General features: G+C 46.9%; 4 protein-coding genes and 1 long non-coding RNA gene across 10 annotated transcripts; 4 read left to right on the top strand and 1 right to left on the bottom strand.

Annotated features, from left to right (window-relative positions):
• The first annotated feature begins 4,469 nt into the window (after positions 1–4,469).
• Positions 4,470–6,867, top strand: LOC103625935 (probable protein kinase At2g41970). Its single transcript, XM_023300106.1, has 7 exons — positions 4,470–4,924; positions 5,095–5,354; positions 5,475–5,601; positions 5,723–5,996; positions 6,090–6,222; positions 6,356–6,442; positions 6,555–6,867. The coding sequence occupies exons 1-7, from the start codon at positions 4,840–4,842 to the stop codon at positions 6,666–6,668; spliced, it is 1,080 nt and encodes a 359-aa protein (XP_023155874.1). The 5' UTR covers positions 4,470–4,839; the 3' UTR covers positions 6,669–6,867.
• A 1,665-nt stretch (positions 6,868–8,532) lies between these two features.
• Positions 8,533–12,388, bottom strand: LOC103625934 (uncharacterized). Of its 6 annotated transcripts, none has more exons than XR_002262152.3 (7): positions 11,157–12,388; positions 10,315–11,071; positions 10,097–10,189; positions 9,394–9,425; positions 9,141–9,245; positions 8,877–8,951; positions 8,533–8,785 (listed from the first exon to the last, which is right to left on the bottom strand). It is a non-coding gene; the product is annotated as an uncharacterized lncRNA (long non-coding RNA). The 6 variants fall into 6 exon arrangements; XR_002262153.3 differs by having other exon boundaries at positions 10,315–10,384; positions 10,465–12,386; XR_002262154.3 differs by having other exon boundaries at positions 10,315–10,384; positions 10,991–12,386.
• A 4,887-nt stretch (positions 12,389–17,275) lies between these two features.
• On the top strand, positions 17,276–22,816 carry LOC115101004 (uncharacterized). The gene is made up of 6 exons (NM_001371183.1): positions 17,276–17,362; positions 18,184–20,300; positions 20,445–21,261; positions 21,451–21,747; positions 21,854–22,096; positions 22,607–22,816. The coding sequence occupies exons 2-5, from the start codon at positions 18,236–18,238 to the stop codon at positions 22,068–22,070; spliced, it is 3,396 nt and encodes a 1,131-aa protein (NP_001358112.1). The 5' UTR covers positions 17,276–17,362; positions 18,184–18,235; the 3' UTR covers positions 22,071–22,096; positions 22,607–22,816.
• An 8,573-nt stretch (positions 22,817–31,389) lies between these two features.
• Positions 31,390–39,230, top strand: LOC103625933 (Protein kinase superfamily protein). Its single transcript, XM_008646334.2, has 7 exons — positions 31,390–33,238; positions 34,186–35,458; positions 35,633–35,912; positions 37,438–37,545; positions 37,667–37,945; positions 38,315–38,458; positions 38,574–39,230. Exons 1-7 carry the CDS (start codon positions 32,215–32,217, stop codon positions 38,760–38,762), a joined length of 3,297 nt encoding a protein of 1,098 aa, XP_008644556.1. The 5' UTR covers positions 31,390–32,214; the 3' UTR covers positions 38,763–39,230.
• A 3,520-nt stretch (positions 39,231–42,750) lies between these two features.
• LOC100279712 (uncharacterized) lies at positions 42,751–46,271 on the top strand. The gene is given in 7 exon segments (NM_001152671.1): positions 42,751–43,305; positions 43,498–43,536; positions 43,649–43,719; positions 44,956–45,020; positions 45,104–45,193; positions 45,311–45,403; positions 45,542–46,271. Coding segments are annotated over 7 exon segments (1,170 nt in total). The 5' UTR covers positions 42,751–42,895; the 3' UTR covers positions 45,944–46,271.
• The last annotated feature ends 24,511 nt before the right edge of the window (positions 46,272–70,782 follow it).

Genomic DNA, 70,782 nt, shown 5'->3' with positions numbered 1-70,782 from the left:
ATTCAGTATTGACATGAAACGCTCATACGTCCACATTTCATGCAAGTACATAGGACCCAATGCCTCTATTTGTGGCACCAAGTGCACCACAAGGTGCACCATAATATCAAAGAACGATGGAGGGAAACACATCTCAAACTGTGATATTGTCTCCACTGCGAATTCCTGAAGAGATGCCAACTCATCACGGCCAATTACCTTTTGTGAAATCCTGTTGAAAAAGTAGCACAACCGTGTGATTGCCATCTTTAAAAACAAAGGATTTATAGCCCTGATGGCAATAGGTAGGAATGTAGTCAGCATGACATGGCAATCATGTGAGTTGTAGTTGGTGATTGTCAGGTCTTTCATTGACACAATACTCCGTATGCTAGAGCAGAATCCGGATGGGACTTTCAAATTCTTAAGCCAAACACACATCGCATGTTTCTCATCTACATTGAGATTGTAGCTTGCTGCTGGGAGATGGTACTTCCCATTTTCTTGAAGAACGGGATGTAGTTCCTTTTTTATGCCTAAATCTACCAAGTCCATGCGTGAATTGAGCCCTTCTTTTGTTTTGCCCTTTATGTCTAGCAAGGTGCCCATTATGCTTTCAAACACGTTCTTCTGAACGTGCATACCATCGATCGCATGCCGCACATCTAACTCTTTCCAGTAAGGCAAGTACTCGAAGAAAATAGACTTCTTCTTGAATATAGCCCCCGAAGCTGGTTTGACATCCTTCCTTGTTTTTCCGTCTTTTGTCTTCTTCCCGAAAACAAACTTGATATTCCTGACTATTTCAAAAACTCTATGACCTCTATTGTTACCCGATGGAGCAGTAGAATGTAGTTCACCATTATTGTCGAAGTACTTATCCATCTTTCGCATGCGGTACCTGTGTCCTTCCAATAAAAAGCGTATGTGCCTCATGTAAACTATCTTCCTAGATGCAGCAAGGGATACGTAAGCAGTTCCATCAATGCATACTGTGCAACCAACCTTTCCCTTAAACTGGCCTGATAATGTGAAGAGAGCAGGGTAATCGTTGATCGTAACAAAAAGAATTGCTCTCAGCGTGAATGAACCTTTACGATACTCATCCAACATTTGAACACCTGTTTCCCACAATATTTTCATATCCTCCATTAAGGGCTCCAAAAATACATCCATGTCAACTCCAGGTTGTGTAGGTCCAGAAATAAGGATGGTTAGCAAAATGTACTTCCGTTTCTGCATCAACCATGGAGGAAGGTTGTATATGGTGAGGATCACCGGCCATGTGCTATGCTTGCTGCTCCTCTCAGCAAATGGGTTCATTCCATCAGTACTCAGTGCGAACCTAACATTTCTCGGTTCATCGGCAAAGTCTCGGTGGTTGTCATTGAAATCTTGCCACTGCTTCCCATCGGCTGGATGTCGAAGCTTCCCATCGTTTTTGTGCTCATCAGAAGCATGCCAGCTCATAAGTCTGGCATCCTCAGGATTAGCGAACAAACACCTCAATCGATCGACGACGGGGAGGTACCACATCACCAAAGCAGGAATCTTTTTGAGCGCATAATAGTCTACTTCTTTTTCTTTGCTCGTGGATTTTGAAGTCTTTTTTTGGGCTTTCTTTCGCTTCTTCCCTTTAGACACGGATGCAACACACTCTTCGTCCTCTCGATAGTCTTTATTCGTCTTGTACCTACTTGCACCGCACTTTGGGCAGCTCTCCAAGTCTTTATAATCATCACCTCGATAAAGGATACAGTGATTTCTACACGCGTGGATCTTCTCCACACCCATAGTGAGCGGACTGATTAGTTTCTTTGCATAGTACGTGTTAGCAGGCACATTGTTCTCCTTTGGAAGCATGTCTGCGATAATACTCAAGAACGCATCGAAGCCAGCATCAGACACACCATATTTAGCTTTTAACATCAACAGCTTTAGCACAGACCGGAGCGTCGTGAACTCTTTGGTACAACCCTTAGACTCGTCGTACAAAGGCTCTTCTGCTGCCTTCTTCAGGGACTCCATACCTTTCATTAAGAACATCGATTGATCTGTATGACGACGCAACATTGCCTCTAGCAACTCTGCATCTTCCTCATCCATAACACTTGGCAGAACATAAGGTCTATCATGTTCATTTCCTCGAGCGTAACCATGATCAGTAACATTTTGCACTACATGTTCGCTCTGTGGAAGAGGTTGGTGTGTCTCGTGAACGAACTGAAATCTGTCGTCGATGTTCTCAGGGTTTCCAGTCGTATAAGGCGAAGAGCTACCCTCTCCATGCTTTGTCCAAATTGTGTAATCCTTCATAAATCCTCGGCATACCAGATGAGATATGATTTGTTCTGTCATTAAATACAGCAGCATTTTTGCAGTCCATGCATGGACAATATATGTGTTTTGTCTTTGTTCTCCAAGCATGGTTCGTAGCGACATCAATAAACTTATGGACCTCGGATATGTATGATGGATCTAGCCTTGATAAGTTATACATCCAGGATGTCCTCTCCATCACCACCTGTTGGGAAGGATGAAGGGGTGAAACCCTATATCCAAAATGTGACTAAATTTAAGGAAAATGAACAAAAATTGGCAAGAGGAACATAAAACTAAACTTTCCTAGCCATACTCTTCTCTTTAACACATGGTGAAGGCCTAGTTCCAAAATTGAGCAAAGATAAACAATAATTGGCAATTAAAACATAATTAAACCAACTTTCATAGCAACTAATAAAAACAATCTTAATTATCAAACCTATCTTCTTCTCTCTCCACACAACACATGAACCATTCATTAAACAACTTAATATGTCATGGATAAACTGATTTGAGAACTAAACATGAAAAAGGAGAGAGGATAGACAAAATCTAACCATATTAAACAACTTTATTTGGGCGAATAGAGCAAAAATGTGGCTAAAATGTGGCTAAAATTGAGAGAGGATACACTCTCTCTCCAATGGTGAAACCCTAGATCCAAAATGTGGCTAAAATTGAGCAAAAATGAATAAAAATTGACATTAGCAACATAAACCAACCTTTCTTAGCAATCTTCTTCCAAAAAATGAAGATCAAAACCTCTCCCCATGTATTTTGTGAATTCTGGACCTCCAAAATCGCCTCCAATGGAAGTTGGCTGCGAGCATACAGTTCACTGTTGGGGGAAGAGGGGTATTTATAACAGACACTTCACTGGCGGTTGTCTTTAAAAACCGCCAGTGAAAATTGATTTCCACTGGCGGTTATCTTTAAAAACCGTCAGTGGAAATAGGATGTTTCCACTGGCGGTTAAGTTAAGATAACCGCCAGTGGAAATCAATTTTCACTGGCGGTTTGTGTTACACAACCGCCAGTGGAAACATCCTATTTCCACTGGCGGTTGTGTTAAGATAACCGCCAGTGGAAATAGGTTTCCACTGGCGGTTTTTAAAGCCGGGCCCACCTGTTTCTTTCACTGGCGTTTGATAACGGAAACCGCCAGTGAAAAGTTCAACGTGCCGCAGGCTTTGAACTTATTTGTACTAGTGGGCTAGCTAGGTCACTGCCACTTGTGCAACTCTGGGTAGAAATTAAACTGATGTCCGACTCCGATCCGATGATCCCACCTGACAAGCAAGCAAGCAAGCAGGCCGCGGTGAATCGTTAACGGAAGTCAGATCATACTCAAAACTAGCTGAGACCTTGCAGAAAGCAACGTCTGGACACTCTGCACTGCAGAAAGCAGAAACTAACGGAACTCAGATCATATATACTGAAAACTAGCCTTGTTTGTTGGTCGTCGTTCTGGTGCGGGGAAAATAATTAAATTACGGCTTGCGTATCAATCATCATGGGTTACGTTAATTACACATCAGCAGTTACCGAAGCTGATGTCAAAACGGATGACTTTCAACAACCCGCGCGTGGCGGCTATGCACTCACTGTCACACACAGACACAGGTGGATGGGTTCCTGAAAACTTGGCACCTTGATCACTTCTCCTGTGCCTCCATTGCTGAACACAAGCAGCAGGGCTTGCATTGGGACAGGACTTTATGCAGGTGAGTTGGCAGTAGTAGTAATACATGAGCACGTGAATGTAGTAGATTCGTTCCAGGACAGTCCAGAGACGCTATATATGCCCAGTTGTCCTCATGCCCTGCTGCATCAGCAACCGGACCAAGTCCCGGGCAATTAGCATGGTCAAGGACTCAAGGCGTTGTTGCACTTGCCGTTAACGACGTGGGGGGTAGCATGGGAGCACGTCGGACCGGGAGCGAACGGTGCGGCGGCGGGCGGGCGGGAACATGCGGGGTTGCGGGCTACCAGTCTGCCTCCGACGACCACCGGTTTTTCAGTTCACCATATACCCTGCATGTCTCAAGTCTCAACGCATCATGCATGCACGCATGCATGCACCTCCTATCGCCGTACAGTACCGACCGGTCGATAAGACGATAATATGCAGTTGCAAATGACATGAGTACACAGGTCCAAACATGGCAGCAACACCAAGCCGCACGTAGTGCAGAGCCCCCCAGCGGACGAATGATTTGATTACGACGCGCGGTCGGCCGCGCGCCGGCCGGGAATCTCGTAGTCCGCCCTCGATCGCGCCCTCGACGCAAGCCATCCTCCTCTCCTCGCTCCCCTCCCAACTACTCAAGTTTGACGGCAGCTGGCAAACCATTCTCTTCCTTCCTTCCTTCCGTGTCCGTCCGTCGTCTCCCTCTTGGGCTAGCTCTTGCCTCTTGCCATATAAAGATCGGTTAGTCCAAGCTTGCCAGCAAGTTGAGTACAGAACTGCGGGTCGTCGACCGGTCGGCCGGCCGTGGTTGCATTGCAGTTGCATTGCAGCTGCCACTTGCATTGAGGATGTGGTGTTGCAGCGGCGCGGACGACGAGCCCCACGCCGCCCCGCTGGCCGCCAACCCGGCCGCGACGCCGCCGCGAGCACCAGGTCTTCCTTTCCCTTTCTCCTCGATCTTTTCGGCTTATTACTTATTATTACTGAGTTAGTTACTGGCACCATGCATGGCTCGCCACCGCTACCTAGCTAGCTAGCGCTCACCGGCCGTGCCCATTATTACACGAATACACGCTGAAAAATGGTGACGTACGACGGTGCAGCCCAGGCGAGGGGGCCGAGCATGCCGAGGACCGGAGGCGCCGCCGCGTCCGCTGCCAAGGTGCTGCCCATCGACGTGCCGGCCGTCGCGCTGTCGGAGCTCAACCGCCTCACGGGCAACTTCGGGGACAGGGCGCTGGTCGGGGAAGGCTCGTACGGCCGCGTCTACCGCGCCACGCTCGCCACCGGGGAGGTCGCGGCGGTCAAGATGTTCGACAACGGCAGCTCCTCCGGCCAGTCCGAGGCCGAATTCTGCGAGCAGGTGGGTAGCACGGAAAGAGCATGCCCTCCTTCGTCCTTTCCCCGTTACGCGTAGCTGAATAGCCGCCCAAACTGACGTGTTGCCTCCTCCTCCCGGTGACTGCAACTGCAACGCTACCAGCTGTCCGTGGTGTCGCGGCTCAAGTGCGAGCACTTCACCCAGCTGCTGGGCTACTGCCTAGAGCTCAACAACAGGATCGTGCTCTACCAGTTCGCCACCATAGGCTCCCTCTACGATATACTCCACGGTACGGTGCCTAAGAAACACATACGGAGTACATACATGCATGCACGCAGGCCGTCGCGTCGCGTACGTGCATGACCATCGATCGGTTTGCATGCAAATGCAAATGCAATGCATATCCGCAGGGAAGAAGGGGGTGAAGGGCGCGGCGCCCGGGCCCGTGCTGACGTGGATCCAGCGCGCGCGGATCGCCTACGGGGCGGCGAGGGGCCTGGAGCACCTGCACGAGAAGGCGCGGCCGTCGATCGTGCACCGCGACGTGCGCTCCAGCAACGTGCTGGTGTTCGGCGGCCACGACGCCAAGATCGGCGACTTCAACCTCACCAACCAGTCCCCCGACTCCGCCACGCGCCTGCACTCCACCAAGGTGCTCGGCACGTTCGGCTACCACGCGCCCGAGTAAGCGTCCACGCGCACGCCACGTACTAGTTCCGACTCCGATCCGCGCTCAACGTGAGTGATCTGCATTATATATTATTGTCGACCGGTCAGGTACGCGATGACGGGGCAGCTGACGCACAAGAGCGACGTGTACAGCTTCGGCGTCGTGCTGCTTGAGCTCTTGACGGGGAGGAAGCCCGTGGACCACACCATGCCAAAGGGACAGCAGAGCCTGGTCACCTGGGTAGGATCCCTCTCTCTCCGTTCTTCCTCGGTTTTCCTCCATGGCCGGCGGCCGTACGTCGTCTGAAGCTCTGCATGAATTCAGTCGCCTAATTAATTACGCAACAAAATCCTGGCTGCTCGTACGTCCACAGGCCACTCCGAGGCTGAGCGAGGACAAAGTGAAGCAGTGCGTGGACCCCAAGCTCAAGGACGACTACCCGCCCAAGGCCGTGGCCAAGGTACGCCGTTGAAGCTTGTTTGGACACGGGACACCCTTGACTTGACCATCATCCTGTTGTTCGTGTTGGGCTGATGGGCTCGATCTCTGTTTTCTGTTCTGAGTTGTTGCAGCTCGCGGCGGTGGCGGCGCTGTGCGTCCAGTACGAGGCCGATTTCAGGCCCAACATGACCATCGTCGTCAAGGCTCTGCAGCCCCTCGTGAACGCTCGGCCAGGAGGAGAGTAGCTAGATGTCGTAAAAGGCTCGCCCTGAGCAGAGCTGTGACTGTGATGGACCAAGTTTCTGGACGTCGTAGTAGTTCATGTCATGTCCACGGCATTTCTGCCAGAATGTTGCCAGCAACGGCCTGCTTGGCCTGTTCAATCACGAGAGCATTAACCGCGCGTGCCATTGCGTGTGAAAAGTGTGGGATTTAATTGATTTATTAATCGCGAATTCGCGCCTCACAAACTGGGCCTGAAATAAATAGATTGAAAATTAAATAAATAAATAAATAAATAACCTGCAGTAGGTCTTGCATGCAACATTGGAGGCAGATTGTGAACAACATAATAACTCTCCTCCGTTCCTTTGGTGCACGGGCCACGGGCCAACGTTCTTAGGGCATGTATTTGGATTGCCCGGTGAATGACTGATGGTGCGATTGATTTATGCGTAATGTCAGACAAGGACTTAGATGATGCACCTTCATGTAAAGCTTGGAAACTTGCCGCCTCTAGTATTATATAGGCATATATATCACGAATCATATGGTTCTGCCCCATTCATTAATTTGCTTTGGTCCATTGATTCGCTCGGCCCGGCCGCCAAACTGAGCATGGCAGGGATGGATGGGATGGCGTTGGCATGGCGCCGAGTCTGTCCTCATCCCCGATCGCGGCGGCGCCGGGTTACCGCCGAGACGGCTGTGGTGTCTTGGTATGGTTTTGGCTACGCATCCGCATGCATCTGCGCCCACGCCCAAAACAAAGCAAGTATAAAAATAAAACAGCATGCCCGCGCCGCGCATCGACAGAGTCTGCCGCCGCACGCACCCTCTCTCTCGGCCATCGATCACCGTCTCATCCATGTCCATCGCTCCGCCTAGAACTCGCTGGAGTATTGGAGTATATCTTCTTGTAACTGTAGCTGACCGATTCTTATGCGATGACCGATTCTTAAGGCTGCATGCAAGGCATCGCGGTTAGTAGCTCAGTCATCGTCCTACTGTAAACATTGGCCTATAAAGGCTTCAGTGAAATGTAATAGATGTGTGCGCTGTTGTCCATTCTTCATGGTAATCAGAGCTAGGTTCAACTTCATCCACAATTAAACACTACTAGAAAAGGTAGCGCCCTATCGGGCGCTATACTTGCCGCCCCCTCTCGTGTTTCAGGCAATTCTTAAGCAAACAAAACAAAGTATTTTATCCAATAACAAGGAACCATCACATCTGTATGGAACAAACATAGTAAGCACAAAACCGCAACATGCACCTCGGTGCAGGTATCTGCTACAAAGGTTGTGGATTCCTAGAATTGAGCTATATTCCCCTAACACAAAAGTAAGGAAATGCAGAACTAAGAAAAATGTGTCTCTCAGAGTGTTGTAGAAGGTGTTTCTGTTTTTGAAGTGCAGTGCTCACTGGTCGTATTCGTGATAAACTGCTCCTGCAACTGAAAATTGTGGGTAAATCCAGACATCCAGTTCAATAGCACGCACATGATCCCATTCAAAACAACAAACCAAAGAGAAACAAAATCAAACAACTTGAAATAAATTACAGAATATTATGTCATCGTATATGTGCAAATGGCTAATTTGATCAACAATAATGATACTCGATTTTAAAGATATCTCCCAGCACCCGATCCTCAGGGAGTCGGAGAGAAGGGAGGAGATGAGAGAGTTTTTTTACCAACCTCTAGGAGTTCCAAAAAAACTTACCGCCTCTGGGATATGGTTCCATGAACTTGAGAAGAGCAATAAGCAGTCTAAAAAATGGCCAACCTTTCTATGAATTGCACATGAGCATTTTTTGGCATGAAGCTCCTGTGACTCACCAGCTCAAGCCAAGCAAAGCTACATAATACAGAAGCAACTCACTATATTGGCACAACATCATACCTTTGCTTAATAATGTATATAGTGCACAAGTAAATTGTCTTCCTAATAAAGCAACAGACTTATGCGTACATGTCTAACAACATCATCATTCCTGGGAAAATATTATATTATGTTTGACTGCATAAGAAACAAGCACCGAGTGTCCCACATACATCAATGTCCTTGACCTTTACATTCTTAGTTTTCACCAGGCTTGGATTCTCAATCTCGATCTGACTTGCTATGCCTTTGTGTTTCTAACAATGATAATGAAAGTAGTTTATCATATGATCGAACAACAATGAAGACTATGGAATCTGTATATTTCAAAATGATATAACGTCATACTGGTTTCGTAAAATCTTCTGATTATTCTTCTGGTCCCCCTTTCACTCTTCTATTGTAGACATCCTTCTCATCATGCTATATTTTGATTACAGAAAACAAGTCAACCACCAAAATAGGCAGGAGGTACAGTTACTAAACAGAGCTCGGTATTGTTGCTGATATGTTAAGCAGATTTGTTGAGCAGAACACTGCCAAACTTAAATAGATGCATAACCAATGTAGAGGGAAACACACATTTTAACTGTAGACTGCAGTGGTGCTTACCGCTTGGAGCCTACACTGAGGGTTCTTACAGTAAAAAAATATGTAGATGTTATATTAGCAGCATAATATGGAGGATAGCTTCCATCATGACACGATAGGGGCCCTCTGCATAGGAACAAAAGAAGCTGATCAAAATGCATCGACAAGGCTTATCTGTAAGTGTAGATAATAGTAACAGGAATAGGACAACAAAGCAATCTAGACACCGAAAGGTGGCCTCATTAACAACTTGGTTCTCGAGTCGAGGGCGAACCTTGTTACGACAATGTTGGCCCCAAAGTGGTTCTGAAATATATTTAATGATAAAATCAATCCCATCAGCACTGAATACAAACTGTATTTTCTAAAATATATTTTCAGAGAAGAAAGCATGACAATCCACAAGTTGAAACTAATTCTTGTGAAAAGCCAACATAAACATTAGTTTGCAATCAACGTTTAGGAAGCTTTACTTTTTCTCAATATTTTTAATGTTGTAAGGTGATCTTATGACATGGTCATATAAGAGTGCCCAATAATGATGCCTTAAATGATACTTGATGATGCAAATGGTGGATGTTCTTTCTTCAATCGGTTCCTTCAATAAAGCAGAAAACAAAATATATAGTCTTCAAAATCAATTCAATATTACATTATATACCCACTAAATACTATAGAATTCATGGTTTCATTCGGTAATGCTTGAAATAACTTTCTGACTGGAATAGTCTGAATGCTAACATCCTGGTTTGACAGAACAAAACATGGTAAACAGAACACATATACTTTAGCTAAAAGTTAAAGGAATACTGCTTCATCTAATGACACATGGTACTCATACAGGATGGAGGTAGCTCATATGCCTTTGTTTCTTATAGTTGAATAAAAAGTGTTCAGGAAAGTCATTAGCAAATCTTAGTAGGGATGATGTTATGCAAACATGAACAAATTACTGCTATACCAATTAGTGTTGATACCTTGTTGAGCTCGCTCTACCGTGGCTCTCTGGTTCGCAGCAAGCGGAAGCTCGAGATCCACCCCGAAGTCCCGAACGCTTGGGCGTAGGTGGTCTATGGGCAAAAACATTGTGTGATGGTAAAAGTTTTGGGGATAAAAGTAGGGTACAAATAGAAAAAAACAAGGTGCCTTTCTCTTAGTATGCAGAAAATAACAGCTTCGGTGATGGTGAGTGTACCCTAAAGATCACAAAGCGTATCAAACTTTCACTCCTCTTTCTTAACAGCAACAAAGAATTGTTTGATACCCTACAAACATGACACTAAAAAACTTAGTAGCCAAAAAGGCACCAAAATAGTTCAAAGCATAACTCTCAACGGTATTTTACCTCTAGGGTGAGCTCATCACACTTCACAAGGGTCCTAACTGGTTTAGTCGAGAGCTGGCTGTCAAAGGTCTACCAATCCTAGACAGTATTGCTTATATAAGTTTGGTACTATGCTTCTAAGTGAAGTGAACATGCAGGTTCACTGCTTAGATCAAATTGTATATCTAATTTTGGAGGAGCATCGTCACTACAACCACATAGATCTGTTGATTAGTCTGTAACTCCCTGTGCAAAAGTAGGTGTGTTGATCTTAAGAACTCTGAAACCACACAAAGTGTTGTTGTCTTATAGTAAAAGTGGAATGTGAAATAAAAAAATGGGTCGATCTTAAGAACTCTGAAAAGAGACAACATGGTAAGCAGGTAGCTCAAGACAAAGAATAATATATTCTAGTATATTCAAGACAAATAATAGTTGGAGCCTTAAATGACAAGCTAAGGTAAGCTAAAAACAATAAATAAATTGAAGGACAGTGCCAATGGAGTCTTAATTCTAACAAAGGGCCAAGCTATTAGCACATCCGTACCTTGTGGGTTAGCAGTTCCCATAGAACAATAGCAAAGCTAAAAACATCTGCTCTACGATCGTAGGGCTTATGTTCTATGACCTGAAATTTCAATAATAACATGGAATATAAGAAAAGGCAAAATATGCATTTTTTTCTTCTGAAATACATATTCATGACGGTGCACCTCAGGTGCCATCCAAATCTAAGTTTCAGTTTGTACAGTCATCACTCTAGATTGGTCTTCCACACGTGCAACACCGACTTATGAAACCTTTACATCCTGCAAAATATATTCCAAATACTTTTTAGTGGCGTCGGTCACCACTTTAGTATTTCAGGAAACCTGGTAGCATTACAATTTTTATGGCGGTAATCATACACACTCCCTCCTGACACGAAATCTAACCAAGACATTAAAAAAGGGTACGGGGATTAGACACCGCACAAATTTATTAACATATCTACTGCAAAGATGAATCCCACTGTTGTGTACCTGTTACTATATACAATGTTGTTTGTTTTGTCCATGAATCGATAAAGACAGTTTGTGTGAAGAATGTTGATTTAGATTTAGCTTTTCCTACATGCTTGACATGTTAACACAAAATAAAATCAATGATTGAAGGTGTAAACATACTCATCGGATGGCCCCCGAGCTCACCAGGGCACGGTCAAGCAGGGAGAAAGCGGACGTGTCCAGGTTCAGTTCAGGAGCACACACGCGTGCGCAGGCATCCATTTGGGCGCTACGACGGTGGCAGCCTCCAAGGCAGCGGAGAAGGAGGGGGGCAGGGAAGGGGAGGCCGGTGATCTCCTGCACCATGCTTTGGAACTTAGCGGGGCCGGTCGTGATGTAGGTGGTCCGCGGGCGCCGAACGAGCGTGGCTTGCGCTTGGTGACATGGCCCCCTCTAGGTCTCGCCAGGGCCCCCTGCACATCGACGCAGGAGCTGGTGTCCGCTGTATAGGAGCTCGGAGACAGGAGGTCGAGGAGGACGGGGAGGAGTAGGCATGGGCAGGCGCCATGGAGGCGCAGAGGTGAGTACCTCATTCTCAAAGGCAACGCAGAGGTGAGGCAGCCGAGGGACGAGCTGTAGTAGCGCGAGATGGAGGTGATGGTGGCGTCGGCGTCGACGGAGCGAACGGCGTCGAGGAAAGGCCGTAGCACGAAGGCGGGAGCGCGGCGGCTGGCGAAGAAGAGGGGGAGAAGGCGAAGCGGAGGAGCGCGTGGAGGGACCGAGGGAGGTGGATGAGAGCGGACTTCAACCAGATCGACGCACTAAAACGAATGAAAAGTTGGAGTCCGGACACGCCTACGCATCGTCACGGAGCGCTGTGGTACCCTTGAAACGCGGAGAGAGCTCGAAAGGGGTTGAGGTTTTAAGGAACAAGATTTCTCTTCTTCTTCCCCACCCACCCTCCCATGGCGTCCGGCGTTCTACAGCCTGACCCCTCTGCTACTCCCCAATCCGGTGCACTCATTTCATCCCTCGTCAGCGCAGCCCAGTCAGTAAACATCACTAGTCTTGTTCCAATCCGCCTCGACATGGTCTCCACAGCCTACCGGCGCTGGCGACGTCTGTTCCACGTCGTTCTAGGCCGCTTCCATCTTCGTCACCATGTCGACGGCACGCCACCACGTCCGGACGATGCTGCCTGGATTCAAGAGGATCTCACTGTCCTCATGTGGCTCCATGCCACGCTCGCTGATGACCTCCTCGACATGGTGATGGATGACGACGACGGCACAGCTCATCAGGTCTGGTCCAAGATCGCGAACTTCTTCCTCGGCAACAAAGACAGTCGCGCTGTCCAACTTGAACAAGACCTTCACAATCTGGAGCAAGGCGATCTGAGTGCCGCTGCATTCTGTCATCGTCTCAAGACCCTCGCCGATGCTCTTGCCGATTGCGATCGGCCTATCGACGATCGCGCGCTGGTACATCAACTGATCCGAGGCTTGCACCCTAAATTTCATGTCCTCAAGCAGATGCTCCCGGCGATGCCTTCCTTCCCCACCTTCATGGAGGCGCGAGATCATCTCATCGTCGCCGAGAACACGCTTGGGTCCTCCAAAGCATCGGGCAACGAATCAGCCCTCACGGCGACCACAACCACAGACAACAGTGGCGGCTTCACCAACTCTCCGTCAACTCGTCCAGACGGCGACCGTTCTCCATTTGCCTCCCGTGGTCGTGGCCGTGGTGGCGGTGGCCGCTGGAACGGCCGCGGTCGAGGTCGTGGGGGCCGCTATGGATTCAACCCCCGTCCTCCCCAACTCAGCCCAGCTGCTCTTCTGCAGCAGCTGCACGCCTGGCTCATGTCTGGATCTGCCTGGCGTGCACCCTGGACGGGGACTACAGGCCCTGGTGTTCTGGGACCGCGACCTCCTGTTGCTGCTCATGCGTACAACGCCGCCATCTCCCCACCTCTGGCAACACCATTTGCCACTCCGACCACGCAGATGTCACCAGCCACGTCGCCATCTTTCGACACGACGGCACTTATTCACGCTCTTCATGCGGCTTCTCAGCCTCAGCAGCCTGCCCAATCTGACTGGTTTATGGACACCGGTGCAAGCGCTCATATGACAAGTGATCCAGGTACCATGCCCAATTATTGTTCCTCATCATTGCATAATTCTTCATGCATCCTGGTTGGAAATGGTTCTGCTCTTCCAATTTTAGGCAGTGGCAATACTACCCTTCGTACTCCCCACCGCTCCTTTCATCTTTCATCTGTTCTTCATACTCCCCACCTCATCAAAAATCTGATCTCTGTACGCAAATTTACTGCTGACAATTCTTGCACTGTCGAGTTTGACCAGTTTGGTTTTTCCATCAAGGATCTTCGCAGCCGAGCCGAGATCATGAGGTGCAGTAGCCGTGGTGACCTCTACCCGTTCCAGTCCAGTTCGTCTATTCAGGCTCCAATGGCGCTCCACACCTCTACACCATCGACCTTGTGGCACAGACGTCTTGGCCATATGGGACACAATAGTCTTGATCATATTTTATCGCAATTTTCTATTTCTAATAATCGCACACATGTTTGTGATGCATGCCAGAAAGGGCGTCATGTTCGCTTACCATTCTATAATTCGCAGACGCCAACCTATTTTCCATTCCAAATAATACATTGTGACCTTTGGACCTCCCCAGTCTCAAGTTTTACGGGCTACAAATATTATCTTGTTATTCTCGACGATTTTACTCATTATATCTGGACGTTTCCGATGCGCCATAAATCTGATGTCCCTTCTATTCTTATGAATTTCTATGCTTTCACTCAAACACAGTTTCATCTTCGGATTCAATCTGTTCAGTGCGACAATGGCACTGAATTTGACAATAAAACTCTTCGTTCCTTTCTCTCTAAAAATGGCACCACATATCGTCTTTCTTGCCCCTACACTTCAGCTCAAAATGGCAAGGCCGAACGATCTATTCGCACAATTAATGATATTCTACGTACATTACTCTTCCAGGCCGATCTGCCCCCTTCATATTGGGTTGAAGCTCTCCATACGGCCACGTACCTTCTCAATCGACGTCCATCTAAATCTATAAATTTTAACACTCCTTACCAAATTCTTTTTGGTCAATCACCGGACTATTCTCATCTTCGCGTGTTTGGATGTCTTTGTTATCCTAATCTTTCCGCCACCATGCCACATAAATTATCCCATCGTTCTGCTCCTTGTGTGTTTCTTGGTTATCCTGCAGATCACAAGGGTTATCGTTGCTTAAATCTTAACACAAACAAAATTATCATTTCTCGCCATGTTAATTTTGACGAGGATACTTTCCCATTTCGCACACAGCAGCCACTTCTGACCACACCCACAACAGATCCCAACAACTCTCCCTCAGTTCTCGTTCCAGGGCCTCCCGTGGTGCTACTTCCCTCCAATTCAGCTTCAACGTCACATACCACTTCATGTCCACCGCTGCAACCTGATTCCACTAGGGCCCCTATTTCCACGCCACGTACTTCTCCACATGCCTCTACCAGCACGCTCCCGTCAGCTCCAGTCTTCCGTTACGCATCACCGGACATCACACGTCATCACATGCAGACCCGAGGCAAATCTGGAATTTTTAAGCCTAAAGTCTTCACGAATCTTCTGTCCACAATCTCTCCCATTCCAAAAACATATCGTTCTGCCTTAACTGATCCCCATTGGCGCCAGGCCATGCACGAAGAATATAATGCTCTGATGTCTAACAATACTTGGTGCTTAGTTCCTAAACCTGCAGGTGCAAATATTATTACTGGCAAATGGATTTTTCGTCACAAGTACAACCCCGATGGCTCACTGGCACGCTACAAGGCAAGATGGGTGGTTCGTGGTTTTAATCAGGAATATGGTGTCGATTATGAAGAAACATTCAGTCCAGTCATCAAACCACCTACTATTCGCACGGTACTGAGTATTGCGACATCACATTCTTGGCCTATTCACCAGTTAGATGTAAAAAATGCCTTCCTACATGGCAATCTCTCTGAAACTGTTTACTGTGTTCAGCCTTCAGGCTTTGTTGATCCATCTAAACCACATCATGTGTGCAAACTAGTCAAATCTCTTTATGGTCTCAAACAAGCACCTCGTAATTGGTTTCTTCGCTTTACTTCATACATCCGGTCTCTTGGTTTCCAGGCTTCCAAGGCTGATACATCTTTGTTTATTCTTCACACGTCTACAAACACTGCATATCTCCTTCTTTATGTGGATGACATAATACTCACGGCTAACAGTAACCAGTTTCTATCTTCCATTATTCTTAGTCTTTGCCGAGAATTCTCTATGACCGATTTAGGTCCATTACGCCACTTCCTTGGCATCCAGGTCCACCAGACTCGAACTGGACTTTTTCTCAGCCAGACTCAATATGCAAAGGATATCCTTCAGCAGGCAGGCATGGCTCACTGCAATCCGGTTTCTACTCCCATAGACACCAAGTCCAAACTTTCTTCAACTACTGGTGATCCGGTTGATGACCCTACTGAATACCGTAGATTGGCTGGAGCGTTGCAATACCTCACTCTCACCAGACCGGACATCACATATGCTGTTCAACAGGCCTGCTTATTCATGCATTCCCCACGCACGACACATATGCAAATTCTGAAAAGGGTGCTTCGGTACATCTCTGGTACCATCAATCATGGTCTGCATCTTCATAAGTCCTCTGGCCACCACCTTATTGCTTACTCAGATGCGGATTGGGCCGGATGCCCTGACACAAGAAGATCTACCTCAGGTTATTGTGTATTCTATGGCGGCAACCTTGTGTCATGGTCCAGCAAACGCCAACCTACAGTGTCTCGTTCAAGTGCAGAGGCAGAATACCGGGGAGTGGCCAACGCTGTGTCTGAAGCCTGCTGGCTTCGCCTTCTTCTGCAGGAATTGCGCAGACCTCTAACTCAAGCAACAGTTGTATTCTGTGACAATGTCAGTGCTCAGTATCTATCTACAAATCCAGTCCAACACCAGAGAACTAAACATATTGAGATTGATCTTCATTTTGTTCGGGACAAGGTTGCTCTCGGCGAAGTTAAGGTTCTTCACGTACCGTCTGCCTCCCAATATGCAGACATATTTACAAAAGGATTGCCGTGCATTTTATTCCAGGAATTTAGAGACAGCCTGAACATCAAGGATGGTACAGGCTGAGGGGGGCTATTGGAGTATATCTTCTTGTAACTGTAGCTGACCGATTCTTATGCGATGACCGATTCTTAAGGCTGCATGCAAGGCATCGCGGTTAGTAGCTCAGTCATCGTCCTACTGTAAACATTGGCCTATAAAGGCTTCAGTGAAATGTAATAGATGTGTGCGCTGTTGTCCATTCTTCATGGAGGAGCACGGGTTTCCAGCAATCTGCGCAGCGCAGCCGAGCCGGATGGGGCGCACGTGCGCGTCACATGCCCATGTTCCCTCCCAGAGCGGAAGTCCCCACACGTCCCCGTCCGAACCCCGAGAAGGGAAACTCACGTGCCACGCCCCACAAAAGCAAGTAACCATCGAAACCAGACTTCCCTGGAGAAGGGGGAAACGGCGCAGGTGAGCAAACGCGATAAACAAATCGGCGCCTCGAATCACAGCAGCGCTCCACACCTCCCGCCGCGGCCCACGCGCGCCGGGCATGGGCACCGGGTCGGCGCGCGCGGCACGGTCCCCAGTCCCCACTCCCCACCACCAGTCAGCCGTCGACTTGCTGCTGCTCACTCGCACTCGTCGCGGTGGCCCACGCCCACAAGGCCCCCGCTATTTATGCGCACTTGCTTGCCGGGAGACTGGGAGAGTTGTGTCGCCGGCGGAGGTGGGCGTCCGTCCTCCCGTTCCACCAGAGCTCACTGCTTCGCTCCACCCACCGGCCACCACCCCGTAGGTCCCCTCCCCTCCTCCCTCCCTCCTTCCTTCCTTCCTCAGAGTGCGATAGCTTCTCGTTTTTGCTCCTAATCCCGTACAAGGATCGGTCGGTCGAAATATAAGCTGCTAGCTCGTTGGATTAGGGGCGCGCGCGGGGACACTCGGGGATGAACGGAACGAAGCTGCAAAGGCCGGCGTTCTTCGTTCACTTGCTCTTCTGTGCCTCCCGTTAGCTTTCACATCGTACGTGCGCGTGTCGGATTGCTGCGGCTAGCAAACGTCCGCATGCTAGATTTTTACAAGATGGGGAGGGGAGATGAACGTCCCTCACGAGAACCCCCTCTGGAACTTGTTCATACGCAGAATATTAGATTAAAAAAAAGGGGTCATCCTCTTCTGTTTTCCTGCGGCTGCTGGAGTGCTCTGGTGACGAGCGAATGGATAGTGTCTGTTAGCAGTCGCTATTACGCTGATCTGGTATGGTACCGTGAGAGTGAGGAAGGAGAAGCTAAGTGGTTGCTGCAAGTCCGTTCCGTGTCTTTTTCCAAGTTACCCGTTCTTCTTGCATTCTCGGCATACGCGCGCCACGTCAGCGCTGCTATAATCTCTTGATCATGCGGGGAGTAGGAAACGGGGATCCGTTGGCCTGCTTTCCTTGGCTGTTAGGATCCATAAACCAGCAGATATGGTTTTCTGTTATCCGTTAGCACCGGACTGTTTCTACTTCTGGACAACTTTATCCGTGTTAGGATCTAGTAGATGTTTCCTCAAATGTTAGCGAAACTCGTTTATTACTTTATAATACTGATTTATGCTTTCCGCTGGCCTTTTACCAGTTAAGCAGGAGTGGTACCTGGTGTTTTTTTGTTTTTCAAAAAGAAGACAGAAATGTCTTCCTCGAGGCCTGCCCACTCTTCAAGTTCATCCAGCAGGACTCGCCAGAGCTCCCGGGCAAGGATATTAGCACAAACAACCCTTGATGCTGAACTCAATGCAGAGTACGAAGAATCTGGTGATTCCTTTGATTACTCCAAGTTGGTTGAAGCACAGCGGAGCACTCCACCTGAGCAGCAAGGGCGATCGGGAAAGGTCATAGCCTACTTGCAGCATATTCAAAGAGGAAAGCTTATCCAACCATTTGGTTGCCTGTTGGCCCTTGACGAGAAGAGCTTCAGGGTCATTGCATTCAGTGAGAATGCACCTGAAATGCTTACAACGGTCAGCCATGCTGTGCCGAACGTTGATGATCCCCCGAAGCTAGGAATTGGCACCAATGTGCGATCCCTTTTCACTGACCCTGGTGCTACAGCACTGCAGAAGGCACTTGGATTTGCTGATGTTTCTTTGCTGAATCCTATCCTGGTTCAGTGCAAGACCTCAGGCAAGCCATTCTATGCCATTGTTCATAGGGCAACTGGTTGTCTGGTGGTAGATTTTGAGCCTGTGAAGCCTACAGAATTTCCTGCCACTGCTGCTGGGGCTTTGCAGTCCTACAAGCTTGCTGCCAAGGCAATCTCCAAGATCCAGTCACTACCAGGTGGAAGCATGGAGGCCTTATGCAATACCGTGGTTAAGGAAGTCTTTGACCTGACAGGTTATGACAGGGTTATGGCTTACAAGTTCCATGAAGATGAGCATGGGGAGGTCTTCGCTGAGATCACCAAACCTGGTATTGAGCCCTATATAGGCCTGCACTATCCAGCCACTGATATCCCTCAAGCTGCCAGGTTTCTCTTCATGAAGAACAAAGTCAGAATGATCTGTGATTGCCGTGCAAGATCCGTGAAGATTATTGAAGATGAGGCACTCTCCATTGATATTAGCTTGTGTGGTTCAACTCTTAGAGCACCACATAGCTGTCACCTTAAGTATATGGAGAACATGAACTCGATTGCATCCCTTGTCATGGCTGTTGTGGTCAATGAAAATGAAGAGGATGATGAACCCGAGCCTGAACAACCACCACAACAGCAGAAGAAGAAGAGGCTGTGGGGTCTCATTGTTTGCCACCATGAGAGCCCCAGATATGTCCCTTTCCCACTGCGGTATGCCTGTGAATTCTTGGCCCAAGTGTTTGCTGTCCATGTAAACAAGGAGTTTGAATTGGAGAAGCAGATACGAGAGAAAAACATTCTGCGAATGCAAACAATGCTCTCTGACATGCTGTTCAAGGAATCATCTCCCTTGAGTATCGTGTCTGGGAGTCCAAATATCATGGACCTAGTTAAGTGTGATGGCGCTGCTCTTTTGTATGGGGACAAAGTATGGCGGCTTCAAACGGCTCCAACCGAGTCTCAGATTCGTGATATTGCCTTCTGGCTTTCAGAAGTTCATGGGGATTCCACTGGCTTGAGTACTGATAGCCTCCAGGATGCTGGATATCCAGGAGCTGCTTCCCTTGGTGACATGATTTGTGGAATGGCAGTGGCCAAGATCACGTCCAAGGACATTCTTTTCTGGTTCAGGTCACATACAGCTGCTGAAATCAAATGGGGAGGTGCAAAGCATGATCCATCTGATAAGGATGACAACAGAAGGATGCACCCTAGGTTATCCTTTAAGGCTTTCCTTGAGGTTGTCAAGACGAAGAGTTTGCCATGGAGTGACTACGAGATGGATGCTATTCACTCATTGCAGCTTATTCTTAGAGGTACACTGAATGATGCCTCGAAGCCGGCCCAGGCATCTGGTTTAGATAACCAGATCGGTGATCTAAAACTTGATGGGCTTGCTGAATTGCAAGCAGTGACAAGTGAAATGGTCCGCCTGATGGAAACAGCAACTGTTCCGATCTTGGCAGTAGATGGCAATGGATTGGTCAATGGATGGAACCAAAAGGTAGCGGAGTTGTCAGGGCTGAGAGTTGATGAGGCTATAGGAAGACACATACTTACACTTGTGGAGGATTCTTCTGTATCACTTGTTCAGAGGATGCTATATTTAGCTCTGCAAGGTGAGTGGAACTAAAAGGTTTTAAGCACCTTTACTGTCTGCACCATTTAATTACTATTCTTACTGTTAATAGTCAACCCTCAGAAAAAATGAATAAATTTATTGTATTACGTATTGGTTTCTGAATATTTCATCAATTGAGCAGGCAGAGAAGAGAAGGAAGTTCGATTTGAGCTGAAAACACATGGCTCCAAGAGGGATGATGGCCCTGTTATCTTGGTCGTAAATGCTTGTGCCAGTCGTGATCTTCATGACCATGTTGTTGGGGTGTGCTTTGTAGCCCAGGACATGACTGTTCACAAGTTGGTCATGGACAAATTTACTCGGGTCGAGGGGGACTACAAGGCAATCATCCACAACCCGAACCCACTCATTCCTCCTATATTTGGTGCTGACCAGTTTGGATGGTGCTCTGAGTGGAATGCAGCCATGACCAAGCTTACCGGGTGGCACAGAGATGAAGTGGTTGATAAGATGCTCCTTGGCGAGGTTTTTAACAGCAGCAATGCTTCCTGCCTTCTGAAGAGCAAAGATGCCTTTGTACGTCTTTGCATTGTCATCAACAGCGCATTAGCTGGTGAAGAGGCAGAAAAGGCTTCATTCGGCTTCTTTGACCGCAATGAGAAATATGTCGAATGCCTTCTGTCGGTGAACAGGAAAGTAAATGCAGATGGTGTTGTCACTGGAGTGTTCTGTTTCATCCATGTTCCTAGTGATGACCTGCAGCATGCGCTACATGTGCAGCAAGCCTCTGAGCAGACAGCACAAAGAAAGTTGAAGGCTTTCTCGTACATGCGACATGCCATCAACAAACCTCTCTCAGGTATGCTTTATTCTAGGGAAACACTCAAGAGCACAGGTCTGAATGAAGAGCAGATGAGGCAGGTTCGCGTCGGAGACAATTGCCATCGCCAGCTAAACAAGATACTTGCCGACTTGGATCAAGATAACATCACTGACAAGTAACCTTCTTGCCAAGTCTTTTAAACTGTTCTATTAGGTTCTTGTATTTATTTCCGTCTTCCTCGTAATTTGACAATTTTCTGAACAGTAGGTTGATGGTATCACTTAATTTTACTTCACTAGCTACTGAAGCTTATAGCCATATTCGTTACAACCAACTTAATATTTCTGTATCATTATGTTCACAGGTCAAGCTGCTTGGATTTGGATATGGCTGAATTTGTGTTGCAAGATGTGGTGGTGTCTGCTGTAAGTCAAGTGCTGATAGGTTGCCAGGCTAAAGGTATCAGAGTTGCTTGCAACCTGCCAGAGAGATCCATGAAGCAAAAGGTTTACGGGGATGGTATCCGACTCCAGCAGATCGTCTCTGACTTCCTATTTGTTTCGGTGAAGTTCTCTCCTGCTGGTGGCTCTGTTGACATCTCTTCCAAGCTGACTAAGAACAGCATTGGGGAAAACCTTCACCTCATAGACTTCGAACTTAGGTATGCTGGGCATGCTAGTTTGCAAGCATACATTCATTTCTGAACTGGAAAGCATGAGGTGTGAAGGCTTAAGTTACTCTTGTGTTTATGGCTTTATGATTTTCAGGATCAAGCACCGAGGAGCAGGAGTCCCAGCGGAAATATTGTCGCAAATGTATGAGGAGGACAATAAAGAGCAGTCAGAGGAGGGCTTCAGCCTTGCTGTTTCTAGAAACCTTCTGAGGCTCATGAATGGTGACATTCGTCACCTCAGGGAAGCTGGCATGTCAACCTTCATTCTCACTGCTGAACTTGCTGCTGCTCCTTCAGCAGTTGGACGATGAGGGCAAACTGCAACAAGTGTCAAATGGTATGTTCGCTAGTTTGGGTTAAGGTAGTCCGCTGTGTTTGTTTTCACTCAACTTTTGAACTTAAGGCTGTCAGTACTTTTGCCAGAATTATATAAATAAAGGGGAACTGCTGGATATGTACCTTTCTTGATTTTGCCCTATAACCTCTGCTACAAACATTAAAGGCTTTTTTTCTGTGATTGATAGGGGGTTTTATGACTGATACCTGCCACACAAAAAAAGCATGCAACCTTGATTAGCTTAGCCAAGGACAAAATAACTCTGCAATTTCCCAAATTTCCTACTATGGTTATATGATAAATGAATTAATAATATACCTATGTTCTTTCCATATGAGGGGTAAAGATACGTAGATCTCCTGCATATTCTCGGAAAACAATACAGAACAGAGGAAGACAATTATGGTTAATTCTGATTAACTGATTTATGTGTATTGTGATGTGTTTTTATTTCATGTGTACTTCAAGTTACCCTTTGCCAAAGATTCTTATTTCTGCCCTTGATGCCAGCTCTCTCAGAGTTCATTCGGAAAGCCACGGTGGTTTGCGGAGAATGAGAAATGTTGGAGCGGCGTGTAGGATCACCGAATGCATAGTACGGCTCCATACTTCTGCTCTGTTTCTGCCTGTAACTCAACTGTGAAAAGTTTTAAACTTTCAGAAAGAAAAACCGTGTGAGGTGCAGGTTCAAGTTAATATGAATAATAAAGTGTTTTTTATTAAAATAAAAAACATGATGAAATGTCAAATTTAGCGGCAGCTTTGGTGCCTTCTTTATGTCCATGCGTGTGCATGTGGTTGTATACTGGTGTAACTGCTTGGTGGGCTACCCATGGCTCTTGTTCAGCCTCCTTGTTCATAGTTTACACTCTGGAAAGCTCCTTGGTGTTCTAATACGATTTGAGTCGGCTGAAATTCTTGAAGAGGGGGGGGGGGGGGGGGGGGGGGGGGGGGGGGGGGGGGGGGGGGGGGTTGCAGTGCTCCGTCAATATTAAAGTTGGACATATTTGGGTGGATTAGAATAGGGCGTATAATAAAGTACTATGATATATCTCCCTTTCCCAGCCCACAACGTGTGCTCTCGTTCTGAAACGGTGTGCCAACGCAGCCCAGATCAGGCAGAACTCAGAAACGTCCAGATTTCATATTGCCCAGGCTTGTTCGTTACGGCTTGCTACAGTATTTTGTCTCTATGCATTCTTCAGGTGTTGCGCAGTGTCAGATGTGTAATCTTAAGTACTTTTTTTTGCGAACGAGCGTATTTCATTAAGAAGAAAAGAGCAAGCATGACCACACGCGTATCTGAACCCAGAAGTGGCTCAGGCAGCACAAGATTTTAAAACTGTTAATATAAACCTTAATTGCCTTATAACTGTCCACAGGTATTTGCAAATTGCAACTCTCTAGCTGCACAAAGGAATCGGCGACAGGTGCGGCTTGCGACCAAGCATTTCACAGATTTAGCAAGAAGGTATCCAAGGGGAGGGCATCCGTACCATATGCGCAGGCCGGAACCAGAGCTCGAAGACTCGGAGCTGTCTCAGTAGCTAGCGGTAGCAGGCGGCCTCCACCCTCCCGCCACCTCCATGCCGTCGCTGCGGTGCATCTCCCCTGTTGGATCTCTCAAGTCTCACATTCTTCGCATTCCCGTGCGGAGCTAGGGGACGGCGAAGCCGTTGGTGGTTTACTGCTGGATACGCTGACGTCGCTGCGGCGGTGTCATAAAGGCGGATTCGGCCCTCGGATGACCGCCGCCGCCCCGCAACCGTCAGGCGCCAGCAGAACCGGCCACGGTGAGGAGTCTTTTGGGGAAAAAAATACACACCGAGGATTTTTTTAAGCCTAGTTAGAAACCCATTTTTACATGTTATTTCCATTTTTTTAACGGAGCCTTTAGACCCATTTATTTTAAAGTAATTGGAATTTACTTAATAAAGTAATTTATTTAGCTTGAAATTTAATATTCCACCACTTTTAAAAGTTTAGATATAAGACTATCTCAAATTCATAAGCTGAAGAACGAGAAATGGTTTTATGTATCAGTAAAATGTATTTCTACTCTGCAACTTATAGGACGTTCTTCGGCTCGTTACACTATAGTAAAAATATAGCACATAAATATCTCTGACATCTTGTTAATAGTAGTATATAGATGCATTTTGCACAAAATTATATTAGCTTAATCGATATGTGCCTAAATTACTATTATTAGAATGAAATTCGATTCCAAAGATATAAATGGACCCTAAGAGAAATTAGTTTATTTTTCCTTTTGAAAATAGAGTTCCCAAACTAGTCATTGAAAAAAGTTTAAATTACTCGCTCACATATAAATGATGCTCACATAATTCCCTTCAATCACCTTCCATAACAAGCTCTACCTCTTCAGTTCTTTGAGTTAGTTTAATTTACACCTTTATAAAAGTTGTCTTTTTATTTCTTTACTAGTCGGTTGCCCGTGCATTGTGACGGCTTACAACAATACCCACGTAAAGTATCCATAAAAAAATTCAAGATTTTTTATTGATTGTCTCCGCTCTCTGTATAATATTTTTTTTATTTGACTAACTGATGTTATTTTTTGCTCCATGTAATATGTCATGGTACAACACGGCCAATGAAGTGAGCGACTAAAAGAGAGTTCACAATGACCGACTGAACGAACAGAGATTATAAAATGATATAATTCCACCATATAGAGACCAAATAAGAAAAAAGTTTGTGAGCTCAAGTTTCTAGAATAAGTCACATGAAATCAAACTTATAAAAAAGATAGATCAAAATATGGAGTGATTGCTAAAGTCAGACATCAATAAAAACTGGATGCACTCCATATAAATTATGCTACTTCGTAGCAATTACTAACGTTTAAAACCAACAAATAACATTTCATTCTACTGTCAGTGTGACAAATCATTGTTGCTCTATTCAATTCAGCAACCTCAAACACCATGTAGTCCATTGCGCCAATGTGGTTTCAGAAATGATCTAATGCTTGCAAGAGCCAAGAATGTCGTGTTATGGTTGGACTGTAGCCTCGGCCTGTAGTGCTGTGAAAGTTGCCTAGAGGGGGGGTGAATAGGCAAGTTAAAACTTTTTCAACAAAAATTAGAAGCAAACTGGGTAAAACTGAATTGATCTTGAAATTCACCCAGTTAACTTTGGAAATGAGATGTTCTAAATGATCCACAGGGTTCAAAGTAGTAGATCTGAGAAGGGCACTTCTCAAAATCCACACACTAAAAAGATATAAACAAATCTTTCACGGAATGGTGAGAGAACGAAGAACACAAACAAACACAATGAGCAAGAATACAAGAGACACAAGATTTAATCTGAGGTTCGGTAACACCACCAAGGTGCCCTACTTCCTCGTTGAGGCGCCCACAAAGAGCCGGGTCTCTTTCAACCCTAATCCTCCCTTTGCCGACCACAAAGGTCAAGCTCACACACTAATCTTTGCTCAAACGAGCGGGTAATACAAACTTTCTTGTGGTCTTCCACAAGATTTGGAGACTCACAAGAGACACCTAGTCGTCTAGGAGCTAGAAGCTCCAAGAGTAATGAATCCACAAAGAACTCGATGTAGTACCAAAGCTCGAATGAAGAAGAAGAGCAAGAGAGATTTAGAGATGAAGCACAAAACCGCAGCTCTCAAGCTCACTCAAAGATTTCTCTCCAAAGATTTGAAATGGGAGAGACAAGAGATGTGTGTGAGAGAGAGAGGGAGGTGTTTCTTGGGTTAGAAATGAAGTTCAAATCGTGCTCACTACTATGGGGTGAGAGGTAGGAGTGAGTATATATAGGTGGAGCTCAAAACTAGCCGTTTGGGCAGATTTTTCTGCCTGAGACTGGTTGAACCGCCCCCTAGGGCGGTTGAACCGCCCCTGGTAGGCCTGACAGCCTGTCTGCCAGTCTGACTGGCAGACTGACGCGCAGACTGGTCAAAGTTGACCAACACCGGTTGAACCGCCCGGGGGGGCGGTTGAACCGCCCCTGACAGCTCCTGGCGACCTGTTTGCCAGTCTGACTGGCAGACTGCAGATCAGAGGTCAGAGGGGTCAGAGACCAGCTGAACTGCCCCTCAGGACCAGTTCAACCGGTCTTAACCAGTGATTTTAGGAGAGAAAACCCCAGTTCAACTGCCCGGAGGCAAGTTCAGCTGGTGTATGGTCAAAGAGGTTCACAGCTGAAGTTGAGTTCAGCTGAAGTTGAGCAAGCTCAACTCAGTTGAAGTTCAGCTCAGCTGCAGCTGAAGAAGCACAACTCAGCTGAAGTTCAGCTTAGCTGAAAAGCTCAGCTGCAGTTGAAGAAGCTCAACTCAGCTGAAGTTCAGCTCAGCTGAAAAGCTCAGCTGCAGCTGAAGAAGCTCAACTCAGCTGAAAAGCTCAGCTGCAGCTGAAGAAGCTCAACTCAGCTGAAGAAGCTCAACTCAGCTGAAAAGCTCAGCTGCAGCTGAAGAAGCTCAACTCAGCTGAAGTCAAGTTCAGCTGGAAAGCTCAGCTGCAGTTGAAGAAGTTCAGCTGCTTTTCAGCAAGAACACTCTATGTTTCTCAACCCTAACCACGGTCAACCATAGAACGTTAAAGAGATTTTTGCTTTTCAAAAATAGCTTTTGAATAGAGAGGTTTGAGCTTTGGCAAACACCAACCTTCTTTTGGATCCCCCTTTATAGTACGACGATTCCTATACTCAAGTTAAATAAAATAAAATGAAGTAAACTCCTTGAGTCATTGGTGTCTCATGTGTGATTTCTCCATGGCATTACTTCATAAGGATCACAAACATCTTTGTCTCACCTTTTGAAGCAAACTCAAATCAAACCCTGTGACTTGTACCATATCACCTTATATGAGTTCAAATCATAGCTTCAAGTCACCTTACTGATGCATCAACATGTTATAACTCTTCATAGCTGATTAGTTCATCGACTTAGTGCAAGTACTTTCTTCTTCACCTTAGCCATGGTACCTCGGTCTACAAGCCGTCGCTTGGCCTTCACCTTCGCCTAGTTCCTCGAAGCCCTTTCCTTGCTATCTTCACCCTATCAAGCCATTCTTGAGTCACATCATATTGAGCATCCATTGAGAGAATCATTTCTTCAATATTGTGAACCTTGCTTGAATGTCTTCTAGATATAACTGTTAAGATTAATCAAGCTCTAGTTTGATTCTCATAGAAGCATATATGGACTGATAGTAATATGGTCAAGCCAATTCACGATTCCTCATATCTTATTCTCTTTGGCTTGACCAATCCTCTAAATCACTTTGTCCTCTATTCTGGTCATATGTATGTAGTGATTTCTCAGGTCTTGTCCATATATTCAAACCAATATAGAGATCATATTATATCCATTTGCATTGTCTCATTGGTTATTTGACCTCGTGTTGAACCTTTGTTCACTGATCATCATACACTATTCAAGTATGTTCATCATACTGAATTTCCTGTTCAACACTTAGCAAACTTGTTAGACCTTTAAATGTGTTGTTATCCAAATCACCAAAACTCACAAAAGGGATGGATGCACTTTCATGCTGGCCCGGCCCAACACGATTACTTTTTTATTTACAAACAACATATATACATATATACAATTTATATTCAATATTAAAAACATCACCTAGTGTCTCCCGTCATTTTTCCATCAGGGCATGGGTTAAAACCCCACCTCTTGCACCGTTTTTAATATTTTACGTTGATTTAATCACATGAGCCGACGGGCTGGTCCAGCACAGTCAGCAGGCCGACATGACGTGCAGCGGATTAATTTAAAATAGCTATGAGAGGTTATTTGTAAAAAATGACGCACCGTTGAAACTGGTGCTTTAAGTATAGTATAGATTATATATAAACCGAGTTTTCAGCCTAGATTTGGTCGATTGTTAGCTAATAATATAATTTAATCTAAAAATATATTAAAATTATTATTATTATTTTGTTAGGCTAGAGATCAGATAAGATAATATCTTTAATGATACAAAACTAAATATAAAATAATTAAACGATCTAAACATATGTGAAGGGAAAAGTGAGAAAAGGCGAGGATTACGAAACAATGACAACCTAGAAACCCTGACATGAAGAGCTATCGGACGCACTTTCGAGCATCTTCTCCAACGCTCCTATCCAGCGGTCTGCCATTTCTTGAGCCGAGGCGAGCTTGGCGACATCCACGGCCCGAGCCGCCGCCACTTCCTCCTCTATCCGATGCGTCCAACAGTGGCTCTCTCCGTGTCTTGAACATCGACAGCAGCACGACAAGTTGTATTCAATATCTCCAATGCTCTGGACGTCGTACAACCTTTTAGGTAAGACGCCCCATACCTCCCCCTGCCCCCGAATTTTTTGTATTTTGACCATTTTTCGGAAAAAAGAACACGTTTAGACCCTAAAAAATTTTAATAGCATTTTTGGACCCTTTGCTCGGCGCCATAGCTTATGGCGCCGAGGTAACACAGCTCGGCGCCATAGGTTATGGCGCCGAGGTACGTGATGCGTCGGCACAACCCGGACGTCGTGGCGTCGACGTGGCACCGAGCTCGGCGCCACTGATCTTGGCGCCGAGCTCGGTTATGTTATTAACATATTTGTTGCAGACATGAGCACAAAGCCCATCTAGCCCACTTGGTAGAGCACAAGGCTTCTTATCATGTGGTCGTGGGTTCAAGCCCCATAGTTTGCATTTTTATTTGTTTTTTTTGTTTATAATTCACAATTAATTTCTTTAAACTTTCTTAATGGTCTCGGATAGACAAATGATGGTTCATAGGTGACGGTAGTAAAATTTGCTGATTTGTATTGAAGGTTGATAAAAATTAATCGAGGATAAAAATATAAAAAATTATTGACAGTGAAAGTATTTTCTGTATTTCTGTGATTTCTATAGAAACCAATATAATGGTGGAAATGCCCGCTGGGGATATCGTTTTAGTTTTAGTTTTTGACAAGTGGATGTGTAATTAATATGTGATCACGCGATCTGTTGTTTCGTGCTTCTTCGCTTTGGTACTATCATTTTTAATTTTGGATTTTAAATTTTGAAACGGGTTCCCATTATTGTCCTTGTGTGTTTGATTTATGTGATTTAAGTATTTTTCATAATATGCGTGCACACGCCTTTATGCAGTTCAGGTAGCGTTTCAATGATACACATGGCCCCTTTTTAAAGGACATCGCGCGACATAGTAATTGGTTAGTGAGGCAAATGCATGCTAGTTACACTACAAAAAATATTGATCGCCATCAGCTCGGAAGGACCCCACGCCGCCACGTACCGGTGGTTTTTTACCTTTAATTTGTTATTGGTGATCAACGATGTACGTACGGTTACCATGACCTAAGTAGCAGTTACCTCACTTACCAATTATATTTTTATCCTCGATTAATTTTTATCAACCTTCAGTACAAATCAGCAAATTTTACTACCGTCACCTATGAACCATCATTTGTCTATCCGAGACCATTAAGAAAGGTTAAAGAAATTAATTGTGAATTATAAACAAAAAAAAACAAATAAAAATGCAAACTATGGGGCTTGAACCCACGACCACATGGTAAGAAGTCTTGTGCTCTACCAAGTGGGCTAGATGGGCTTTGTGCTCATGTTTGCAACAAATATGTTAATAACACAACCGAGCTCGGCGCCAAGATCTGTGGCGCCGAGCTCGGTGCCACGTCGACGCCACGGCGTCCGGGTTGTGCCGACGCATCACGTACCTCGGCGCCATAACCTATGGCGCCGAGCTGTGTTACCTCGGCGCCATAAGCTATGGCGCCGAGCAAAGGGTCCAAAAATGCTATTAAAATTTTTTAGGGTCCAAACGTGTTCTTTTTTCCGAAAAATGGTCAAAATACAAAAAATTCGGCCCCTGCCCCTCGCTAGAGGAAAGGGGAACTTTTCCTGGGCTTGAAGAACAAAAACTTAGGGGGTGTTTGGTTACTCCTGCTAAAGTTTAGTCCGGGTCACATCAAGCGTTTGAATTTTAAATAGGAGTATGAAATATAGACCCAACCAACTGGACTAGATTCGTCTCGTCTTTTAATCTTCGGCTGACAAATTAGTTTTATAATCCGACTACATTTAATACCCGAAACGGAGGTTCAAACATTCGATGGGACAGGGGCTAAATTTTAGTTTGGGTAACCAAACACCCCCTTAAGAGGAAAGGTTAGAAGACGGGATGTGAAGGGTGATGTGAAGGGTCGAAGGACCATACCTAGCCCACGGTAAGAGCTATGGGGGTGTTTGGTTACCCAAACTAAACTTTAGCCTCTATCACATCGAATGTTTGAACCTCCGTTCCTGGTATTAAATGTAGTCGGATTATAAAACTAATTTGTCAGCCGAAGATTAAAAGACGAGACGAATCTAGTCCAGTTGATTGGGTCTATATTTCATACTCCTATTTGAAAGTCAAACGCTTGATGTGACCCGAGCTAAACTTTAGCTGGGGCAACCAAACACCCCCTATGTTTTGAAGGGCCATCGCGATATCCATCCTTGATTGGACTGCCGCCCACTCTACAATATCGGCGGCATCATCCATTTCAAACAAATTCATGGGTTGTCGCTCCTTGTCCAACACATCTGGTAGGGAAGGTGTTCGACGGAGGACGATCGATTTGCACGAGTGCTCGCAAAGAACCCTCGCCCCCGAGACTTCCATCCGACCCACCGGTGATGGAAACGAATGCGGGAAGCTCTGACTCGAACCCAACATCGGCGACAACATCAGCCGAGGCCAAATGAACCGACACAAGAGTCGCAGATGCATCCACCCCAGAAGGGACGCTCCCCTTCGCCGGTAAAGCAAGACCGGCCACGGCTGGCGCAGTTGGCATAGACGTGCCCGAGGGAGAGGGGCCGTCCGTCTCTCGTCTCTCGTGCGACCGCTAGAGCAGCTGAGACGTTCGCGATCGCAACGAACGGTCCCTAAAGGGACAGTTAATTATAAATTAATTAGGTTTAATATTTATCTATATTTAATAATGAGAACCATATATCCACATAAAAAACTTAATGATGAGAACAGTTTGTCCTGCTTTAATAATATTTGTCTCTATAGATTACAGTTGAAGCAATCAAAATAATCAACTTTAATTCAAAGCGACAACAATAGACCTAGCCGGCTAGGCCGTCACCGCCAGTGGACACTGCCGAGCTGCCGGCCGGCCGGCGGAACGGTCGCACGAAACCGGTTTCCCTCCTGTTCGTTCAGCAGTACAGCATTTCTCCCAGTCCTCCACGGACGTTACTTCTGCCTGTCCTCTCCGTGAGGAAGCAACACCCAAGCGGGACCAGAGGTTTTGAACGCCCAAAGGCCAAAGCTAACAATTGCACCAAACAGCACTGCGAATCGGCGTTCCCCCTCCCTCGCCTCGATCCGGTCCCGCGTGACACCAAACGAGCTGGAACGGGATTACGGGGAGAAAGGAGAGAGAGATAGAAAAAAACATTTCCCATTTCCCTTTCTTTGCCTCTCTCTCTCTCCCTGGGTATTGGGGCTCTCTCCGTTCTCGCGTACGCACACCACCACCTCGAATATGCTGACCCCAGCCGCGCCGGCCGCGCCCTGACAGCCCCCACCCGATGCGCCTTCCCCGCCTCCGCCGCCGCTGCCACGCCGCTGCCGGATCCGCTCCCGCTCGGCCGCCGTCCGCTCTCGGCGGCGACGGGTCCCGCTGACCTCATCGTGCTTGCCCCGCCTCCATCTCGCGCCGGCGTGGGTTGCGGCGACGGCCAGTAGGGTTCCGGGGCTTCCGCCTCGCGGTCCCCTCCCCCGAGGATCCGCGCCTTCCCCTACGGGGCGCGCGTTGCGCTTAGGGTGTGGGTTGCCTTGGTCTTCTCAGCTTGGTTGCGGTCGCGCGGTTTCGAGGAGCTCCACGGAAGCTTGATTTGTCAGGGGGGCTTTTCGAGGCAGAGGCACCGATCTGCGGCTGCCGGCGCCGCGGCATTGGGCCACTTCCTAAGCCCCCGAGCGCCCGGAGCTTCGTTCGGATCGGCTGGTCTGGGAGCTGGGCCGCAACAAATCAGCTCTTCTTCGGCCTCACTGTAAGCATTTCTTCGCAGAGGTTCTCGCTCGTTTCTGGGCTAGTTGATATTGGAGGGAAACATGCCGGAGAACATTGATCTGGTGCTTGAGTTCCTGCGGAAGAACCGGTTCGCCAAGGCAGAGGCAGCTCTCCGTGGGGAGCTCACCGGCTGCGCCGATTCGAACGGCATGACCGTGCAGAGGTGTGTCGCTGAGCTGAAAGAAGACGACGAGCAGGAGGACTTGGTGAGCTCCAATGGAGGGCCCAACGGTGCTGTGACAGAGAGGAGTGCGGACTCATCGAGGGAGTTCATCGTGAAGGAGGTTGATGTTGGAGCCCTGCCGAACGGTTTGGATGGAAAGAAGGGCTCCGGGATTGGCCAGCCTCAGGAGAACAACGTGGGGGATCTGTATCCTTGGACCTTCAGCATAGCAAACAGCACGGCAGAACAGCTAGCTGAGCTGCTGGTGTCGGAGGAGGTGCCAAGACATAGGCGTGCTGCGATGTTGGCAGAGAAGAGGGATCGAGGCGTTGGGACTGAACAGCCTGGCCCATTGCTGGAGCAAAAAGTCTCTTCTGGAAGAGGGAAAGGAAAAGTTGATGCTGCTGGGAGAACTGCAATCAATGAACAGGGTCATTCCAGGGATAAAAATCTAGTACCAGAAAAGGAGGAGATGTTAAATGGTTGCACAGTTAAGACAGTGCTTCCATTCCCTGGGGAAAACCCGTCATCTAGTTACAATAGCACGCACCATGAAAACGAGAGGAAAGAGGTAAGGAGGAGCATTAATGCAGATGGTGTTGGAAAAGGGGCAAAAGGACATTTCGACGAGGGGAACAGACAAAATTACTTCGAAAAATCCCTAGATACAGATCAGGTGTCTGACCGATGCTTCGATTTACAGCTTGTTGGAGATAATCAGCGTGAGGAGCTTCCAAAGTTACCTCCTGTGAGGCTCAAGTCCGAAGATAAGCTAGTCAACATGAACTGGGAGGACAAGATCAATCACCATGGATCTGGAGCCAAGCAATCTAGTGCTGATCATGCCTTTATGATTGGGTCTTATCTCGATGTTCCCATTGGGCAAGACATAACATCTTCAGGTATGTTGCTAGTGAGTTCAATAGGGATATGGTACTTCTATTTGCTTGGTAAGACCACGATCAGTGTAAAAAATTCCCAGGACATAATGTTGGCTTTAGTTGTATAGGCTAGAAGACTTGGACATTTGACTAATGCTCATGCTTTGTGTATCATATTTGAGATCACCTATGGACATTGGCTGATTTACTTTATGTAATTTATTGATGTATATTTGCTATAATAATACATAATAAAATCACATGTGACCTTGTGAATTGTTGCCTATTGGTGTTAGTAGCATTAATGAATTGCCAACATTTATCTAATATGTTCATTGTCATGGGTAAACTTATTTTTTTTACACTTACATGATTATCGACAATCTTCCAATTGAAATGATACATGTGGACAGTTGCAAATTTTCATTAGACATGTTTGTTTTTAAAGCCTCATCTAGTGCCACTATCATGTGAGAAAATTATTAGTTTTTTGCTTTACCAAAAGTTTCAAATATATATATTGCTTAGTGATAATCCATTTGTCGTGATTCAATTTTTAAAGTAATGCTTTCATGCCCCCCTTTCCCAAGAAGGATCATTGACTAGCATTTTCATGATTCATTTTTTAGAGTAATGCTTTCATGCCCCCTTCCCTAAGAAGGCTCATTGACTAGCATTTCATGTTTCTAATTGTTTTGCTTTCCATCCATCTTGTAAAAAAGAGTTGTGCTTTGGAGTTTTTGATTATTAGTGATAATCCATGTCTCGTTATTCAATTGTTTTCCCCTAGATAGATCATTGACCTACATTTCATCTTTCTGTAATTGTTTTGCTTTCCGTTCATCTTCTAGGGTTTTTCCCCTGTAAGTGTGAGTTGATGACTATGCATGTTGTTAATGCTGATTATTTTAATTTAAACCGTATCATATTGTTTGTCTCTTGAATAATGACCTTGCACTCACATTCAGGTGGAAGGCGTACAATTGGCAGTAGTTGGCTGTCTGTCAGTCAGGGTATTACAGAAGATACCTCGGGTTTTGCAAGACTTGATGATGATTCACTTGAATATCCAATTGGTGAATACTGGGATTCCGATGAGTATGATGACGATGACGATGTAGGCTACACCCGACAACCAATTGAGGATGAAACCTGGTTTTTAGCACATGAGATTGATTATCCTAGCGACAATGAGAAGGCAACCGACCACACAAGAGGGCCTGATCGTCATGATCGCCCTACAAAGGATGAAGATGATGACCAGTCATTTGTTGAGGAAGATTCCTACATATCCGGTGAGCAATATTTTCATGGAAAGAATATTGCACAAATAGGTACTTCTGAGGGTCCAATGGTCAATGGGATTCCTGATAATGATATGATAGCTCAGTATGATGGGCAACTTTTAGATCCTGAAGAGCTTAATTTGATGCATTCTGAACCAGCCTGGCAGGGCTTTGTATTGCAGAACAGTGAACTAGGTATGTTAGGGAATGGGAAATTCCTTAATGATTCTGAACGACCTCATCCTGATGACCCTTTTGTGGAGGATGATCAGCATGGCTCTGTTAGGTCAATTGGTGTTGGGATAAGCAGTGATGCTGCTGACATTGGCAGTGAGGTGCGAGAAAGTCTGATTGGAGGTAGTAGTGAGGGGGATATTGAATATTTCAATGAGAGCAGCTTGAGTGTTAGTGGAAAGAGACATTCTCAGCAGGATCCTGAAAAGAAGAGAGTAGGTGCTAAAGGAGTAAAACATGACCAAATCAATTACGCTGCTGGTATCCAGAAGGGTAATCTACTGCCAGGAGCGGCTGATGGTGGATTTTCTTTTCCTCCACCTTTGCATTCTGTGAAAAATCATGACTCTGATACTAAAACTTTGTGGTCAAAGAAGGATGAAATGTATTGCATTAACGATCTGGATGATTGCCAAAATGGCGTGGCATCAGATGATATGCTTGCTACATGGAAGAAAAAGAATAGTGAGTCTTCTCTTAGGAGCTCTAGAGATGAAATGACATCTGATGTTGTTAGATCAAGAAATTCAAGTCCATCGTATGGCGAAACAGAGGACACAACGAATGTTCGGCGTCACAAACTAGATGACGCACAAGAAGACACTGGAACCAACTTGGATGATGAGGAAGCAGCAGCATTGCAAGAGCAAGTCAGGCAGATAAAGGTGCAGGAGGAAGAGTTTGAAACTTTCAATCTTAAGATTGTGCATAGAAAAAACAGGTATTTTCTTTAAATGATTGTTCCATCTGTTAATCTTGTTAAAGCATAAAAAAATGATATGGTAATTTCCAGTTATCTATTGTCCTTGTGTGCCTGTGTTCACAGTGTGGCACCTACGCCGTATTTTTAAAAGATATTTTATATCTTCTAACACCGTCTCCTGTTAATTAACAGAACTGGCTTTGAAGAAGACAAAAATTTCCATGTTGTTCTCAATTCTGTCATTGCTGGGCGTTATCATGTATCAGAGTATTTGGGGTCAGCTGCTTTCAGCAAAGCCATCCAGGCACATGATTTGCACACAGGAATGGATGTATGTGTTAAAATTATAAAAAATAACAAAGATTTTTTCGACCAGAGCCTTGATGAGATCAAGCTTCTGAAGTATGTTAACAAGCATGATCCTGGTGACAAGTACCACCTTTTGCGTCTGTATGATTACTTCTACTATCGGGTAAGTTTGAGCTTTTACTCTTGATAGATCATTTTTCAGTGTTATTTAATTTTGCTCAACTGTTGAATTTGTCACAACTCCACTGCTTGCTGGCATGTGTAATCTCAAATGAGTCGATGAAGTAGTAATTAGTAAATACTAATGTTGCATTATCGTATGTTTGAAATTCTACCAATTCAATACATGTCTTGTGCTCCACGCCTCCACCCTTAGCTGTTAAAGCGGATGTTTCTTGAATTACATGATTTGGTATGTAATGTATATATACATTTCTCCCTCTTGAATATCAACAGCCATTTTTTGTTGTGTGCCACAACATTTGATAGATCACAGACTCTGGATATTGAAGTCACATGTTAGGATTAGCCTGAGGTGATCCGTTAGAATGGCTACCAGTGTTTACAAGCCATGATTACTCATGATTAATCGTCCTAATCAGTCCCTGGTGATCGACTTGGGGTACCGAGGTGATTAGTTCGGTCAGAAAGCTAATCTCCCGATTAGTTATCGATTAATCGTCTTACTAGGACAGGGGCAACCAGTTTGGTTGGTCCTGTTTAACCGGACCTACATGTAGCCTATTGGGCTTGTCATTTGGCCTGTTAGGGTTATAATAGGAAGGCACAACTTGGGAGGCACGAACAACAGGGGAGGGCAAGAGGCATGCAGGGACAGCCACAATTTCTCCCGCGATCCCCCCCCCCCCCCCCCCCCCCCCCCCCCGGCTTGCTATTCCCTTCCTGGTGAGCTGTTAGCTGTCGCCGCCCTGTACCAGTGCAAGTGCCTGCCGGTTCTTCGTGATGAGCTCCTCCGACGATGGTGTGTGCCTTTCCCTCTTCATCTTCTTCCCTCGGCCATCCCTCAGCCTGCTTGCTTGCTGTGCTGTCCTTCTGCTTTTCTCTGGTTCTCCATCCTAAGGTTTTGTGCTTGTACTGTAGATGTGGACCGACGATGAGCAAATGCGGAAATGATCATGCCTGCACGTGTTCTTGAAGGAGCTGTTCCACGTCTATCAGTTGGGTCAGATCCTGCTGCCACGCTTCCTCAGCTACTCTAGATATTTCTTCCCTAGTTGAGAGGGCTATAGCAAAACTATATCCAGATCTTGCTGCCCAAGCTGTTGACATCAGGATGGAAGTATGGGTGGTGTCAGATACTTTCAAGGACTTTGTGCAGTGCATATTTTGCCATTGGCTACTTTTTTTTGGGTATTTCCATGCAATGACATTTGCAGAATCTGTGGCATTACATTACATCTTGTAACAAATTCCACCATGTTTATGATCATCAGCAAGGGACTCATGTGAATCTTGTCTTTTCAGCAAAACTACTTTGAGATTTTTCAAATTCACCCCTTAGAATGGCTTGATACTGCTTGTGGGCATTTAGTAAGAAGCTGTAAAGTGAATGGAGTTTCAGAGTTGATAAATGACTCTTCTCCAAAACAAATTGCTCTCGAGTCACAGCATCATATAATAAAGTTTGTTGTGTTTGCTGTACTACTTATTTTAAACATTGTTTGCAGGAGCATTTGCTGATAGTCTGTGAACTTCTGAAGGCAAATCTGTACGAGTTTCAGAAATTCAACAGAGAATCAGGGGGTGAGGTTTACTTCACAATGCCAAGACTGCAGGTATTACTGAGCTAGGTTATCCACTAATGTTGACTTATTGTTTGACTACCAGTAACAAAACACGATTCTACAATTTTTCACATAGATTTGATATTTTTTTCTTTGTTGTACCCCTTGGCAGTCAATAGCTATTCAGTGTCTGGAGGCGCTGCAGTTTCTGCATGGTCTCGGTCTAATCCACTGTGATTTGAAGCCAGAAAACATATTGGTAAAGAGCTACAGCAGATGTGAAATAAAAGTAATTGATCTTGGGAGCAGCTGTTTTGAGACTGATCATCTATGTTCATATGTGCAATCACGATCTTACCGTGCACCTGAGGTTATACTGGGCTTGCCTTATGACAAAAAGATAGATATATGGTCACTTGGTTGTATATTAGCAGAACTTTGCACTGGAAATGTAAGTGGTTACTGCATATTGGCTAATATTGTTCATAACTGTTATTGCTATACTTATGGTTATGTGTTGTTCATGATGTTCTGGTAATGTAAAGGAGTAGAAACAAACACATAATGCAAGAGGGGAATGCCATAAAAGAAAATAAGAGAACATTGCATGCCCCTTCTCTCTCCATTCTACTTTTGATGTGCCTATCATAGTAAGGTCATGTACCTAGAATTCATTGGTCACTGTTGATAATTAGAGGAGTGGAGACTTGGGAGCATAGTGAAGGTGGTGATTAGAAGCTATGCAGCTTGCTATTTTTTTTGTTGTTATACGCTTGTATGGTGGACGGAAGCTGATGTGTGCGTCCTCTATGCTTTTCAGGTTCTTTTCCAAAACGATTCGCCTGCAACATTACTTGCTCGTGTGATGGGCATCATTGGCGCCATAGAACAAGCTATGCTTGCACAGGGACGGGACACCTTCAAATATTTCACTAAGAACCACATGTTATATGAAAGAAATCAGGTTTGTGCTCTTCAGAGGGGCATCATTCAGTAAATCCACCCTATAACATGAGCAGATATTAGTAAATCTCTCCTTATGATATTAGCATTGAAACTTGCATTTCATTGTGCTTCAGGAAAGTAACAGGCTTGAATACTTGATTCCGAAAAAGACATCCTTGCGGTACCGCTTGCCCATGGCTGATCAAGGGTTTATCGAGTTCGTTGCGTGCCTTCTAGAGGTGAACCCGAAGAAGCGCCCAAGTGCCTCAGAAGCATTGAAACATCCATGGCTTTCTTTTCCTTACGAGCCAATATCTTCATGACACAAATTGCTATTGGATCCTGGGTGGCTTAACATATGCGACAACACCTAAGCACCATGAAATTTTGGTAGATCAAGGCGAAAGATTTTCTACCACGGCTGAGCCATGGCAAACCCAGATTCGGTTTGATCACGCGTGGTGCCACAATCAGCTGGTCTTTGACGCTGTGTGCAATCAATCCATGCCCTGTGTTGCGCTTGTAATATAACTTTATTTTTTTTTTCTCTTTCTAGCCCCGATGTAACAGGCCATTTTGTTTTTTAGGTACTTTGTGATGCATTTTTAGCAATAGGGCTGTCATGTTGTACATGGTGTGATCATTGTTGAACTCCGTGCCATGCTGTGCACATGTTAGGGTTCTAACCCAAGCCCAGAATGTCATTCATTGCATTGCCAGGTCTTTAGGAGATTGCCTTCCGTGCTTGTCTGTGAAACAGCTTACAAGTTTTACTTGCCTTTTCTGGTTGACATCTTGCCATCTAGAGTTTATATATACGATGTATCTGGGGAGTTCTAAGAAAAAAGGTCACTAGGTGATGTACACGTTCTAGTTAAACATTTTAGTCTGTTTTGGCTGTTACGCCTAATCCTTTCGTCGACCCTAAAATTGTCCAACATCTCCTGTGCTTGGGTCAGAATATGCTTGCTCGAAATGGTGTCTACAATATGACTGTTAACAGTCAACGGCATTAAAAAAATGGTGGGAATTGCAGAGTCGCCTGAAGGGCGATCGATTTGATGTCTTGACATTGCCTTTGCCTGTTTTTTTGGGGTAGTGTGTGAATGGCTACTGCTTTTGAAGCAACGGCTTGTTTTCTCCGCTGGACCAAGCATTTGACTTGCCACGCTTTTTTTATTTTCGTGCACCCTTACTTCATATGCTAATTGTTTTTAGCACATCTTGTGTTTGTCAAGCATATACGCAGATTAGATAACCGTAACACATAGACCTAACCGCCTTTGGGAACACCACTGGTTTACGTGTCATCTTGGATACTTCAGAGGACATTCTTTAGTGCTAAAAGTCTGACAGAGAGCTGAAGCTGACCTCTTTGGAACCTAGGGAACTTTTTCTATTTTCTATGTTTTCCCTTGTTATAATGAATGGATTATTTGTGAAATTTCTATAAAATTCATGCGTTTCAAATACGGCCTACACTTGCTGAAATCTATTCCATTCTTCAGCACATTTTTTTTTACTTTCATAGAAGGGCCAATTGCATGAATAAGCAAAAAGCACGCACGGGCTACTAGAGCCAAAAACAATACCCAACGAGTTGGAAAACTAGACTAGCCGCACTCCAGTTACCACAGCACGGAAGAGCATAAAGGATATCCTGGCCAAGAGACAACAATAATTTATATAATAAAAAAACCGATATAATAAAACAAACATTACACTTTATTTTAGCTAAAATACAAAAAAATATAAGTGAAACAAAGATATGACTGTTTTTTATATCCTCGTTCGATCATCTGGCCTCCTTCAGCTATCGATGTGGTACTAGTACTATATAGGAGCGTTGTGATACGTGTGGCTTTCTATCGTGTTGGATTCGTGTTGTTTATCATTACACGTCTATAATGTAACGATCCATTAATAGACGAGAAGTGGGAAAAAATAAATCTACACGCTTAGTATGTAACACACGAGTCACGATATATGAAGCTGGTGCTTTAAGTGCTTTGAAAGAGTAGAAACTAGAGGCCTGTTGCATTGTCCGTTCATATCAAATACAGAAGATGTGCGTTTCATACAGCGACGTTGCCTGGATCAGAGAAGTTGGTCGAAGAGCGGGGAGGGCAAATTATTGGCGCTGGTCTAGTGGTCTAAGGCCCCGTTTGTTTCAAATTATAATATATCTAAATTATATAATTTAATATAAATAATCTGGCAGGTAAACAAATATCTAGATTATAGATCCGGTTTTTTATATAGTTTAAAATCCTGATTATGATAATCCTATAATCTCATCAAGATAAACTTATTTGGAATTATTTTTTTGGTAGAATACCCACTACCTATGGTTATATTTACAAAATTACAAAGTATGTCATTCACCTTTTCCAAATCGAACGTACTGTCATCTTCAAATTGCACGCACAAGCGTCTCTTCTCCCACCTCCCACCGCGTAGTGTTCATCTGTCCTACAAATTATAATCTAGACAACCAAATAACTATCTATAAATTATAATATATATAAATTATAATTTAGATTATCATCTATAAACTGAAATAAACAGACCTTTAAGTCCCCTTTGCGTTTGCGTGCCAAAGACGGGAGCGGCGGCGGCAGAGTTCGCCGGCCGGATATACATTCCGTCATGAGCACGGGGGCGACGCTAGCTATCTTGTGGTTGGGATCATACGTGGACCCGGTGGACGGCCGGGAGCCGTGGGTGCGCTTGCGGCGCACGGTGGTTCGATTCGTCGGTCTGGCCGGTTTGCGGTTTGGGCACGTCACAACCGCACAGCCGCCGTGGAGCAATCAACTGCCGCGCGCGCAGCCAGATAACGCGCTAGCCCTCTCCTCCGTGCTGGCGGTTGTCAAACTCGTCGAGCGCCGCATGCCGCACGGCCGCCGCTCCATCCGTCCTGTCCTGTTGGCATGACTCCGACCCACCCACTAAGCTCCCTGTGCGCGTCTTACTCTGCGAGCTATTGCTAACTAGCATACGAATTGCTTAAGCGTCTCTAACGGTTGCTTAAGCGTTTCTATGGTGGTTCGTCAAGTGCACGTACGGTTAGCTAGTGCTATAGTAGCCCAATGTATCGAATTAAGGGCTGCTACTGCTAGCATGGTTCGTCAAGTGCACGTGCGAATAGTAGTGGCGGACTGGTGAGAGGAATTAGAAATGCATAAATGCGTTTTTATACCAATGGTTACGATTATCATAGAGTTTTGCTGAACATACTGATATTTGTATGCTTAGATTTTTGTAGACCATACCATACCGTATCATTACAAAAATCGCGACCATATTATAAACGTGAAACAAACCCGTCTCCGAACCGAATCTCTTTAGCTAATCCGACGTGACCCCGACATCTCCGGACGAGCGCGGTTTATCGTGATCGCACAGCGAAAACGCGCGGTGCGCCGTGTTTTGTACGGAGCACTAGTCTAGTACGGTAGTACCGCCCCGAGATGTGCCTGCACAAGGCACAGTCCCGCTAGCGTGCGGGTGGGCCTGCTGCGTATGCGTCGACGCTCCCGAAATTTCTGGATGCCCCCTGTTCCCGCCCGTTCCTTTCTCGCGCCACACGGCCACAGAGGCCGGCCGGCGAGAATCTAGAGATGACGGCGAGAGCCCCCGGCGCCGCGACGCTACCTAGGCAGGCCCGGCGGAGATAATAACAAAGGAGATAAGCGACGGCGACCGGTCGCCCGTCCAAACCCACACGGGTCCCGCGCCACCCCACGCCGTGGTCTCCTTTAACGGCTCCCCAGCCGCTAGCCCGGCTACGGTGACGCCACGCGGCCTGCTGCTTTCCCGCCGTCCACACGTTTGCCTGGAGAAGGTGAAGGATGCTGTGCTGTGTGGGGCCAGCCGTTCTCAGTCACGTCACGTGGGCCCGTGCTAGGCCACGACCCTCCGCCGCGGCTCCGGCTCGCCAAGAGACCATCCGTTCGGTTCTGTCTCCCGCTCTCTTGCCGCCTCCGCCTCCCCCACCCGGCGGGCGGGGCTGCGACTGCGAGAGCGCGGGCTATAAGATGAAAACTTCGCCTCCACTCCCCCCATTCGCGAAGCCCTGCTCAGCTTCTCCTCCTTTTCTCACCACCGGCCCCACTCGTCTTCGTTGCGTACGACACCAGAACCCGGTTCGAGAATCGCCGGCGGCCGGCTAAAGGAGAGAGGGTGATAATAAATCGATAAAAGGACGGGCACGACTTTTTTTTTCGGAGGGTGTCGTTGAACAGGACTGCGCTGGGCCTGGGACGAATCCATTTTTAGGGCGGTGCCGGCGCGATCGTTCCGGGATCGGCAGCTTTATCGGGGGGCGAGGGATCACGGCAGCGGCGGCGGCGACGACCGACCGACCGACCCAACCCGCCACCAGTGCCCCGCGGCCCGCGCCGAGGAAGAAGGAAGGGATAAGGAGACGGAGCCGGTGGTCGCAGTCGCAGGGATGGCCGGGAGCATGCAGGCGGCGGACGCGGCGGGCCGGCTGAGCGCGCTGCTCTCGCTGCTCGCGCTGCGCCGGCTCCTCGCCGTGCTGCAGCCGCTGGCCCTGCTCCTGCTCCTGCCCTTCCGGTGGCGCTCGCGCCCGGGGGCCGGGGCCGCGGCCTCCGCGCCGGGGGCTAGCGGGAAGAAGGGGAAGTCGGCGTCGTCGTCGTCGTCGTCGTCGTCGGTGGTTCTGCGGGTGCCGGCCGGGTCGCCCATGGTCGCCGCGCGGAGGCAGGCTTCCGCGCGGAGGGAGGTAGCCATGCGCCGGGCGCGGGAGGCCGGGCGGGAGTACGAGCTCATCCCCACCGCTCGCGGCGAGACGCTCTTCACGCAGTGCTGGTGGCCGCGCCCGTCCTCCACCGTTAAACCAAGGTGAGAGTGAGACAAAGGACACTCCCTCGCCTCGCGAAACTGACAAACCCAAAACAAAAAAATCCAGGCATCCCTGGGGCCTCTGCCCACGTGTTGTTTGCAACTTCTGTTCGTTTCTCCTCCTAGGAGAAAGGTACCTTCTGGTGTTGATCTAATTATTCGTCCTTCGTTGTTGGGCGATTTGTGACGCAGGGCGCTAGTTGTTGTCATGCACGGGCTAAACGAGCACAGGTAGGAACAATTCCTGCTCCTATCAGTTCCTTTCGGAATGAATTTTTCTGGCTATGCTGGTTTGTTGTCATGCGGATGGCTGACACTGACCTTCCTTTGATTGGTGTGGCAGTGGGAGGTACGATCATTTAGCGAGGCGATTGAATGATATCGGCATCAAGGTGTACGGGATGGACTGGACTGGTGAGCATCTATTTCCTCCTTTTTTTTAGTTGTCATGCTTGAAACCTTATATTATCACCTAACTAAGTATGCATCATGCATGTATGTCTGATTTTCGTCCATGTTGATGATTGTGTGATTCTGAACTTAATTAACTAGTGCCAGAAACAATTTTTCCAGCGATGACGAGAGAAGTGAACAAAAGATGCCAACTTCTCACTAGGATGAAATGCACACTTTTAGGGCCCCTTGGAATGTAGGAGTTTGTTCCATTTCATGTGTTTTTCATGTCAAAATGAACTGATTCTGTGAAATTCCTGTACAGTTCATGTGAAAATTTTGCATTCCAAAGGAGCCCTTAATTTTTCTGGTCTTGAATCCTGACAGTGAAATGCAAGGCTGTCTATTTTTTTGTACACTTGACTTTCGTGTCCATATACTTTGTTGGCTTCATTTTGACTGTTCAATCCTTGGTTGTCCGACTTCGATTCGATTAATACGGCTTCACTTTAGCTGTTCATTCTTTGGTTGTTTTCACTCCATCTTAATCCGATTCTAGTTTTATTGACCTATTTGAAAAAAAATAAAATTCAGGACCTTGATTTGCCCTTGACTGACTGACCTGCCAGCGAAATTTCAGAAACTTCTGGTGGATTCTAAGCCACGAGGCCTGCCAAAGCAGGCCTTGACCTTGAAAAGTTGAGTTGAATAATGTTATCTGGTTTGTAGCTGGGAGGCTTAGCTATGATACTTCTTCGCTTTTATGGTTGCTTTGGTGCTGCCTTCTTGCATCGTGTATTGTCTGGTGGTGGTGATCTGGGAGCTTAGCTTAGGTGCACCAGTTCAAAGGTTTCCCACCAGATATTGTGATTGAAGTGTTGATTAATTGAGTAAATTGTTGGCTCGGGTACTTAACTCTGTTTGAGGGATACAGATTGTTGGGTACACATCATCATTTTTTTTTTAAAAAAAAATACTGGATGGCCTATGAACTAATATTTCCTTTATTCAGTTTAGCTTCTCCTTGTTGAATTAGACAAATTACATTACATGCTAGGTTGAAGTTGCCCAAACTGTAAGAGCATAGAACGAGATTCTAGATTGTAACAATTAAAGGAACCTAATAGCAATACTAATAATGCAGCAAACTATTGAGTTCACTAATACTAGGAAATTTGTCACAACTGCAAGCACGCAATGAGAACCAGTGACAAATTTGTTAGCCTGATCTAACCTGTAGGTTGCGCTGTGTTACAGGTCATGGTGGAAGTGATGGTCTACATGGATATGTGCAATCTCTTGACCACGCTGTCAATGACTTGGTGAGAACAGTTGAATATCTTCGCAGCTATCTGAGCTGAGACCATCTGTGTAAATTATATCCAAAATCTTGTGATCGATGTAGAAAATGTACCTCAAGAAAGTGTCAGCCGAGAACCCTGGTCTTCCATGCTTCTGCTTCGGCCATTCGACGGGTGGGGGTATCATTCTGAAGGTAACGTCAGTGGCGCCATATGAACTGCACTGTTGCGTTGTGGTGCTTACTTCCTCCAAGAGTGTTGTTACTCATTTCTTCTCTGCTGTGCATTGTAATTGTTCTGATTCTTGACAGGCTGCACTTGATCCAGACGTAGAAACGCTCATCAGCGGTGTTGTCCTGACATCACCAGCTGTCCGTGTTCAGCCTGCCCACCCAATCATAGCGGTACGTCTTGTTCTTTCTTAAGCAATATATATAATCTACATGGATGTAGAAGCTTGCTACCAGTTTTGTGGTTATGATGTCCACAGACATGCACATGCCCGTGTCAAAAGTACGTTTGTTTTGTGCTGGCAACTGCAGGCCATGGCACCGATTTTTGCCCTGATCGCGCCAAGGTACCAGTTGACGGCGTCGCACAGGAACGGCCCGCCGGTGTCGCGCGACCCGGAAGCCCTGCGGGCCAAATACGCGGACCAGCTGGTGTTCACGGGCGCCATCCGCGTGAGGACGGGCTACGAGATCCTCCGCCTGACGTCGTACCTGCAGCCGCACCTGCAGCGGGTCGCGGTGCCGCTGCTGGTGATGCACGGCGCCGACGACCTGGTGACGGACCCCGAGGGCTCGAGGGCGCTGTACGAGCGGGCCTCGTCCGCGGACAAGTCCCTCAGGCTCTACCACGGGCTGCTGCACGACCTCCTGATCGAGCCCGAGAAGGACAGGGTGATGGACGACATCGTGGCGTGGCTGAGCCGCAGGGTGTGATGCGTTGCGGTGCTGGCCGTAGGTTTCGCGCGGCTTCGATCGTCTGCTGAGCGCGGAGGACCTGCAGGCGGAAGACGAAGACGCCTCGCCTCTGGACGGTGATGACGCGGTCTGGTCGGCTGCGGAGGTAGGGAGGGAGAGCCGGTGTGCGTCCTTGCTGCCTTAGCGCGGTGATGATCCGAGAGCGGCACAGGAGTATGGAGTACTAGTACTACCTACGGTGATGGCTTCACTCGCGCCTCCCGGGTGTATCCTGAGATTTTTGTCGGGGATACGTACGAATTTTGTAAAAATCCGACGACTGAACGAAGATGAGAGCATCTCCAACAACGTGACCTATAAAAATGCCTTATAATTTAAAAATAAGTAAATTTTATAGAATTTAGGGCACCAACAAAACACCCCGCTCCAACAGTAAAGCCTCAAATCTAGATTATAGGGCAGCCCACTACGGTGTAGTATATTTGAGGCACTTGAGAGGGTGTCCTATAGTTTTTTGACAAAATTTGTTGAATTGAGGCACTGTTGGAGTGATTTTTCATGTGTAGAGCCCTATATTTCAATTTGAGGCACTAGTTTAAAGCATTGTTGGAGATGCTCTGAGAGGCGTGAAAGTAAAGAAATAGCGTCCTGACCATTGACGCGGCGGCGATTAGAGCCGCCCGATCTGCCAACGGACGGCGAGGATTAACTCCAGCAGTCGCGACGATGAGGTCAGCAGGCGATGCCAACAAGTGAACTCGACGACGCAAGGCGGTGTGCACGTTGTCGTTGTCAAGTCGCCTCTCTGCTCTTTCCAGGTTGCCACGCACACCGCCGAGAATTACATGCTTGCCACCGAATATCCTTCGTCTTCGCACTTCGCTGCTGAAGCTCATGCTCAACGCTCGTAGTGTACATATCATCGTCTCAGTGTCTCAGTGAAAAAAAAAAATGCCCGGATGAAGAAGCTCAAGATGGAAGCCCCACTTTTTATTGATTGCTTAATAAGTATGGCTTGTTATCATTAAACTTCCATCCGATCAGTGGACATGTTGGCTGGAGGGTCAAAAAAGGCAACCCGTGGTATTGACTACTGAGGCAGCGTACTACTGTCGCCGGCCTTTGACAATTTTTCTATAATCGATGCAATAATTTGACATAAATAGGATTAGACCATGTTTAAATACTCTAGAGTTAATAGTTAGCTACTAAAACTAGCTAAAGACATTCGAATAGTCTATCTAATAGTTCAGGTATTAGCTACTTTTAACAAATTAGCTAATGGTTAGCTAATTATTTGTTACCTTGCCAATTCCATTCGACATTTTTAGCCAATTCCGGACGTCATTAGTTTATCGTGGTCTATAAAATGTAATTCATACCAGACTTTTTTCTTCACAATATACAAGTTAAACAGGAAGGCACATGTAAAACAGGATGAAATGAATGATAAAACTTGTTCATATTGTTTTTTTTCCACCAAGTATCTTTGAATTGAGCACCGCATGATTTGTCATGGGCAACACTAAGTCGTTATTTGAGAAAAAGATATTGTGATTGTAAACACAACGTCTATTTTGTGAGATAAAATGTTTGTCGCATGCTATCAATCTTTTTATCCTACCTGCTATGACTACGATAGAGATATTGCTTCATGCTAAGAAGTGTTGCATGATTTGTCATGAACAATCAATAACTGTAGTTGGGATATACTGAGCAGCAAAAGTTTACCTTCAAACAGAATATATTTATTGCATTATTTCCTACTATATTCCAGGTTTGACATTCTCTGCAAGGCTGCGTATGCAAGCTTAAAGCAGAGCTCAACTGTCACTGCAAGTAGATGTATGCAATGTGCTTGATCTTTCTGACTATATAATCATGAGTTTTACATACTAAATAAAAATCTTGCTGCTTTCTACAGGGGCTGATGCTTTAGAGGCCTCCGTTGCTGCTGTTAGCAAATATGGTGGTGCCAGCGCAGGATACCGCACAACGTTGGATGCCCTAATTCCTGCTTCTACTGTTCTGAAACAGGTTACTTCTCGATACTAGTTTATATTCCTACACGATGGTCCATGGTTATCTGATAAAATTACCGTGCTGAGCAGAGAGACTTGAGAGGCTGGGGATGATCCTGTGACTGCTTTCATCGCTTCTTCTGAAGCAGCATTAGCTGCCGCTGAATCCACCAAACAAATGCAAGCAAAGGTATGTATTCTCACCCTACTCCATATACTTTACGCTTAAGCTCTGTACAACCATAGTACTGTTGTAGTACATAAGAATCTGGATTGAACTTGCAGGCTGGACGGTCATCATACATAGCACCGCATCTCCTGGCTTCAATCCCTGATCCTGGAGCAATGGCTGCAGCTGCATATGGTACAGAGTCGCTGCCCTTGCAGCGAAGAACAAACTGCACACACAGTTCAAAGAGCTAGTAGCATATGATGTGCATTGTTGCTAGACCCAAAATAGGCTGACAGGAAAAAATCACCGGGGCATTTTCTCACTCCCCATAGATTTGGTTTCCGCCTGTGCTTTTGCATGGGCCGAGAAAAACGACTCCAATATTGTTTCGTCCTTCTTCACATCATACAAAGAGATGTTCGAAGAGTTTGTAGACGGTTAACAGTAGAGAAGCTGTAAGCAGGGACACAACCTTCTTAGCTTCTCCTCCAGTGGTGGAAGGATGCGCCGGCGGAACCCTCAGCTCCCGGCCGTGCGGCTTCCCCCTGTGAGTTGGTTCTGAGCTTGGTGTACCCTGTGCCGCTCCTTCCCTCCCTTCTTCGTCTTCTTCGCCCCCGCTGTCCTCGCTTCTCTTCCTCCCCCCCTTCTCGCTTGGTCTTCTTCGTGCTGGGGGATGGATTTGTCTCGTTTGGACTTCCGGCCGGGGGTGCTTTTTGAAACGGATGTTAGGCGTCGGTTTTCCTCTCCTGTTTGCACCGGAAGCCCGCGCTCCCCATCGGCATTCTGGCTTGTTGTCTCGTTTGGAAGATGCATCTTCAGGCTTGATCCTGTCTCGGTTGGTCATATCCTTCAAGCTGCTTTTGGTGGTTCTGCCAGGGGATTCATGGTCCTCCCGCTTGCCGATCGGGTTTTCCGCTTCACGGTTTCCTCCAGGGATGTTGGGTTTCACATCTACAATTCCAGATGCATTGTTCGTTCTGAATTCAAAGCTTTCTTCAACTTGTGGAACTCGGGTGGACCAAACTGGAACTATGAACTCAAATTATTCCTTCAGGAGGAGAATGCCAACTGGTGGTTTGTCTCGGGCAGGAAAAAAATCTCATTCGCTGATGTGGTTAGGCGCCCGCCATTGACTGGTGCGAATGCGGTCCCAGTTCGTCGACATCTTCGTTCTTCCTATTCAGCTGGAAAATTGATTGCTCCGAGGACTTCTGTTTTCAATAGATTGGGTTTCCCTTTTGGAGCTCGGGGTCCGAGGTTTCCTGCCACCTCTTTGACCTCGGGGGCCTCGTCGCGTGATCTTCATCGTGGGATTGCTCCTCCGGCGGGTTTTCCCAGGCTTAACGGGTGCAGGACTGGACGCGGATGTCGGGGCTATGATGATTGCTCCTTTTCAAATTCAAAGTCAATTTCAAATTCAACTGTTGGGCGGCCTTGGTCTCGTAGGTTGCAGTGGCGGCCTATTCTGCGTAATGGGCCCCTCAGGCCTGGGCTTGGTCTTGGAAGGCTGGATTTGTCGGGCTCGGTTTCCTCAGCCTTTCTCTGCCTTTTTTGTAAAGCCACGAGACATTTGGAATTGTTCTGCAAACGTAAAAAATCAGAATTTGGTTTCCCTCTCTCCTCGTTCCCTTCCTTCGAAAGTAACTGCCCTTTGGAAGGGTCACCCCGTCTCTTGGACTTCGGGTCCTGGTTCCGCTCTTCCTCCCAGTCTCTGACGGGTGGGACTCCCCCTTCATTTGCCTCCTTCGGTGAGTTCGCCGAGGCGGTTTTATTAAAAAAATCCGAACAGGCGCCAGAAACGTCCTTGGAGCTCGCGTTGGGTGTCACTTCAACAAAACCCCAACCCGCTTCTCCGCCCTTGGCTCTCCGGCGATCGTCTGAGAATCTGTCAATGGCGTACCGGCGCGTGGACCCGGGGCCGTTCCTCCCTCCAGGGTTCAGCGCCGCGGTGGTCCAGCATCGTGGGATTATGGTCAGGTCAGTTTCGCAGCGTTTGCCGCCATTTCATGAGGACTGGGCGATTATAAATATTCATCCTTTACCGGAGCACGAGGTCTTGTTCCCTGCGGTTAGGGATGTGGTCAGGGAATACCTTGTTGAGCATCATAGGGTTGGTGTTCGTGCCATTCAGCGCTCGCATTTGGGACAAGTGTTGGTGCAATTCCGTAGTGTTTTGGAGCGGGATAACTTGGTTCTGCTTGGTCCCCAGCAGTATTTGGACGCTACTTTCTCTGTGGTCCGTCACAATGATGCCTGGAACCATCGTGCCCTTCTCTTCAACCATGAATGTTGGCTTATGCTGCTGGGGTTTCCCTTGGATTATCGTTCTTCAGAGTATCTGCAGGCCGCCATTGGGTCGTTTGGGAGGTTGATTCTGTGGGAGGAGGATCGAAGTAATATCTCTAGAACCCTGCTCCGTGTTCGAGTCACTTCGCTGGAGGAGGTCCCCCAATTTATTGTTTTTTCGGAGGCCGAGGGCTTTGCTGGGGACTCCTGGACGGTGCAATGTGAAATTATCCAGCAGCTCATGCTTGGCGGTCAGGCTCAAGATGAGGACCCCATCCCTCCGGCCCCCGAGGATGGACATCAGCTCCCCCTGGCCTTCTTCGGGTTGGGTCAACCTTTGCCTCCGGCAGGGCTTGACTTAAACTTTCCTCCGGAGCCTGAGGGTGGAGTGTTGCCGGCTCAGCAGGATGACTTGGGCCATGGAGAGTGGGACCAGTTGATTGTGAATGAGCAGCCCATTCAGCAAGACCAACAACCCCCTTTGCAAGAGGAGCAACACATTCAGCAGGAAGAACTGCAACTCAGCAATCAGCACTCTGGCTTGTCATCTGATAGCTCCATTGGTGCTGGTCAGCTTGCACCCCCCACGAATGGTCATTTTGCGGTGAATGGTCATGCTCTGATTGGGAATGGAATGGACATCAATGTTGCCCCTTTCAATGGGCCTCAGGAGGTTGATGGACCGGCGCCTCAAGTGGATCAGGCCCAGGATTTGGAGGTTGTGCCCCCTCAGGCCCATGTTGATTTGCCTAACAATAATCACCATCAGAATTTGGAGATGAATTTCATGTTTCATCAGGATTGGCAGCCTGACCCCGTCTTTCAGATGATTGAGGAGAGAAATAGAGCTGTCCAGTTCTCTAGGCTCTGGGCAAAATACTTTGCTCCGGCTGGATTGACTGATCACTCGGTGACGTCCCTGAGAAGTGGGCACCCTTTTTTCTTTCGAATCTTCTTCAGCCGGAGTCTTTCAACTGGTCCAAGACTTTTCTTCTGTCAGATATCCCTTCAAAGTTGCAGGAGCAAGGAATGAATTCCATCCCTTTTGTGGTTCCTAAGGATTGTCCAGTTGTCCCCTCCCTAGAGGATGTCACCTCTGGGGTCTCCAAGGATTCTGTTGGTTATGGTGGGCCGACTCCAATCATTGTGGAGTCAGGACTCAGAAGAAGCAAACGATTGAAGGAATCACGTGCTAGGTTCAGGCATGGGGCATGTCCAAAAAGGAACTGCCTCATGTGCCAACATAACTTCGATGGCCCACCCTCGCTATCCTCCAAGGTACTACGGAATCTGGGCACCAGGCTTTGTAACCTGTCTGAGGATGACCTGTCTGAGCAGAGGCTGAAGCAAAAAAAATCGTCTGTGGGACCTGTTGGGCCGCGGAGGGTTGACAGGAAGGACCTGGCAGATGAGAAAACTGATGATTCATCTGATGAGGATCAACAAGACAACCATTAGGCGGATGGTGGGGGATCTGGGCTTGTGTGTGGGCCCCATTAACTTTTGGATGTACTTGGTTTTACTTTTGGTTCTTGCAGGTCTTTTGGACTCTGGGCTGGCACCTGGGCGTGCCTGTTTTAATATTCTGTTAATTTGTGGGTTGTGGACTGACTTGGACTTTATCCACTGGTGTGGGTATGTCCCAAAAACTTCTGGTGTTCTCAATGAGTAATCCCAATTCTGTTAACTTCATGGAGTGGTCTGTGCTGAGCCACAATGTTAGAGGAATTAACTCTACCGCCAAGTGGAATGCGATTCGTTGTTCAATTCGAGATGCGGGTTATGAGGTTGTTTGTTTGCAGTAAACAAAGAAGGAGTTCCTTGATTTGGCCTACCTTAAAAACTTTTGCCCTGCTCCTTTTGATTCTTTTGCTTTTGTTCCCTCGATGGGGAACTCGGGCGGATCTGTTATCATTTGGAAGAGCTCTAGGCTTACCGGAAATGTTATCTTTCAAAATAATTATGCCCAATCGGTGGAATTCACTTCAAACTTGTCGGCTTGCTCCTGGATCATTACCAATGTTTATGCTCCTTGTACCCATCATGGGAAAATTGATTTCCTCAACTGGCTGCATAATATTTCTATGCCTCCTGACAAACTTTGGCTCCTCGTTGGTGATTTCAATTTAATCCGTCGGCCGGAGAACAGAAATAGAATTGGGGGGGGGATATTAACCTTATGCTGAAGTTCAATGAAGCGATAAGCAATTTAGACTTGATTGAAATCCCTCTTCACGGGCTCACGTACACTTGGTCGAACAGACAGAAGGAACCACTGCTTCAGAGGCTTGATTGGTTTTTCATCTCGCAAGAATGGTCGACCGTCTTCCTGGACTCCTATGCTAAGACAATGCCGAGGGACATCTCCGATCATGTTCCTTGCTTGGTTTCCTTTAAGTCCAAAATTCCTAAACCTACGATTTTTCGGTTTGAGAATTTCTGGCTTGAATTGGATGGTTTCATGAACCTTTTTCAAACTACTTGGAATGGGATCCCTAGCATTCTCGACAAGGGCAAGAATCTGACTGCCAAGTTCAAATATGTTAGGAAGGTTATGAAAGAATGGCAGAGATCGCTGCCAAAAATTGATATAACGGTGAAGAACATTAAGTTGCTTATTGAGCTTATTGACAACATGGAAGAGCACCGGGATCTTTCTGTAGAGGAATGGAATTTCAGGGAAATTCTGCAACAAAAGGTGGCTGATTTGCTTAATATTCAAAAAATTTATTGGAAGCAGCGTGCGGCTATTCGGTGGGTTACTGATGGAGACATCTGCTCTCGCTTCTTTCACGCCCATGCCACCATTAAGCACAGGAAAAATTCAATCCCTACTTTGACTGATGACAATGGGACCATGTTCTTTGAGCATGAGCATAAGTCTGATCTTCTCTGGGAGGCTTTCAAGTGCAGACTGGGGTCGTCCGACTTTTCAGATATCGGGTTTGACCTTTCAGAACTTTTAACTACCAATGAGCAATTACAGGGGTTAGATTATCCATTTTCTAAGCTGGAAATTGATAGCATCATAAAACTCTTACCTTCAGATAAATCCCCGGGGCCAGATGGTTTTAATTCAAATTTCATCAAGAAGTGCTGGCATGTCATTGCCCCCGATTTCTATGATCTGTGTGATAAATTCTTCCATGAGCAGGTTTGCCTCAGAAGTATTAACGGATCATTCATTGTTTTGATTCCAAAGATAGAGAGTCCTATGAAGGTGGGGGATTACAGGCCAATTTCTCTTCTAAACAATAGTATGAAAATCTTAACGAAGCTGTTGGCAAACCGTCTGCAACCGTTCATGCCCCGGTTAATTCACAAGAATCAGTATGGTTTCATCAAGGGGAGGTCCATTCAAGACTGCTTGGCCTGGGCCTTGGAATATATTCACCTTTGTCACTCCTCAAAAAAAGAGATCATTGTGCTCAAGCTAGATTTCGAGAAAGCCTTTGACATGGTTGAGCATGAGTTGATTATCCAGGTTCTGATCCACAAAGGTTTCAGCCCTAAGTGGATCAACTGGATTCGGAGCATCCTTCACTCTGGCACTTCCTCGGTGTTACTTAATGGAGTTCCTGGTAAGCCATTCCATTGCAGGAGAGGGGTTAGGCAGGGCGACCCTCTTTCACCCCTACTGTTTGTCCTGGCAGCCGACCTTCTTCAGAGCATCATCAATAAAGCTAGGATGCGGAATCTTCTCAAGCTACCTTTGCCGGATATTGGTGAACATGATTTCCCGATTATTCAATATGCAGACGACACTCTTCTGATTTTGGAAGCATGCCCTAAGCAACTTTTTTTCCTCAAGGCAATCCCCAACTCTTTTGCCTCTTCTACTGGCCTGAAGGTTAACTACAACAAATCAAATATGTTCCCTATTAACGTGTCTCCGGATAAAATGGTGATCCTGTCCCGTACCTTCAATTGTCAGATTGGCGAGATGCCATTCACCTATCTTGGCTTGCCTTTGGGCCTAGTGAGACCTAGAAAGGAACACTATTTACCTCTTATTCAAAGGATTCAAAGGAGGCTGTCTTGCTCCTCAAACTTTTTGTCTCAGGCTGGGCGCTTGGAATTGGTAAATTCAGTCTTCTCAGCTCTACCAATGTTCTTCATGTGCATGCTCAAGATTCCTAAAACCATCATTAAGGAAATTGATATTTTCAGAAAGCACTGTCTGTGGAGAGGAAATGACATTAACTCCAAGAAGCCACCTTTGATTGCTTGGAATTCGGTCACTCAGAGGAAAGTGAATGGTGGGCTGGGAGTTCTTCGCTTGGAATCTCAGAACGAGGCTCTTCTAATTAAATTCTTGCATAAATTTTTCAACCATAGCGACTTACCTTGGGTGCATCTGATCTGGAACAATTACTATCTAACTCGAGGTCTCCCTGGCAATAGAAGCGTTGGTTCTTTCTGGTGGAAGAGCATTGTAAAGCTTCTGCCAAACTTCAAAGGACTGGCTATCCCCGTTATTGGCAATGGCAGATCAATTTCGTTCTGGGATGATCAGTGGAGTCAGGGCATCCCGAGGCATATTTTCCCAGAGCTTTTTTCCTTTGCCAAAAACTCAAAAATGACTATCAAAGAGGCCAAGGATCAAGAGCAGTTTCATGGTCTTTTTCATTTACCTGTCTCTGATCAAGCGTTTGATCAATTTGTGGTGCTCAAGGGGTCCTGGGAGCAAATCGTTCTTAATGATGCTCACGACCGATGGAAGTACATTTGGGGGTCGGACAAATTCTCGTCCCATAAAGCTTACAGATCTTCCATGGGCCAGATGCAGACTCATCCTATCTACAAACTAGTTTGGAAAAGTAAATGTCAGCCTAAGCATAGAGTCTTCTACTGGCTGTGGCTCAAAAACAGGCTAAACACCAGAAATATGTTGAGAAGGAGAAACATGGAGCTGGATTCCTATTCTTGCGAAAACTGCCTTTGGCAAAGAGAGGAAACCCTTTACCATCTCTTCCTCAGATGCAACTTCGCGAAAGCCTGCTGGAACTCAATTGGCATTACCCCGCCTAGAATTTCCAATCCTGAAGAGGCATCAGTGAACCTCATGCACCAGCTCAACGTTCCCTTCTCTATGGAGATCATTATTCTTATGACTTGGAGCATCTGGAAAAGCCGAAACGAGTGGCTGTTTTCAAACAAAGATCCCTCGGTGCTCCGCTGTACTCAGGAATTTAGTAGAGAATTACGACTGATCATTCATAGAGCGCGGGGGGAATTTGACACCTCAATCCCGAATTGGCTAAGTTTGTGGCAAACATAGGAATAGTTCTTTCTCTTTCTTTTTCCATTCTTTTTATTGATTGTAAAAGTACCAGGTTCTAACCTTTTCTTTTCGCTTTCTAATAAAATGCGCAGTAGGGGTTTCCCCCTCCTGATCCTTAAAAAAAAAGAGTTTGTAGACGGTACAAGTTAAGGGAAGCTATGCTTTTGCACACCCGTGATATCTCAGCATGCTGTCAGTGTTGGGAATGACCTTTGTTTATTTTGCCCGAGTTTCATTTTTAATGGTGCACATTTCAGCTGGCCAACTGCAACGTTAATCGAGCTCATAGTGTCAGTAGTGTGAATGATCTTTGTTTTGCCGAGTCCCGTTTCAATCGTGCACATTTCTGTAGGACAACTATAATGTTTATAAAACGTTGCCCTTATCCAGGGGTAGTACTACTGTCGAGGACTTGTAATGATTATTATCCGGATGAGTGATCAACACCTCGCCGAGCTAGACTAGACTAAGTAAAAGTTTTACACGTAGGGTCTTTTCGTTTTGCTCTCAATCCATATGAATTAGATGAGATTGTATGGATTTTAATCCTAAATAAGTCAAAATCTTTTATAATTTTTTCCAATCACATCCATTCTATATGGGATAGGAATAATCGGACAAGGCCTTAGATTGATTTTAATCTACTATAGATTATCATAGTAATCATAAATTGATATGTTTAAAATCAATCTATTTTCTATGGATCAGTACTTTCAAACATGCCCTTATTCTAAGGACAAAGCACCGGTTTATTTAATGGGCTTACTGTCTCAAGCAACTTACTCTATATTCATCCTCTATACATGTCTTTTACAGTCTCCTCTAAAAGATTCTCTCCTCTATATCCTCTTCATCTCTAACAGAGTCATCTATATCTCGTCCTTTATACATAAATACCGATATTAGACATATTTTGCTTTTAATTTTTGCACATATGTATTTGTCATGCTCTTAATGTATTATGTTTGCTAAATCTATTGTTTAAAGTATGGAAATTAATAGAGGAGAGAAGAGATAAACTCTATATATGGAGGATCCAGCATCGCTCTTTAAATTTAAAGGACCGTTTAGAGGACGATGCTAGATACGTAGAGGACGACCTCATCCTCTAAATTTAGGGTACAAAAGTCTTTAAAGGTCCTTGTTGGAGTTATTATTTTCGCAAGTGCGGTAAGATAGACTTGTACGTCTCTCGATATAGATGTCAAACGGACCGTTTGATACGACACTGTCACTAACACTAATAGCTACGACACTACTAGTAATCATGTCATATCGTACCAATACTAATATCTAACCATTGGCCTAGACAATGCACTATAGTGCTTAATCATGTTATGCCGGTACTATACGATACTAATACATAATAGTGCCCATGTAAGCTCAATCACTATTTCACTTTACAAGCTCAAAAAATTTAGAAGCTTATTAAGATTATATATATAATTTTAAATTTGAACACTTATACCATTATAAAGTGATTTTTATGTTTAAAATCATAGTGAATCACAATTCACAATCACATGCACACACCACAATCACATTTATAGACCACCGGTTGATCTATATCGTGACTAATCGAGTTGTGTTTATGCCAACTTATCGTGCCGAGGTGGCGGTGGCGGCCTAAACACGGTACTAGACCGTGTTGTGACGACATGCACTATATAAATTCATGGCCGTGATGTAATTAGTGTAGACCTATTTAGCACGGTCCAGTTGACGATCTATAGTCTATTTTCTGGACCGGCTGCAAACAAACAAATCTGGTAGCTACACTACTACAGCATACCTCTGCACAGGCGGTCCGGTTAGCCTCTACACAGGCGGTTCCAGGAACCGCTTGTGGTGCACCGCCTGTGATGTAAAACAACATCACAGGCGGTCAATAAAAAACCGCCTGTGAAAAACACAGATTACAGGCGGTCCAGTTCAAAGGAACCGCCTGTGATAGACGCACATCACAGGCGGTTTCTTATCCTAGCCGCCTGTGATAGACACACATCACAGGCGGTTTTTTATATAAGTCCGACTGCATACAATATAAATCACAGACGGTTTTCATTATACAGATTCATATATACAGAATTTTGAAACACAAAATATACACAGATTTCATACACAGATTATACACAGATTCACACAGATTGCATACACAGATTTCATACACATATTACAAGTTCCATAACAGGTATAATACACAGATTCATCCACATATCAAGTTCCATCATCATACACAGATTTATACACATATCAAGTTCCATATACAACTAAACATCTCAAAGTTCCATAGACAACTAAACATCTAAAGTTCCTAACTAAAGACCTAAACACTGTGTGATATTGTGTACAAACTTAGTTCTGGGAATTTTTGCAAATTTCCATTTGTATTGTAGAATAGCCCTTGTTGATGAAGAACTTCACGGCGCATAAAGTAAAGCAAGTCTCTTACAACCTTAGCAACGCCGACGGAAACCATATCTCTTTCTAACCATTCAGCATTGATCTTGGATTTAGGAACCTGCAATGAAAGCAAAAAACAAGCGGTGCTAAGAGTAATGTGATGAGCAACATTAATATAACATAAAAATTGCAACATAGACAATGATAGCGAACTTACATCCTCACGATTGACCATGTAATGGAAGGTGACACGACACCATTCGCATACATAATAACCGCACAGGACAGTACCCGAAGGTTGTTTGTCACCATATGGAAATAATGATATTGACAAATTAGGCTTGTCCTCTGGATGTTCGCCGCCAAGATCTTTCCAATAAAAACGGTATGCACTGCATATAAGAATAGCATTGTGAGATTAAGAATACATTTGTTAAGTTGTAATAAGTACAAGTGTGCAATAATAATCATACTTCTCTAAAATCTTCAAGAAGTCATTATACGTAGCCTTTTCCATTCTCAGTGAGTCGAAGACCACGACTTTACCATCCTTTGGAAAGATTATGATACAAATGTAGTGGTCACTATATAGACATAGACGAAAACACATGTTAAGATCACGATTGCCATAATTTATAGTTCAAAATTAAACCATGTCGATAACTTACTTAAAGTGGTGCGGAGCTATTATTAAGTCCTTGCCATGTTGTACATGATTATACATGGCTCGTCCAATGTATGCCGCCATTACCTTCATTTTGTTTCTCTGCTTCTGTTTGACGGCTTTCTCAAATTCAGCATCGTCCAAGTCTTTGTATTCTTCTCCATGCCTCCGAGCAACTACTTTGTAGCGAGCTTGGGATATCATCAACGGGTCAAGAAACCCTGTCTTAAGTTGTTTCTTCTTATCATCCATGTATTGCATCCTACGTGTAATAGTGTTAATCGTTAGACTCTCGTTTATGTGTGCGTGTACAAAACTAATAAATATGAAAGTTTAGAGGTACTTACAAGCAAAAGAGGGTTAAGTAGTTGGTTTCCATCCTTTGTCAGTGGTACAACGACCAGAGATCGTCAAAGAATAAATGCCGCACAGGATCTATATGATCATTGCTCCAAAATGCATCTTCTGGCACAACAAATGTGAAGTCCTCGAGTTTGTATTTGTTGCTAGCCACCATGTACCACTCATGCATTCTAATCTCCGGAGTCGACAACTTAGAAAGTTGCACCGTCGTCAAGAACGGCCTCCCATTCACAAATTTTGGAGGAACATCCTCCTTCTTGTATACCGAGATATTGGTTTTAAGACGTAATGATTCTCAAGTATGAATCATTCCATCTTCTTCCCATACTTCGAAATTGTCTATTTGGGACCGTGTGCCTACTCCATGAGATGTTGATTCCGCTTTTGATTGATTTGTCATAACTCTCTGCAATTTATGCAGGTAGCGTGCCATTGATTCTGACGGTTTCTTGACATCGTCAGTGGCGATTCGCTTATGAATTTTCTTTGAAATAGTTGGCCCTTCAACATTGGTGCCAACCTTTGGTTCCTTTTTGATGTTGACGTCGACATTCTGAGGAACAATTTTGTCTATGCCCCCCTGGTCGAGTTCCTTCATAAGAGGCGATATGATTGTTTCAACGATTTTTTTGGAGGTCGGTGTCAGATCTTCCTGCACCATGGGGTGTGGAATGATCGAACTATCTTTTTGTTGCATTGGTGTTGAATTCGGCTCATCACCCAACTTGATGTCGCGTCGATGCCAAAGGACCAACTCGTTCATTGCCTCCTGCAAAGTTATGATCCCCTCAACTGGAAAATCTATCTCCCAATCTTCACAACCACTGTCTGTGATTTCTAGAACTTGGACCACAACATAGTGTGGCGGGACAAGATTATCCTTGTAGTTAACAAGTCCTGGTTTTACCAAACCAGTAGCAGCTTGCTTTGTTTTTGTCCCAGATCGATTGATTGGAATATGAAGAAAGCAAGGCTTGTCCTCAACAATATCGTCTATAGGGTACTTGGTCAACTCTTGCACAGATCCTACGCTGCTAGGGACTATAGGTGGACTCATGTGGCTTGGCTTGAGTTCAAATGATATACATTCTGTTTTCTTCATTTTGTTCATCACGTCATTAATAGCCTTTTGTACCCTTTCATCAATAGTCTCTTCAAGGGTCCTTTTCGACTTCTCGTGTTTCCTATATGACGATGCATACTCTAGAAAAGCCTCTCTCCAGGAAATCTTAGAAGAGATTCCCCGAGCCCGTCCAGTGTGTTCAGGATTGCCTAGTGCTGCAGTTAGTATGTCATTCTCCCTTCGAGGCTTAAATTCTCCTTTTTTTCTCTTATCTGCATATTCTTGAATTTTTGTCGAAACTTCGCCTACCAATTCTGGATGCAAAAGTTTGCCGTCCTCACTCAAACCTGCCCGACCTAAGATCCAACGAATAGCTCGCTCATCGATATCTTTTAATACTGGGTCCAAAGTGCCGTTAGCTATAGCTTCCTCGATTATCCTGTTCCACTTCACAACTTTATGGTGATATCCGGTTGACCCCAGGCGATGGGGGTGTTTGTTCATCTTCACTCTCTGAGAATTAGTTTCGCCCAGTTCTTTGGCCTTCAGTTCGGTCTTCTGACGAACAAATTCCTCCCACTGAGCTTGAGTGATTTTCCCCATTTTCTTGGGCGGAGGAACCTTATTCTTCTTAACAAATTCCCTATTCATCTCGGCCTTCCACCCACGAAACATCTTGGCCATAGCAGAGAGCATCGACTTCCTTACTGCATCCTCTGTGCCTTTTGGGAACTTGAATGACTCAGACAACTTAGCCCATAGCTTATTGCGGGTGTCTTCATCTAAATCCTTCCATTTTTGAAGTGTGATTGGCACTATATCTCTAACAGTAGACCCACAGGAATTTCGAAACTTTGTAACCACGTCAAGTTGTTCTTCAGGAAACCCCTCTGCATTTAGTTTTGTTACGTACATAACTGCACCTTCTTTCATCTGATTCGGACCTCGTCGCCCTCGTTTCCGCTTATGTGAAACGGATGATTCAGGCATCGGAGCATCCTCCGTGTTTCGTGTAGAACATGCATCCTCTTTCTTCTCTTCATTTGAAATCTATATAGTGAAACAATTAATGGCCTTTCATATATGAACATTATTTTAGAATATAGTCGGCATATTTCTATTTACCTCTTCATCGTTGGGAATATAGTCGGCATCAAGCTCATCTGATGTTTTTTTCTTCCTTGGAGGTATAGTGGGCATCAAGATCACTTAGCACCCCACCTAAGAGAAGAGAAGCACACACATGCAGCCGGGGCGGCTGCAAAATTTTGTGACCACACATCCGGACATAGTACACCGGCTCACCATCGTCTGGCCCCTTAACAAGCTCGCAGACGTCTTCAGCCTGAAGGTCGTTTGCTATCACCAAATGTTTCCAGCCATCGGTGAAGCCCACAAATAACGGGAGGTGGTAGACTACAGGGTTTAATCTCTTCTTGGGGTCCTTCAGCATTATAACATCACAGCCATGCCTTCTCTGTCTAACTGCATTGGAAAGTGCACTTCTATCTGCGAGCTTGCTTCCCGACCCGATTCAGGCATTCCGCCGATGCCATTCTCCATATAAGTCCCAAATAGAGAATAGGGATGAGGTAGTCAAGATTGTAGGCGCTAGTGCTCAACTTCTAGCATATATAGATATGGACACAACTCCAAATTTGGTGCTACTCGGCACCATCAATATCACTAGAAAAAAAATACATCAAAGAGATCCACTTCCCAATAGTACTCGAAGATAGTTCATTGACTTGACACTCTCTAAGAGGTTCATACAAAATACATTATCTCTAAGAGTGAAACCTACGATACTCATATAGAGTGAAACATCAACAACCCCTTGACTGGCCGCTATCATACTCAATTCCAAAATATTTTTCCAATATGTCGGCTTGAGTAAGGAGATCTGGGCTTGGGAGTTCCTCCAAATCATCTGCAGCTTCATCATCTTCAGCATATTGCAGGGCTTCATCTTGAATAATTTTAGCCCTCTTGGAGTCAGCATACTTTTTGATGGACAGAGCACACTTCTCAAGCATGTCACATACATCTCCAATTTGAAACAAAGTGGTCTTAAGTGTGTACACTGATTCCGGTTCACTAGTATCCACAACCCCATCAGTCACTAGACTGCGAATGATGTCAACATGTGTCTCGATGACTCAAACTGAGCTCTCAACCATGTCAAGTGGCTCTTTTTCCATCTCTAAAACTGAAAATGGCCAAGTCTCACAATCAAAATTGAGATCGCAACAAAGGCAGGGATCAGAGGGAAAACAAGGATGTGGCTTATAGGGCAAAAAGAGGGGTCCAAATAAAATTGTCATGGCTATGAACAAGTCAAAGATGGGAGATTAGAACAAGTCTTATAACATAGGGTTGGTAAGTAAAGATAGGTAGTCAAAAAACTAAGAAGGGAGATAAGAACAAGTCTTATAACATAGAGAGATAATAACATTGTTGTTGGGGCGAAGGCAAAGACGCCACCCTTCGCTCGTCGCCTTTCGCTACAGTCGCTGGTTTGACGAAGACAAAACGGGCAGGGACACCCTTCGCTTCATTCAGCACCAGACGAAGGCCAGCAGTGACGTCTCCCCGCAGCACGGCCTCGTCCTGCTCTAAGGCCCACGTGTGATCTGGCCCATTGTAACGGGCCCCGCGTGGCCGCCTTTGTGTTACGGGCCTAGTTTGTAAAGGCATTCTTGTAATTACAGCTTGTAACCCTGCTTTATGGGAATATTCTGGGGATAAACTAGGTGTCTGAGGGCACATGCGTCCTTAACACAAGGCGCTGGGCACTCAGCTACCTATAAATACCCCCGCACAGTGCCCGTGAGAGACTAGAACAACAGAGCTATTGCCCCCGTGCACGTAACCCTGTTGTCACCACCGTTCACCCTTGTTGGCTTCCTTGCTGCTGAGAGCAAGTTCCAACATTTGGCGCCCACCGTTCGTGCCACGACAAGACCACCCGCGATGGCACCCAAGAGAGCTAACCCGAAGGCTGACGAGGCTGCGAAGGCAGCACTGCTGGCCGCAAGAAAGGGCAAGGCCCTCGCCCTCACCCAATCCACCCACCAAGAGCCCACTGAAGACAACATTCCCCGCACCTGCGAAGACGACACCTTCCGCACCTGCGGGCCCGAAGGACAATCGCAGCCGCCCCCAGGCTTCGCCCCAGTGGAGGGCGCGGATCTCACCGAGGACGGCGAGGTCCTCGGCGTCTCAACAGAAGAACAGTTACAGCTAGCTGCGCGCCCTGCGCCTCAAGAACCGCAATCTCCAGAGGCAGAAAGAGATACTGGAAGCCAAGCGCCAACGTGTGTCCGCACTAGCCAAGGTGCGGCAGATGATACGCGACGAGGAGCAGAAGGCCCAAGACCTCGAGCGCGAGATCGCGCTGATGCAGCGCGAAGGCCACCTCGGTCTACAGCAAGAGCCACCCCTCCAGCAGCGCGCGCAACCGGAGGACACGCGCGAAGGCCACCTCGGCCTGCAGCATGGCCCACCCCTGCAACACCGGGCGCAGCCGGAGAACCCGCGTTTCCCCAACATGACTACGCCTTCCAGCACGGCGCGCCATTCCAAGGGGTCAACTACCTCGACGAGCGAAGTCCCCTGGCGCCACACCTGCAAGTGAAGCCTTGGCCAGCTAACTTCCGAGCAGGGGCATATCCCAAGTACAACGGCAGCACCGATCCCGCAATACATAATGAGTTATCAAGTCGCCGTTGCATCCGCCGGAGGGGACGACGCCACAATGGCGAAGTCTTTCATCATCGCCCTAGAGGGCCCAGCACTCACCTGGTTCACCAGATTGCCTCCGCTGTCCATTGATTCGTGGAGAAGTCTCAGGGACAAGTTCCTTCTCAACTTCCAAGGGTACCGCCCAGACACCGACGCTTTGGCCGAGCTCTCGCTTTGCAAACAGCTGGAAAAGGAGACTCTGCGGGAGTATTACCATAAATTCTTAACGCTCAAGTCACAGCTGCCCTCCGCCGATGATCAGATCGCTATCCACTACGCCATCAGTGGCCTTCGGGCCGGCGTCCTCTACAACCACTGTATCAGAGATCCACCCAAGAACCTTCAGGAGCTATATCAGCTCTTTGAAAAATATGCCAAATCCGAAGAGCTCCACCAGCGCAAAGTTGAGTCACAGCGGAAGCCCAAAGATGCCCCGCAGTCCAGCCGCACATGGACGAGGACTCCGCAACCAGACTCCGGCCGAGATGGCCGCAGTCAACAGCAAGTGCACAACATCGCAAACCAGCAGCCTGCTGCTGACCCCCCTCGTCGCCAGGAATATCCCCCCCAAGGCCGCGGAAACGGAACTCGTGGCAGGGGCCGAGGGCGCGCGCAGCCGCCGCGCCGGTTCTACTGCCTTTTCCACGGCGAAGACTGCGCCCACCAAACCAAAGACTGCCCCGAAACGAAGGCCACCAGAGACAGAATGGCGCGGGCGCAGCCAGCCGACAATCCCAGAATTGTCGCGCACAATTACCAGCCACCCCCCCCCCCACCATATATCCACGCTCCCGCTCCGCATCCACCGCACCACGCTTACCAACACCATCAGGAAGTACAAATCGTACCTCCTCCACCCCCACCACCACACCAGCAACACCAAAACATCCCCCATGCCCCAAAGCAGGAAGACTTCGCCGATCAACCATATCGCGGAGTCATTCACATGATAACAGGGGGGTCCAGCACTGACCTCGACACCAAGCGGCAGAAGCGGGACCACTACCGCAGCATCAACCATGTCGCGGTCACCGGCCCAGTCGTGCAGACGAAGTGGTCCCACATACCGCTAACCTTCGATGCACGAGACGTCGACCTGCGCAGCGCCCCCCACATCGACGCTATGGTCATCAATTGCAGCGTGGCAGGCTGGGACCTACACAAAGTCCTAGTCGACAACGGCAGCCAGGCGGACATCATCTTCCTCCACGCCTTCGACCGCATGGGTATAAGCCACAGTCTGCTCAAGCCTTCGGACAATCCGTTGTATGGCTTCGGCGGCAAGGGCACCTTTCCCGTTGGCAAAATAGAGCTTCCCCTCTCCTTCGGTGTAGCACCCAATGCCCGAAGTGAGCAAGTAACCTTCGACATTGTTGACATGGTATATCCGTACAACGCCATCATGGGCCGGGGCTCCATCAATAAGTTCGAAGCTGCCATCCACGGACTGTACCTATGTATGAAGATACCAGGTCCGCTAGGCGCTATCACGATCTACGGCAACCAGCAGACGGCGCGCAACATAGAGCGGGACTTCGTGCCTGGTCAGAGGAACGTACACTGCCTCACGACCCAGCGCGAGGTCCCCGCGCCCGCCAGCCCAACCGATAAGCAGCACGAGAAGGCACAGTTGCAGAGCCAAGACGGAACCAAGACTGTTCCCCTTGATCAGGCCACGCCCAAGCAGATAGTCACTATCAGCGAAGACCTTACGTCACATGAAGAAGAGAAGCTTCTCTGCTGCCTGGCCAAGAATAAAGATGTCTTCGCCTGGTCTGCCCTAGACCTGGTCGGAGTCAGCCGATCCATAATTGAGCACAGCTTGGGAATTGACCCTTCGGTGCGACCAAAAAAGCAAAGGCTCCGCAAAATGTCCGACGAAAAGACAGAGGCCGCCAAGGCGGAAGTGCACCGCCTCCTAGAAGCTAAATTCATCGAGCCAGTGGCTTACCCCACGTGGCTCTCCAATGTCGTAATGGTGCAGAAAAAAGCGGGAAATGGCGAATGTGCATAGACTTCACCAATCTCAATAAGGCCTGCCCGAAGGACAATTTCCCGTTGCCGCGGATCGACAAAATAGTCGATAGCGCGGCCGGATGCGAGGTCATGTCACTCCTCGACTGCTTGTCCGGCTATCACCAGATATACATGAAGGAGGAAGACAAGGCTAGCACCAGCTTTATAACACCCTTCGGCACTTATTGCTTCATCAGGATGCCGGAGGGACTCAAGAATGCGGGGTCCACTTTCTCCAGACTCACCAGAACAGTACTCGAAGGGCAGGTCGGTAGAAACATATTTACATATGTGGACGACATCGTCGTCGCCAGCAAGAATAAGGAGGACCACCTCGCCGACCTCGCCGAGACATTCGCGAACATGCGAGATGCACGACTCCGCCTGAACCCGGAAAAGTGCGTCTTCGGTGTTCGCCAGGGCAAGATATTGGGTTACCTGGTGTCACACCGCGGCATCGAGGCCAACCCAACCAAGATCCAGGCCATCGTCGACATGTCGCCTCCGCAGTCCGTCAGGGACGTCCAGCGTCTGACAGGCAGATTGGCCGCTCTCAACAGATTCATCTCCAGGTCCGCCGAGCGAAGTCTCCCCTTCCTCAAAACACTTCGCGGTGCGAAAGACATCGCTTGGGGGCCGGAGCAAGCAGCGGCCTTCGCCTCATTAAAATAGTACTTATCGGAGCTGGCCATCCTCACAAGCCCCGACTCCTCGCTCCCCCTATTGCTCTATGTCGCGGCTTCGCCGCACGCGGTCAGCGCGGCACTAGTGCAGGAGCAGGCTGTTGAAGGCACAGTCAGACAGTGCCCTATTTACTATGTCTCCGAAGTCCTGACACCGTCCAAATGCAACATGACAGAGCTGGAGAAGATCGCCTACGCAGTTGTCATGTCCTCGCGCAAACTGCGCCATTACTTTGAAGCATTCAAGGTCCGAGTCACCTCTGACAGAGGGCTCGGCGAACTATTCAGAAACCCGGAGGCATCGGTGAGGATTGCCAAGTGGGCAGCCGAACTCTCCGGCTACCACATCAGCTTCGAGCCCAGGACAGCCATCAAGTCGCAAGTCCTGGCAGACTTCGTCGTCGACTGGACTGGGCCAATAGCACAGCCGGACCCGTCCACAGAAAAAGTCTGGACCATCCATTGCGACGGCGCATGGTGCCATGCGGGGGCAGGCGTCGCTGCAATCGTCACCTCACCAACCGGAGTCAAACACAGATATGCAGCACGCCTCAGCTTCGCTCTGGAGTCCGACAGATGCACAAACAACATCGCAGAGTATGAAGCGGTTATCCTCGGCCTCCGCAAGCTAAGGGCCCTCGGAGTCACCACATGTATCATCAAGACAGACTCCAAGATAGTTGCCGGCCAGATCGAGAAAGACTATGCAGCAAAGGACCCCGCGCTCATGCAATACCTCGCGGCTATCCGAAGTCTCGAGAGACAGTTCAAGGGATTCACCCTGCAGCATGTGGATAGGGCCAAGAACGAGGAGGCCGACGCATTGGCCAAGGCTGCCGCCAGGGGCGAGCCCTTGCCCTCCGACGTGTTCTTTCACACCATCGGCACGCCCGCCGTCCGGAGCCCCGAAGGGCTCCAAATAACTAATGATAGCGAGGGCCACCGTATAGTCAACCTAATCATGACCGAAGACTGGCGGGCACCGATAACCCTGTTCCTACAGGGGTACTATCATCCAACTGACGTCAGTGAGGCAAAGCGCCTCAGACATCAAAGCCGGGACTTCGCACTGATTGAGGGCCAATTATACAAGAAAGGGGTCAGTCAGCCAATGCTTAAATGCGTCACCGAAACCGAAGGCATGCAGATCCTACGCGAAGTCCACAGTGGCACGTGCGGCTCGCACGCAGGGCCAAGGGCCCTGGCTGCCAAGGTGATCCGACAAGGGTTTTACTGGCCCGCAATGATCTGCGCCGCAAATCGGGTCACAAGGTCCTGCGAAGCCTGCTAGAAGTTCTCTCCTCGGTCAGGCAACCCCTCGCAATATACAAAGCTGATTGCCCATACATGGCCTCTCCAGCGCTGGGGCCTGGACATCGTCGGGCCCCTGCCCACCGCTCAGGGGAACCTTAAGTTCGCCTTCGTAGCCGTCGAATACTTCACCAAATGGATTGAAGCGAGGGCTGTTTCCACAATCACATCAAAGACTGCCCAAAAATTCTTCTGGCAGAACATCGTTTGCCGCTTCGGAGTACCGTCCGAGCTAACAGTTGACAACGACAAGCAGTTCGACAGCCAAGATTTCAAGGATTTTTGTTTCTCCATCGGCACCAAGCTTGCCTTCGCTTCGGTCTATCATCCGCAGTCCAACGGGGTCGTGGAGCGTGCCAATGGGAAAATATTCACAGCTGTCAAAAAGATGCTCCTCGATGAAAAAAAAGGCAGATGGACCGATTTATTACCGGAGGCAGTCTGGGCGCTAAACACAACTGAGTGCAGGGCGACCGGGTTCACTCCTTTCCGCCTTCTATACGGATCGGAGGCGATGACCCCGCAAGAAATAAAGCATGGGTCCCCGCGTACAGTTCCGTCAGCCGTCCCCGACGTGGACGAGCCAACTTCAAAAGATCTCATTGACGGAGACCGGGTCTTCGCCCTACAGGCCCTAAGCAAATACCAAGCCCAGACCAAAGCATAGCGCGACCGCGCAGTCATCCTGAGGGAGTTCAGCGAGGGGGACCTCGTACTCGTCCGAACAGCTCGGACGGAGTCCAAGGGCAAGTTAGAGCCCAAGTGGGAGGGCCCCTTCATAGTCAAGTCAAAAGCTTCCCCCAGCGCTTACAGGCTCACAACGCCAAATGGCGAGGACCTGGAGCACTCCTGGAACATCGACAACCTTCGCAAATTTTTTGTTTGACCCATTTAGGGCTGATTTCGCCCTTGTAATTCGCTGCAAACAATCTTGTACCGGCCCACACTCTTTTCCTCCCGGGGGGTGAGGTTTTTAACGAGGCGGAGCCATGTAATATATGTGAGAAAAATCCCCCGCAAAAACATGTGTCGAAAAAAGACCGCGACAACGGTCTTCGGCATTCGACCAATTCGAAGTCACCGCGAGGCTAAGCGCTAGCCACCCTCGCGTGCGACAAATCCGCGCAGAATTCGCCTAAGGGTGCAGCCGGACTAAGCACAACAAGTGCGACAAAATCCGATGTCTATCGCGAAGACTATCCGCGCAGAAGTCGCCTAAGGGTGCAGCCGGACCAAGCACAACAAGTGCGAAAAAATCCGATGTCTATCGCGAAGACTATCCGCGCAGAAGTCGCCTAAGGGTGCAGCCGGACCAAGCACAACAAGTGCGAAAAAAATCCGATGTCTATCGCGAAGACTATCCGCGCAGAAGTCGCCTAAGGGTGCAGCCGGACCAAGCACAACAAGTGCGAAAAAAAATCCGATGTCTATCTCGAAGACTATCCGCGCAGAAGTCGCCTAAGGGTGTAGCCGGACCAAGCACAACAAGTGCGAAAAAATCCGATGTCTATCGCGAAGACTATCCGCGCAGAAGTCGCCTAAGGGTGCAGCCGGACCAAGCACAACAAGTGCGAAAAAAATCCGATGTCTATCGCGAAGACTATCCGCGCAGAAGTCGCCTAAGGGTGCAGCCGGACCAAGCACAACAAGTGCGAAAAAAATCCGATGTCTATCGCGAAGACTATCCGCGCAGAAGTCGCCTAAGGGTGCAGCCGGACCAAGCACAACAAGTGCGGAAAAAATCCGATGTCTATCGCGAAGACTATCCGCGCAGAAGTCGCCTAAGGGTGCAGCCGGACTAAGCACAACAAGTGCGACAAAATCCGATGTCTATCGCGAAGACTATCCGCGCAGAAGTCGCCTAAGGGTGCAGCCGGACCAAGCACAACAAGTGCGAAAAAAACCGAAGTCTATCGCGAAGACTATACGCGCAGAAGTCGCCTAAGGGTGCAGCCGGACTAAGCACAACAAGTGCGAAAAAAACCCGAAGTCTATCGCAAAGACTCCGCGCAGAAGCCGCCTAAGGGCGCAGCCGAACTAGCACAACAAAAGCAGAAACGATAGCATCAAACCATCCGTGCTAAGAACGACTATAATCACAATAGCACAGCATAACCAACCATACCAGACAAGGGCACACAACGCCCTCGCAGGCACAGGCACGCGAGGGCGCACAACTTCCTCGTACAAACCCCCACACATATACAAGCGAGGGCACCACACTCTACATCGGCTCAACCTTAGGAATAAGTCCCATCTCTCTATAATTAAATAACATTATCCTAAGCTCCTCACCCGCAAAAAGACTTCGCAGTTCCCTTTCCCCTGTACTCGCAGCGGCCGGCAAAGACAACAGTTCCTGACGACCAACCCTACTCACACGAAGCCGAGCACCCTCCTCCGCGCTAACCCTACGTTTTGCAACCGCCCTTCGTCGTCGGCGCCCGGTCCTAGGACCTGGCACGTCTGGCGCGTCCGCGGCGTGTGGCGAAGCCTCCGCCGCAGCCACGTCCAAGGCCGCAAAATAATCCAAGTCCTCCTCCGACGACTCCTCAGTCCACTCAACCGAGCTCCCAGAGTCAGTAAAATCAAAAAAATCAGATACAGACCCACCATATTCATTCCCACCTTCCGCGGTCGAAGCCGCCAAAAACTCAGTAGTAGCGGTTGCGTGCGCAGGCCCAAAATCTTGAACCTGCGCAGCAACCAAAATTCAGCACAGCATCCAAAAAGTCCCCAACCCTAAAACACCTACTACGCCACCTGCGAAGGCCCTGACGCTGCGGGAGCCTCCGCCGTTGGCTCCGCCGCCACCGCCGCGGGATCTTCAGCACTCGGCACAGCAGC

This window comes from Zea mays, chromosome 5 (genome assembly GCF_902167145.1).
Source record: "Zea mays cultivar B73 chromosome 5, Zm-B73-REFERENCE-NAM-5.0, whole genome shotgun sequence".
NCBI classification, from domain to species: Eukaryota; Viridiplantae; Streptophyta; class Magnoliopsida; order Poales; family Poaceae; genus Zea; species Zea mays.
Note: the sequence above shows the minus strand (reverse complement) of the source record. Positions and strands in the feature narration are given on the sequence as shown.

Excerpts from the sequence above, each read along its gene's own strand:
- LOC103625933 (XM_008646334.2), top strand. The coding sequence starts at position 32,215 with ATGCCGGAGAACATTGATCTGGTGCTTGAGTTCCTGCGGAAGAACCGG. Across the intron at positions 35,913-37,437 it reads ATGATTACTTCTACTATCGG|GAGCATTTGCTGATAGTCTG; the intron begins GTAAGTTTGAGC and ends CATTGTTTGCAG. Across the intron at positions 37,546-37,666 it reads TCACAATGCCAAGACTGCAG|TCAATAGCTATTCAGTGTCT; the intron begins GTATTACTGAGC and ends ACCCCTTGGCAG.
- LOC115101004 (NM_001371183.1), top strand. The coding sequence starts at position 18,236 with ATGTCTTCCTCGAGGCCTGCCCACTCTTCAAGTTCATCCAGCAGGACT. Across the intron at positions 20,301-20,444 it reads GCTATATTTAGCTCTGCAAG|GCAGAGAAGAGAAGGAAGTT; the intron begins GTGAGTGGAACT and ends TCAATTGAGCAG. Across the intron at positions 21,748-21,853 it reads CTCATAGACTTCGAACTTAG|GATCAAGCACCGAGGAGCAG; the intron begins GTATGCTGGGCA and ends TATGATTTTCAG.
- LOC103625935 (XM_023300106.1), top strand. The coding sequence starts at position 4,840 with ATGTGGTGTTGCAGCGGCGCGGACGACGAGCCCCACGCCGCCCCGCTG. Across the intron at positions 5,602-5,722 it reads CCTCTACGATATACTCCACG|GGAAGAAGGGGGTGAAGGGC; the intron begins GTACGGTGCCTA and ends GCATATCCGCAG. Across the intron at positions 6,223-6,355 it reads AGCAGAGCCTGGTCACCTGG|GCCACTCCGAGGCTGAGCGA; the intron begins GTAGGATCCCTC and ends GTACGTCCACAG.